We start from the raw sequence: 72,089 nt of genomic DNA, 5'->3' as shown, positions 1-72,089 counted from the left end.
CTCAGTGGGTTAAGCCGCTGCCTTCGGCTTGGGTCATGATCTCAGGGTCCTGGGATCGAGTCCCGCATCAGGCTCTCTGCTCAGCAGGGAGCTTGCTTCCTCCTCTCTCTCTGCCTGCCTCTCTGCCTATTTGTGTTCTCTGTCAAATAAATAAATAAAATCTTTAAAAAAAAATAATTTCAATTATATTTGGTTAGTTTTCAGAATATAAATTTATCAGTGGTATATATATATATTTTTTAATCAAACAGTATTAAGAAAGAGAAAGTTTTATTTTAAATATGATTTTCAGTTTGATTTTACCAACTTGGTTATGAAAAGGATTTTAGCCATCTGTAATAATAGTTCCTCAGATGCCTTGATCCACTATATCCCAACATACCCAGTCAAAAAGCAAAAAGGAAGACAAAGGATAAGAAAGAACAACTTATTGTTCTCATCCATATTGTATTGCTCTGTTCAAACCTATTTACATTTTTTTTAACTTCTATGTATCCTGACTCCTGATAATATTTCATTGAAATTGGGTACCAACATATTAAGTTAGCAAATAATGCTCGTTCCTGTTTTAACCTCCTATTTCCAAGAACGTCAGTTTACTTTTGGATTCAGTGCTTCCAAAATCCCAGCTGCTTTTAATTCCTGGAGTTACTTGTAAATCTATAAGTCAGCCACCTAATGTTTGTTTTCTCTGATATGGGATACCTTCTCTAACCATTTCATCATTTACCTTTGGAGTTCTAAAATTACATTGGTTTCAAAGAGCAGCATGAATTTGCCAGAAATCTCTGTAAGGCAGCCTTCACATCCTTGTTCCGCAGGCTGTAGATCATGGGATTCAACATGGGGATCACCAGCGTGTAAAACACAGAAGCAATTTTATCAGTATCCAATGAGTAGTTAGCTTGCGGCTGCAAGTACATGAATAGCAGTGTCCCGTAGAAAACCGTGACTGCCATCATATGCGAAGCACATGTGGAAAAGGCTTTTCTCCTCCCTTCTGATGAACGCATCCTTAGAATGGACAATACAATGTTGAAATAAGATACTAGAACTATAACTAAGGATAAAACCAAATTTGTAGCTGCGGATATAAACACGATTGTCTCTGGAAGGTAAGTTTCAGAGCAGGACAATGTTAACAGCGGGACAATGTCACAGAAAAAATGATTGATTACATTGGAAGAGCAATAAGACAGAGAAAATATACAAGATGAAACCACAATAGCTGTGGAAAAGCTGTAGAGGTATGTGAGGGACACCAACAGGAGGCAGATCTGTGGAGAGACCACCACCATGTAGAGCAGGGGGTTGCAAATGGCCACATAGCGGTCGTAGGCCATCACAGCTAATGTGAACACCTCAGCTACAATGAAGACCAAGAACCCTCCCATTTGGGTGGCACATTCATAATAGGAGGTGGTTTTCTTCTTTACTAAAAAGTTGATTAGCATTTTAGGAGCAATGACAGTAGAATCACCAAGATTGATGATAGCCAAGTGCCTGAGGAAGAAGTACATGGGCGTTTGAAGCTGAGAGTCAACACTAGTGAGGATGATGATGCCCAGGTTCCCTGCCATGGTCAGCCCATAGATCAGCAGGAAAACAAAGAAGAGTGGAATCTGGAGATCTGGGCGATCTGAGACTCCAGTAAGAATAAACTCAGTGACCTGGGTGAAATTTCTAGGAGCCATGGAAGGGTTTGGATAGTCATCTGTTTGGAGAGGAAAAGGAGGCGTGGTTACAAACTTTAAGAAATTATTTTCTAGGATGGTCATTAGATAGTATATTCCTTAGATGAAATTTCCTGGAACCATGTACTAATCCAACTCAGATATTAATATCAGAGTGCACGGACTAGTTAAATAAATTTTGCAATCATTTGGAAGATAGGAAAAGCAAGCATAGCAAATTAAACAGGTGATCTAGCATCATGCATTACTTGATGATTTACTTCCTCAGCATCTCTTTAAATTATGAGTAACTTATTAGCTTACAAACATTTGAAGCCATGGTTCATATCTTCATATCATGTCTTCTGAGTGTGAGAAAGGCTTGAGGAATTGTATGCCTCCAAATAATCCAAGGTCTCCTTGTGATTTCCTAATCTGGGACTTGATTTTTCTGAACATTGGGTGATTCTAGTGTCTATACTGCTTCATTTCCTTCATCCTATTTTTATATAACTTTTGTTTGATGGGCATTGAATTTGAAATTTCTACCATCCATGTTTGTCAACTGCTTTGTTTTCATTTTCCATTTTGTCAACTCGGCAAAAATACATGGAGATATGTCTTTTATTTTTCTGATGACTAATTTTTTCCCAGCTTTCAGAAAATAAGATCTGTGAAAATTACAAATTTTTATAAAACAACTCACTATGCTTTATCGGATACTAATTCTTTTTTCTTTTTTTAAAGTTTTATTTATTTATTTGAGAGAGAGAGAGAGCAGAAGTAGGCAGAGAGGCAGGCAGAGAGAGAGTGGGGGAAGCAGGCTGCCTGCAGAGCAGGGAGCCCAATGTGGGGCTCGATCCCAGGGCCCTGAGATCATGACCTGAGCTGAAGGCAGAGGCTTAACCCACTAAGCCACCCAGGCACCCCCCCCCTTTTTCTTCCCTTTATAACTTCCTTTCTTTCTTTCTTTCTTTCTTTCTTTTTTTTTTTTTTTTAGATTTTATTTATTGATTTGTCAGAGAAAGAGAGTGTGTGAGTGAACACAAGTGGGAGAGTGGTAGGCAGAGGGAGAAGCAGGCTTTCTGCTGACCATGGAGCCCAGTGCAGGACTCCACACCAGGACCCTGGGCCCAAGACCTCAGCAGAAGGCAGATGCTTAACTGACTGAGGGACCTAGGTGCCCATAACTTTTCTTTCTTGTCCCAAAAGTTATAAAAAATTCCTTGTATTTTTTTTCACTATGCTTATTTTTAAATAATATTTTTAATTAATGGAATTTTATAACATTTTTTAATGTATAATATACCTGGCCTTTGTTTTTAGTTGATCTTTTTCTCAATGTATTTTCCTAATTCTGACATTTTTCACTGCTATCGTGATGATAAAATTCCTTACATTACAGAGCTTCTATGATAATCTCATTGCACATATTTGCCAAAGAATCAGTGTGTTATTATAACATGGTTGCATATTCTAGACATGTTTGTTTCAAGGATGATCATCTTTTCGTAACTAAGCCAATTAGAATCCCTTCCCAATCCCAACTGATAGTTCTAGTGGTAGGCATCTGGTCCAAAGAAATCTTGTGATCATGTCCTATCTGAAGACCGGGGCTTAAATTCTAGACAGTCAAGACTATATCATCCTTTAACATAACATCTACCCTTTAACAAAAGTTTAAGTATGCATACACACAAGATTAATAATAATTATAATAATAATAATACATCATGGAGACATAAATAGTTGGATTATATTTAACAACATATATTCTTTGCAAAGTTACAAATCTTGGAAACAGACCATTTTAAATATTGTATTATTCTATTATAAATAGTGTCAAGTGTATTTCAAAATGAAATAAAACAGCTCAGTTTGAGGGCTCATTTTGGATCTTTCAAAGGCCATTATACAAAAATAAGATAACTATTTTCTACCTACCTCTAATGGAGAATCTGCTTCAGGCTTTTAGTGAGAATCTCTAAATGGGGTTCAATAAAATAGTTGAAGCACAGGTGATTCTAGGATCCACAAGTTCCCTTTTACATCCTTGGGGAAGATGCCACTTGGGAATGGCTCATTAACAAGATCTTCCCCTAGGAATTCAACCAACGACTCTTTGAGTCATCTTTGCAGCAGTATGAACCTACATTACTGAAGTAAGTTCAATTCCCTGACATCTAAGAGACATGGTGATTAAGGTGTATCTGCCAAAATAACTCATTTGCATTCAGAGATTCATTGTTGCAAAATTCCAATATCAAAGAGGTAGAAACCCATGGTCTAGCAGTGAAGTTAGAACAAACTATCTAGGGGATCTGAGTGGCTAATTCAGTTTAGTGGCTGCCTTCAGCTCAGGTCACGATCCCAAGGTCCTGGGATTGATTTCCGCATCTGTCTTCCTGCTTATCCGGGAGCCTGTTTCTCCCTCTGCCTTCTTCTCCGTCTGTCTGCTGCTCGCCCTGCTTGTTCTCTCTCTCTGCCAAAAAAACCCAAAACCAAACAAACCAAAAAACCAAACAAAAAAAACCCTCTATAAATAGTATTTTTATTATGCCACCATTTCTCTTTTTCCTTCACTTTTACTTCAAAGAATACAATTAACAAATCATTATTTCAGGGAATAGAGTCTTGTGGATGTTAGAAGGAGGATGTGTCCTACCAAAAGAATCTACAGGTAATAAGATTATTATTTTAATTATTTTTAATGACGTATTTCAGGTGAGAAGAGATAAAACACAATTAGTAGAGAAGAGTCAAACAGAGTATTTAAAATAGAAACCCTGGGTCATGTCCATAAATTTCCTGTCACCACATAAATATTTTAAAGACTGAATACTATATACATATGTTTAGTATTATATATATGTGTATATATACATATATAGTATTCAGTATTTAAATATATATGTATAGTTATATATAACACATATATAACATATATAAATATTTATGTTATGATATGTTATATGTAAATATAATGTATATCACAGTGTTTAAATACATGTTTATTATTATATATGTATATATATGAATATTAATGAATATTAGCCATCAAAAAGAATGAAAGCTTGCCATTTGCAATGACATGGATGGAGCTAGAGTGAAATGTCAGCCAGAGAAAGACAAATACCATATGATTTCACTTGTATGTGGAATTTAAGAAACAAAACAAACAAATATGGTGGGCAGGGGCAGAAGAGAGGCAAACCAAGAAACAGACTCTTTTTTTTTTTTTTAAGATTTTATTTATTTATTTGACAGACAGAGATCACAAGCAGGCAGAGAGGGAGAGAAGGAAACAGGCTCCCTGACGAGCAGAGAGCCCGAGTCAGGGCTCCATTCCAGGACCCTGAGATCATGACCTGAGCTGAAGGCAGAGGCTTTAACCCACTGACCCACCCAGGCGCCCCAAGAAACAGACTCTTAACTATAGAGAATATACTGGTGGTTACAGAGAGGTGGTTGGTTGGGGGGGGGGGGCTAAATAGGTGATGGGGATTAATGAGGGCACTTGTGGTGAGCACTTGATGCTATATGTAAGTGATGAATCACTAAATTCTACATCTGAAACTAATATTACATTGTATGATAACTAACTGGAATTTAAATAAAAATTTGGGGAAAAAAAAAGAAACAAAGACCATATTGTACCAGTTTCTTTTAAAACAATATATAAAAATATAAATAAAACAATATATTTTAAGTTATAATTTAGGTAAAATCAAATGCCAAGTATGCATGGACAGTACTTGAAAAATAACATCTCCTGAGTTACGACTGCTTCCAATAAGAGAATATTTCAATACCTTAAAATGTTCCTCAGTGTTTCTTTGTAGCAAACTGTCCCCTACTATATACCAACCCAGAGTTACTATGACTTCTCTCACCATAGGTTCATTTTACCTGTTTTGGAACTTCATGTAAATGGAAAAGTATAGTATGTTTGTATCTGGTTTCCTTTGCTCAACTTAATGCTATTGAAGTTCATCCACTCTCTTGAATCCATGGACAACTTATTCCATTTTACCACTGAGTCATACTCCATTCTAAGTATTTACTATAATTTATCATTGTATTTATTGATGGGCAGTTGAAATATTTGCAGTTTTTACTGTCATGAATACAGTTGTCAGTAGAATTAATATACATGTTTTCCTGAACATGCTTTCATTCTTCTTGGATAAACATCCAGGAGGACAATTCCTGGGATATTTAGTAGTGACATTTTTCCAAAGTGAAGGACTTCTGTACACTCCAGTCAGCAATATGTGATAATTTCAGGAGCTAAACATAACGGCTGATAGAATTCTTCACACTTGGGAATCTAGCATCCAGCCCTTTTTGGCTTGCCAGGTCTTTGTGGACAGGTCTGACGTTATTCTGATGGGCTTTCCTCTGTAAGTAGGGAGCCTCTTTGTCCTAGTGGCTTTCAAGAGATTATATCTACAATTATGATTCCTTAATTTGAGTATCAGGTGCCTTGATGTTTTTCTGGAATCTATAATCTTGGGTGGAGACCATTCAGCCTCTAGTTCATGAACGCTGGTTCCATTCACGAGATTGGGAAAATTTTCATGAAGAACTTGTTCCACTATATCTTCTAGACTTCTTTCTTTCTCCTCCCCTTCAGGGATTCCAATAATTCTGACATTGGAATGTTTCATGGAATCATTTATTTCCCTGATTCTGTTTTCGTGGCTTCTAAGCTGTTTGTTCCAGGCTTCCTCCTGATCCTTTCTATCTATTTGTCCACTAGATCACTAATTCTATCTTCAATCTCAGTTACCCTAGCTTTGATAGAATTTAGACTAGATTAAAACTCATTGAGAGCATTGTGAACCTCATCCCTGGTAGCTTTCAGCTCTAACATTGTGAACATCATATCTGGGTGCTTTCAGTTCGGCCCTAATCAGTTCCATTTGGTCATCCATAGCTTTCTCCAACCTAGCTATTGCCTGGATAATTGTTAGCCTGAATTCTCTTTCTGACATATTGTTTATGTTGATAGCCATTAGCTCTGTTGCAGAAGCTCCATCCTCTGTGTTTTTCTTCTGTTGGGCATTCCTCCTCCTACTCATTTTGGTGAGAGATGGCTGAACAGATGTAGCTGGATGTATCGACTGTGGTGCAGTCAATGTGCACCCTGGAATGCTTCTGAGCAATCAGGATTCCCCACCCAAATGAGAGAAAAAAGAAAAGAAAAAGAAAAAAAGGAGAGAGAGAGAGGAAATAAAGGGAAGATAAAAGAGAAGGTTCAGCCCAAATGGGCCCCAAGGTAAGATTTATGAAGTATACAAACAAAAACAGACAAACAAAAAGACTGCCCACTACAGGTGCCTTCTGCTCCTGTAGAGATCCAGATGTGTATAATTCTGATCTCAGGCTGATTTCGTGGGTGATATGAGTTCTTTGGAAGGTAATCAGCTCACTTTAGGGTACAGGTTGAAAAGGCTCCTCCTCCTACTTCCCCGCCATCTTGTCTCTCCCTGGATTTCACTGCAAGTATTTGGGAGGGGTTCTTAATGCTGTTTTGACCTCACTGTTTCTCTAGAGTTGTGGGATCACTGGGCTGGGATAGAAACAGAGATCTACTTCAAGTCCCAGCTCATCTGTACAGAGGATCTATGAGGTCAGCCCTGAGGACGACCCTTCCCGATGATGCTCCCAGTAGCTCTCCTCCCTGGTGAAGCTCCTGCTCCCGATGGCGATACTGCTGGTACAGACAACAACACTGCTCCCGAAGACTCGCATTATGATTTTTTAAAAGCCATTTTTGTTATGGATGATATAGGAGAATGCTATTAATATTATTTGACTTTACTTTTGGTTCATGGATAATAATGGAAATAATAGAATTTGGGAAAGAAAAATATATTTGACTAAAAAGGACTGTGTGGTATAATATAAAATGTTACTCTAGAAAATAAAATGTATTCATAACAACATATATGCTTAGAAAGAGGATCCAAAGTCAACATGATAAATAAAATTGATAAAATCAGAGAAAAAAACTTCGTATTTCTTTTACTGTGTTCAGTTTGTGTTTTATTTAGTCAGTTTTTTAATTTTTAAAAATTAAAAAAATACAGCTTTATTGAGGTTACAGGTGATAAATAAAAATTGCAATAATTAAGGTGTACAACACTGATGATTTTGTATATGCATTTATTGTGAAACAGTCACCACAACCAGGCTAATTAACATTTTCATCACCTGACATAGTTATTTTTTTAAATTTGTGGCAAGAATGTTTAAGATCCACTCTATAAATGCATTAAAAAAGGGAAAAATAAGCAAAATACATGGATTTGGGACAAGGAGGCCATGGTTCATATTTGATTTAATTCCCTACAGTTTTAACTTTGAATACTAAGTTAGACTGAAACAAACATTATTGGGGTAGTGTATATATTTTAAAAACCTAAAAAAATTAAACAACAAGGAGAATGCAAAGATGTAAGGAATCTGTTCATTTGCTAAGTGAGTGCACAATTTTAATGAAGCCTTGTATTAGCATCGTCCATACAAATTATCATCACTGTTTATACAGGCTGGTGAAAGAGACAAAATAGACACAAATGTTTCATTTATTTTTAATCTTTGCTATTACTGCTATAAATTTTTCAAAATGCTGATGTCATTATGGTATATGACCAGATAACCACTTTATGGTGAGTTTGTTGATCCTAAATCCGCTTATCAGCAGGCTATCATAAATCAAAGATAGCTATCTTGTGTGAGGATCTGTCAAGGGGGACTCAGAATCAGCCAATATTTTTCTCATGCTCTTAATGAAAAAATCTTCCCAAAGGACCACTGTATCCTTGAGAGAAAATATAAACTCAATCCAGTTGAAAATTTCATTCTGAAGTGGTATACTTTATATTCCATTTAGCCTAGATTCTTGAAACAATTTGTTCATGTTGTGTTATAATCATATATTTACTTACTTTCTTGCCTCCTGTCTGGCCTACACATTCCTCATGATTCAATCTTACTTAGTGTTAATACAAAGTGACTGTTATAAAATATGCATTACTAATTTTCCAATTAATTTTCTTCTGTTTGACTAAGACTTCTTTTTTAACCTCTACAAGCATTACATTCAGTATGATTTGCCTATAAGCTCCAATATGACCTTGGACATCATTTAGGACTTAAATTATCTGGCTACAATGTTTATTTATTCAACTGGAGTGAAGAAGAATATAGGGAGATAGAAGAGGAAATGTTTTACGCAGAAAAAGAGGAAAACAATTGGGTAAAGCATTTCTATTTTTTGATGTTGCAATTGGACTGGCAGAGTGTTAAACAAAGATTTTTGGACCCATCTTTGCAACTGCATAGTAAGACATTAAGTGGAGTTTTTGCATCCAATGGTTAAAGTTCTCTTCAGAGCATCTTTTACTTCTTTGTTCCTTAAGCTGTAGATCAATGGATTCAGCATAGGGATCACCAGGGTGTAAAACACAGAGGCCATTTTATCAATATCAAAAGTATGGCTAGATTTGGGTTGCAGGTAAATAAACAGTAACGTCCCATAGAACACAACCACCACTGTCAGATGGGAGCTACAGGTGGAGAAGACTTTGTATCTCCCCTCGGTTGAGTTCATCCTGAGAATGACCACAAGAATGAACAGGTAGGATATAAGAACAATCAGGAGGGAAGAGAGCAAATTACAGCCTGAAAAAATTAAAATGATCAATTCTAATTCACGCGTGTCAGAACAAAGCATGGATATGAGAGGAAGGCAGTCACAGTAAAAGTAATTGATAATGTTAGAGCCACAGAAGGACAATTTAAATAACTTAATTGTGAGAAAGAGTGACACAAATGTGCTGTAGAGATAAGGTGCAAGGACCAGCACCCAACGCACCTTCTCTGCCATGATGACAACATAGAGGAGAGGTTTACAGATGGCTACATAGCGATCATAGGCCATTGCTGAAAGAATAAACAGTTCAGTGATAATAAAAATCTCAAAGACTGCCAGCTGGGTGGCACACCAATTGTAGGAAATTGTATTTTGGGGCACCACAAAGGTTACCATCATCTTTGGGCCAATCACAGTGGAATAACCAAGATCAGTAATTGACAAATGTCTAAGAAAAAAGTACATGGGAGTATGTAGCTTGGAGTCCAAATGGGTCAAGATAACTATGCCCAGATTGCCCATCACCGTGACCAAGTATATGAGGAGGAAGATTCCAAAGAAAGGTGCTTGCAGCCCAGGGTTGTTGGTAATCCCCATAAGAATAAATTCAGTCACCTCACTCACTGCAGTCTGATTCTGTTTCTCCATATGGTTCATCTTGGTAACCTGTGTAAGGTATAAAATAATTATGTATTACCTTTGAGATGCTATCTTCTAAGAGGATTTAAAATATTATACATGAGATACAGATATCCTTTTTTAAAAGATTTAATTAATTTATTTATTTGAGAGAAAGACTGGGAGCAGGAAGAGAGAGAGGAAGGGAGAGAGAGAATCACAAGCAGACTCTGCACTGAGCATCTGATTCCCATGCGGGGCTGAATCCCAGGTCCCTGAGATCATGACCTGAGCCAAAATCTAGAGTCAGAAATTTAATCAACTGAGCCACCCAGGTACCCAGATGCAGATACACTTTATCGTAAAATATAAATGGAGACTCCTCTTACCATCAGGCCCAAACTACAAACACCTTCACTCACAATGTAGTGTAGGTGCCTGACAATCAGTTTTTTTTTATTGGAATGTAAATCCCGGAGACTAAGCTTTTCATTGCCAAGGTGTTAATTTCAAAAAAAAAAAATCTGTCTCAGATAAGCACATTGCCAGCTACACAACTAGGCAAAGAGCCGGCTCCCCACCCATGAAGTCTCCCTTTTAGAAAGCCCTGGGTGACTTAGGCGGCCAACTGCTGGAGGGACCCAGCATTTCCCTTTCCAGAATTTAATTCCTGCTCCTATGTTTTAAAGTAACCAATAAAGTGGAAACCTGTGAAACTCTAGACATTCCATCCTTGACCCCAGTAAAGGTAGAAGTCCAGGTCCTCCAAGCTTTCCAAGACCAAGAATAACATGGGTCCTGTGGCATCCCTAGCTGATGGCATTCCTGTGAGAGACTGTAGTCCACACACAACACAGTGATGGAAACTTTGCTCAAGCATTCTTCAACGGGGCCAAATACTTTGAAGTGGTTGTTTTGAAACAATGGCCTGCTTTTCTGGACCCAAAGTTAAGTATGTCAAAAGACCTATTATACATCAGCCTTTTAAAATTTTGAAGGAAAGAAAACAAATATCTATACCTAAACCATTAGCCTTTACCTTGTGGGCAATAATCATATCTCTTTAAAGTAGCAAGACATAAAACAAACAAACAAATAAAAACCTTTCTAAAAGGTTGGTGGACCAATGCATGAGGTGGTGTTCAGGAAACCTTTGACATTAAATACATATTTCAATATTCTCACCGCAATATGGCTCAGCTGATTTGCCCAATGCAAAATATAGTGTAATATGTTAATTTCAGAATTTTGTTACTGTCTTGTCCACATTTGCCACATCTGGTGTTTCTGCTTATTGAATCGCTTTTCCTAATGATCTTCCAATAATACATTCCTCTTGTACAAAAAGGATTATTCATTATTTATGAATTTTTTATGGAGATTCATCTAAAGAGTCCCAGTGGGAAGAAGAATACAAATGGATATCAAGCACTGATAGAGAACTCATCATGTGCTGGACAGTTTTCTAAGCACTTTACATACATTAACTCATATAATGCACACAGTACCTTTAGGAAGTAGAGAATATCACCATATCCATTTGGAAGTCAAAAAAGTGACTTAACCAAGGTCACTCAGGTAAGTAGTGGAGTCAAAATTCAAAAAAGTTATTCTGTCTTCAGAATCTATTCTCATAAACACAATAACAGTCTTTCTCTTAAGGTCACCTTGAGTCAGTTGATAGGAAATGAAAAGTGGTACAGGAGGAACATCAGGTAAATAAGGATACACAAAGACTATTGTTAAAATAGATGACAGAAGCAGTGAATTATATGAAAACAAAGGTACTCTAAAAAGCACAGCTCTGAGTACCAGAGAGTATAGAACAAGTGTCTCCAACACATTAATCCTATTGATGACGAGAAAGTCTAGTGCAAAGGAAGAAACCGTTTTGTAGATCATAATGCCCTTCAAGACTTTGGTGATGATCCAGTTGAAGCTATATGTCCCAACATTTTCAAAAGCCAGTGTTCTCTACTCACCTTACCGGAGAATCTACTTTGACTGCTGTTTAATCCTCACTGGTTGTTGCTAAATGTATTTAAACATTTTCCTGCTCCCTTGAGACTCATTTTGTTAAAATTTTAATCTAACTCTAGGATTTAAAAAAAATTGCATGTAATTACTTGAGGGAGAGTACCATGGGTCTCTGTTTATTCTTGTAATGTCTCATTGAGAAAAGTCAAAGGTATTTTGTGCCTGCATCTGACTGAATAAATAAATTACACAATATCACTAAATACTGGAAATCATAAGTATGCTTTTGTCAGCATCTCAGTTGTATATCATACATGTATTAGGTATATTACCCTCCAAAGATATTTTTACTGGATATATAATTATGGGTTGATATAAGACAATGCTTTGTGACTTGTATTGTTGCTGCCAGCATATCAATGGTACATCTTCTCTTCACCTGTTCATAAAGTATCTTTCATCTCTGTTTTTAAGGATTTCTCTTTATCATTGGTTCTTAGAAACTGGATTTTGATGTTGGTGTAATTTCCTTTCTATTTACCCTGGTTAGGATAATTTCAGCTTCTTATATCATATATCTATATGTAAACATGTACCCATATGTAAATGTATCATATAGTTGTTTTTTAATAAATTTGGAGAAAAAAAAAGTCTGGACATTTCTCCCAGTGGCTTTTCTGCTCTACATACTCTTTTTCCCCCTTGTTTAGTGTGGAGCTTGTTATTGTTCCACAGATCACTTTGTGTTTATCCAATTTTTGTATCCTCTCTGGCTTCATTGGTGTAGGCTCCATTGTGATATGTTTAAGTGTGTTGTCATTTATTTTTCAGCTGCTACTATTCTCATTCAACATATATTTGTTTGCATCTACTATTGTCTTAATTTATAGAAATTCCACTTGGTCATTTTTAATTTTTATTTGTGTCCTAAAAATGTGAGGGTTTTTATTAAATCTTTCAGTATATTGGACATATTTATAATATCTTTTAAAATCGTTGCTTGATAATTCTATCATCACTATTTCAGGACCTATTTTAATCATCTCCTGGTGGGGTCACATGTTTCTGTTTTCACATATGCATAGTATTTGTGATTAGATGCTAAAAATTTTATATTAGGTACTATAATTTTGTGTCTTCCTAAGATAATATTAAGTCATAAACCATGTTAAACAATGTTAATAATGTTATAAACAAGGGTGACTTGGTTTTTGTTTTGTTTTGACTTGGTTTTTATTTTGCTTTGTAACTTGTTTCCAAACTATATGAACAGAAAAGAGTTTAAAATAGCTTTTACCTCTAAGATCTCTTTGGATGCCTAGGTGTTGAATATGGTTGCTACACTCCAGCTTTCTAAAATTCTCATGTCTTCCTGCTCTGTGTGATCTCTGGAATTGTTCAACTTACATTTCCAAGCTCATTCTTTTAACCACCTTCTGAACTCTTACTGTAGGCATGACCAGGTTGATGTTGGGCCATAAGCTCAAGTAGACGTTGTAACGTAATTATTTTAATGTAAAGAAATTAAATTCTCTGAAGGTAGGGATTGACAGAATGGATTAAAAAAAATCCTGATCCAATTATACATTATCTGCAGGAGACTCACTCTGTTTACACTTTGTTGTGAGTCCAGAAAATACAGTGAAAACAAGATTGAGACGATACCTACCACTTCCCACCAAAAAAGCCCTGACAGAAACAAACACACACTTGTTTTACGGATGCAGCATTTAATAAGGGTTTTCAGTGGGACAAATGTGAGGTTCACATTAAGAGAAACATTAAATCAAAAACAAGGAATATTTTGGGCGGGTGTATTTAATTAAGATCCAAAATATGAGCTAAATATATAAATATATTGGTTGAAAATAAGAGAAAGAATTTGCAAGTTATAATTAGTCTCTGTTCTGGAGCCAAAAAGAACATAATTTTATCTATTAGATTTTTAAGTAGTATTTTCCTTTCATAGTTTATTACAATAATATTCCTTATTGAATATTAGATACAAAGTTTGCATTGATTCTTAATGACCCTGTGGAAGGCATTCTTTATCTCTTTGTTCCTTAGGCTGTAGATCAAGGGGTTAAGCATAGGGATCACTAATGTGTAAAACACAGAGGCCATTTTATCAGTATCAAAGGAATGGGCAGATTTGGGCTGCATGTACATAAATAGTAGAGACCCGTAGAACACAACCACCACTGTCAGATGAGACCCACATGTGGAGAAAGCTTTTTTCCTGCCCTCTGCAGAATGCTTTCGAAATATAGATATCAGAATTAGTATGTAGGACACTAAGACTGCCAGCAGGGAAGAGATCAAATTAAATGCTGAAAATACTATAATCAACAATTCTATTTCTTGTGCATTTGAGCAGAGCATAACTAACAAGGGAACATCATCACAATAGAAATGACTGATAACATTAGAACCACAGAAAGTCAATGTAAAAATCTTAATAGTGAACATTAGAGCCTGAAAGGTACTGTAGAGGTATGGAATGCCCACCAGCACATGGCAAAGTCTCTGGGACATAATAACATTGTAAAGCAGAGGGTTACAGATGGCCAAATAGCGGTCATAGGCCATAGCTGACAAGATGAAAAACTCACTGATGATGAACATAAGGAAGAAAGCCAACTGCGTGGCACATGCACAATAAGAAATGGTATTTTGATCCACAACAAAATTTACCAGCATCTTGGGACAAATGACAGTAGAATTACCAAGGTCAATAAAAGCCAGGTGTTTGATAAAAAAATACATAGGTGTGTGGAGGCGGGAGTCCAGCTGGATCAATGTGATCAGTCCCAGGTTGCTCACTACTGTGATTGTGTAGATGATGAGGAAGACCCCAAACAGGGGAACCTGAAGCTCAGGCAGCCTTGTGACCCCCATCAGAATGAACCCAGTCAGTGACGTTAGATTCTGTTGGTCCATTTAGTCCAGTTAGCTCTTCTAGGAAGAAACAGAGAGGTTGCCATCAGTTTCACATAGTATCATTTAAACATATTATAATGTTTGCAGACAGAATGTAGATATTTTCTTTGTAATGGGATAGAAAAATAATTCTCCCGTCTGATTTTGAAACTAGAAGAATTGATAGACCCTTCTACTTCTCAACAGGAGGGATCCACATCAAACACATGCACTGATATGACTGATTAAACTCTAAATAGATTCAACAATATTTGGAACATATCCACTGATTTTTAAAAAACCATATAAGTACTGATACAGATTTATTAGATTTTATTTCTTCTACACAATGATATCACAATTTTCCTTTAGTACACTTCTAGTTTCATATGAGAATTCCGGGGAATTTTGATATTCTTAAAGAAAGAAGCAGAAGTAATATGGAGCTAACAAAGTTTGAGATTTAAGTTCCCTCATGAGCATTTTCAAGGCCCTGGATGGGGACTTTGCAATGAACTAACAAAGTGATGTATCTTTGTAAAAGTTGAAAATGTAAACTATTTTAACCTTTTAGCCTTGATCAATTAAGTCCACTTTCTCTCTCCAATCCCACTTCTGCTCCACCATTCTTCAGCTAATATCAAAACACATCGGTATGTCTGCCGGCATTTGTGGGGTCCAGTAAAGGAGAGGTTGAGTAAATAAACCTTTATTTGATGGTTAGTGAGTATATCTATACTTCAAAATCAATGATATTCATCACTGAATAGTGCTATCTATTTTGGTCTTAGAACAGCTTCTAAGAACACTCATATCACCCAATAGCCTGAGATGTATGTAAGATTTTATTCATAAAAACATGTTCATAGATTTTTATGATGATTTTGACTACAAGTGAAATTTTAAGATTACTTTTCCACTCTAAATACTCACATTTACACCTCAATTTACATACATAATTTAATTTCCTTTTTTTTTTCTTTTTTTAAGAAAACTCTTAAATGTGTATAAGCTTCAAAACACACAAGATTTGGGTCTATTCCTGGGGTCCCTGGTGGCAAAGTTGGTTAAGTGTCTGAATCTTGACTTTGGTTCAGGTCGAGATCTCAGGGTCCTGAGATCTGACCTTGCCTCAGGCTTCGTGCTCCACAGGGGTCTGCTTAAGACTCTCTCTCCCCCTTTTCCTCTGCCCATTCTTCACACCAAATAAATAAATTTTTTAAAAAAGATTTTATCTATTTATTTGAAAGAGATAAAGAAAGCATGAGCAATGGAGGGACAAAGGGAGGCAGAGAAGAACATTCCCCCACTGAGCTGGGAGAGCAACACAGGATTCAATTTCAGGACCCTGGGATCATGACCTGAACTGAAGGCAGATGTTTAACTGACTGAGCTACTACCCAGGTGCCCCAATAAGTGAATCTCAAAAAAAAAAAAAAAAAAAAAAAAGAAAAAAAGGGGCACCTGGGTGGCTCAGTGGGTTAAAGCCTCTGCCTTGGGCTCAAGTCATGATCCCAGAGTCCTGGGATCACAACCCCCTTCTGCTTCCCCCTCCACCTCTGCCTGCCTCTGCCTACTTGTGATCTCTGTCTGTCAAATAAATAAATAAAATCTTTAAAAAATGTGGAAAAAAGATATGCATCACTTTTTGTTAAAATATACAATTTATGTCAATATTCAGGGATTTCAATATTGAATTTTATATGCTATATTTCCTTTAATGTAGTCACTTATATTCGTAAATTAATTCTTCCCCTGTGGATATGATAAGGTCTATAAAGCATTTAATATACTTATTTGAGCATTTATTACATCAACATATTTCTTTTCTTTTTTTTAATTTTTTTTTTTAAATTTATTTGACAGAGATCACAGGTAGGCAGAGAGGCAGGCAGAGAAGGGGGAAGCAGGCTCCCTGCTGAGCGGAGAGCCCGATGCGGGGCTTGATCCCAGGACCCTGGGATCATGACCTGAGCTGAAAGCTGAGGCTTTAACCCATTGAGCCACCCAGGCGCCCCATATCAACTTATTTCTTGAACTGTGGACTGAGATATATAGAGAGAGTATAACACTGACTTGCAAATATTTCAAGGATAAGTCTTTCCTTTTTCATTTCATAAAATTTACATGGAAAGTCAGTGAAGCAGAGTGATTAAAAACAGTGAACCTGCTTTAGCTTAAACCAATTAGATTCCCTTCCTTTCACATACAGAACATGTGGAATTCTGTAAGCATGGTTTTCAGCTAGAGGAGTAATTGGAGTTGAACATATCTAGTCAGATAAATGTAGATTAGAATTACTATACTGTAATAAGGTGTCTAGCATTAGCCTGCACAACTATCAGTCTGAATGGGTCAAGGTAGACCCTTCTACAGATCAGAGGGAACTCCTGGGACCCTGCCACAAGGTCAGCTGGAGTCTGAAGCCACTTGGTGGCAGTTGTCCAAGTTCTAAGAATTCAGCTGCTAATTTTTAGTGTTGATTTAGGCAGTTCAATCCCAGAAATGGGCATGGAGGAGCAAAGATATATGGGAGATTATTGAATTATGTCCTTCTCATTTTGTTAGATGATATCTGCTGTTCTTCCATTGGGTCTCACCCAGCTTTCAGGGTCCTTCCTCTTGCACAATAAATGTCAAGTGTTGCAGAATCTGCTATCGTGGGTTTTCTCACAGAATAGAAAATGCACTGGGCTAACAAGTAATTCAGAATTCCAGTACCAATCCTATCACATTGAACTCTTTAATGTGTAGCTAGCAATTATTCTAGCGAGTTTATTGAATTTATCTCCCTTTTTAGTGTCAGTTACTATCTCCCCAGGAGGTCGGCTAGATTCTGTTACCCTGACCATTCTTTTTTTCATATTAATTTTTATTTTATTGTGGTAATAATACTTAACATGAGATCTACCTCACTAAAAGATGTTTAAATGTATAATACAGTATTGTTAATCATATGCACCTTGTTGTATAACATATCTCTAGGTTTATTCATCTTGCATTAACTGAAATGTTTTACCCGTTGGTTACCAATTCCCCATATGATCTAGGAACCCTACTTTTTTTCTTCCATTTTATTTTATTTTAATTTATTTTATTTTTCAGTGTTCCAAAATTCATTGTTTATGTACCACACCCAGTGCTCCATGCAATACGTGTCCCCCATAATACCCACCACCAGGCTCACCCAACCCCCCTACCCTTTTCCCCTCCAAAACCCACAGTTTGTTTCTCAGAGTCCACAGTCTCTCATGGTTTGCCTCCCCCTCCGATTCCCCCCAACTCACTTCTCTCCATCTCCCAATGTCCTCCATGTTATTCTTTATGCTCCACAAGTAGGTGAAATCATATGATACTTGACTTTCTCTTCTTGACTTATTTCACTCAAAATAATCTCCTCCAGTCCCAACCATGTTGATACAAAAGTTGGGTATTCATCCTTTCTGATGGAGGCATAATACTCCATTGTATATATGGACCATATCTTCTTTATCCTTTTGTCCATTGAAGGGCATCCTGGTTCTTTCCATAGAATGGCAACTATGGCCATTGCTGCTATGAACATTGAGGTACAGATGGCCCTTTTCACTACATCTGTATCTTTGGGGTAAATATCCAGTAGTGCAATTGCAGGGTCACAGGGAGGCTCTATTTTTAATTTTTTGAGAAATCTCCACACTGTTTTCCAAAGTGGCTGCACCAACTTGCATTCCCACCAACAGTGTAAGAGGGTTATGAACCCTACTTCTGAGTATTTATCAAAAAGAATTGCTATCAAGATCTTAAAGAAATAGTAATACTCTGTCCATTCTTCTTTTTTGAAAAGGATATCTGATCAATTTTGAATATCACCATGTAAACATTTAAAATACTTCTATTTAGGGCTAACAGAGTACACAGGATATAAAAAATATGCAAAGGGATGACTTTATTCTTTAGACATGGTAACACTAGTAAGGAGTTATTTGGGGTTCAGGACTTTGTTCATAACTCTTAGAAGCTATTCTACTCAGTTAGTTTGTAAAGCCCATTCTGAACAAATAAAACAAGTAGTAAGCAACCCAGTTGGGAAAACAAATGAATTAGTAAAATGTCTACATGCTCATACTTGTGAGTCCTCACATTACAGCTATTTGTAGTTTATAAAATACAGTGTAGGAAACATATATCTTTCTTTTTCAAATATTTCACTGGATATATTTATATGAAAGAATAATATTAAATATCATATAAGACATATACTGAAATTATTTGTTATATGAAATTCATATGTATCTTGGCATTCTGTATTTTATCTAGAAATCTTAACTTTAACATTTTCTAGTTAATGAGACCAGTGATGATTCTTTTCAGAGAGTTCTTTCTCTTCATTTATAATATCCAAATTCTACTATTGATTCTCACAAATCAAACAGATTGATGATGTCAGTCAATTCATAGGACTTAGTGTCCTAAAAAGACCATTCCTTTCCAGGAAACTACAGTTAACAAAAAATGTAATGAATTTTTGTGGTGGGTTAGAAAGAATCAGCTGTCAGTGACCATAAAAGTGTCCGTGGTCAGAAGTCAGCAGTCATGGGAAATTGCCAAAACCCAGATGATAATCAAAATTAACAAGTCCTAGCCACTCACCTTTAATGAACTGGGTTTTCTTCTTCTAAATTACTTTTACTTTTTCTTTGGGTAGGGGCAGTTTATGCTTTTCTTCTTTCTGTGATGCTCCCTGGGGAAATAGCACATAATTCACCCAGATGATGATGTCCAAATCATCTGAGAGATTTTTAAAAAATTGTTGTGTTACCTACCAATTATCCAGGACACCCTACATATTCCCTAGTGAAAAATGTAAGAGACAACTCAAGGAAAGGAACAAACAACATAAATGATCTGGATAGTTCCATGGAGACTTACTTATGCATAAAAGTGCACTGATGCATGCAGAGCCAATGATTAAAGTAACAACCGAAAATACTTTGACATCAGCATTAGCCCAGTAAAACTGGAACAGTTCTAAAAACCATGGATAAATTTGAAAATAACCTCATAATCTGTCAGGATTTTTTCTTTGAATTTATTATTCAAATACAAATATATCAGTGGCCACTGGGTTAAAATATGTCATTTAACCTCAGTAAAATGGATGCTACTATTTCCATATTCAGAAGACCCCAAGCTCATGTAACTTGTCCAAAGTCACATGACTGACAAGTAGAAGTTTTGAAACAAAGTCTCATCTTTAAATGATTGATACATATGCCTTGTTCTTTCATATGGCAAACTTGTAATAATTACTGTAATGCAACGAGTTATTATAATGTTTAGTTAGTTTAGTTTTTAGTTTCAGAGGGTTCAGATAAAGAGAAAAGTTGCATGCTTTAATTTGCTTACAAATGATTGTTTTATCATGTTTCTGTAGGCCATAGAAATCTTACGTTTCCTTAATCAGGAAGAGTGAACATTAAGGAACCAGCAATGTTTTTCAAACAAGGATCACAAAACTATAATCATATTTTCAGTTCATTTAGTACCATATTACTGATTCTTGTTCAGTCTGAATGCAACTTCTTAGTTTTGGAAGTTCTTACTCATTTCAGTTTTAGGATTTTTAATATACTGAATACCTATATCTCTCCTAAAAGTCCTTTAGGTGAATCTGTTTAAAGATATAACTCACTTTACAAAAGAATTTGAATAATTTTTTAACTGACAGACTCAGAATAGACATGGTTAATGATCTGATAGGAGAGTTCACTATGATACGATTGACAAGAAAGCTCAGTTATTCTGTGATACATAACACTTCAACAGCCAGAATGAGAACATTACATACCAAAGAAGCAAGCCTAACTAGTCAACAAGACTTTGTTCATAATTTAAATCTTCGGGAAATTTGATAAAACCTTAGAAACTTTTACAGCACATGCCTACATAACATTAGGGATGTTAAAGACCTGATAAACTCAAGACACAGAAACTGGTTTTCTAAGCATATGGAGGGCAAACAACTATTTGCATTTTCTAATCAAAAAGAGACCAACAATTGAGAATACTTTATCTTTTTGAACAGAGAGAAAATTAACTTTTTATACCAGTATCTTTTTAAAATTCATTTCAATCTTATTCCATCCTGACCACACCTATAATTAATTTCCAAATATTTCCTGTCACAAACCTTCTACAACTTTCTTTTGCATTCAGGTTTTTGTCCCAAGTCATTTCTTTCCAAACGAACATCTCATTTAGGACAAAATTGCCTTCTTTTACCTTCAACAAAATGTATTCCCATTCCTTATCTTTCTTACATATCTCCTACTTTTCCACATACAGAGTTGTTTCCCTTATTTCCATCAGTCTTAGTTATAGTTAGCAGAATTTTGTACTCTTTAGAAACCCTTAATCTCCAGTGAAGACTAAGGAGCAACCAATTGTAAACTGTTACACCAGAATTCTTAAATGGCAAATCTGTAAATCAGTTAAGCACAAAACATGTTTACCAGCAGATTTAAATATTCTTAGTTCTTTGCAGGAAATCAAAAGCACAAACTTATGTCCAGTAATCAATGCTTTAGCACTTTATCCCATTTGGAAAAGACCTAGATGTTAAAAGATGTTTGATGTACAACAAATTTAATTTCATTTATCATCCAACTGAAAGTTTCAGGTTACCAAAGACTTTGAAAGCTACTTTAACAATCACCCATGAAAACTTTGATGAGACAATTGCATTTTAGTCATCTTTTACTAACAACCCAACAAGAGGTAATGCAAGGTCATTTGACCTTCAGTAAACCTTGATAGAATAAAAGTTTCACATTTACCACTGATAACTTAAAAGACACATCCGTCTTAACTAAACCAACAAAGTTAGTTTAAATGCTGAATTATGTTCCATCAGGATCTTCCCCATGGTCAATTTACACCTGAGACATGTGGGGAAATCTGGAGTGGGTGATGATAGGTCCTGGGAGGCTCTTCTTGTTCCTTGACAGTAAAAGGAGGAGCCATGGTGCCTGACGCACTGAGGATGGTCTAGAAGCCAGTAATGCAGGCCACACCCAAGGTGGTGTGGAAACAGGAAAAGGGGGATGGGGAGGCCAAAGAGACAAAGTACTGCCAGAGGGCAGAGAAGGGGTTTCTGGTTCAGGAAATCATCAGCTCCAGAGGCGCAGAAACCATGTTTTCCCACCCACAAGGGCAGGGGGTGGGGTGATGGATAGACAATCCATATTGAACCAGAGAAGATAGGGAATTTCTCAGAAACAAAGGAGTTTGGGTAGCTGCTTGGGAATATTCCTTAAAGTCCGCATCCTGAAGGATGCCTGGGATTGTGACCTGCTTGGAAGGCTAACACTTAACTAAATGAGCCACTCAGGTGCCTCCCCCACTTTCGCTTAAAGGTAAATAAGAACATTTTTTTCATGTGTCTGGTAGCCATTTGAATGTCTTCATTGGAGAAGTGTCTGTTCATATCTTCTGCCCATTTTTTTATATGATTGTCTGTTTTGTGTGTGTTGAGTTTGAGGAGTTCTTTATAGATACTGGATATCAACCTTTTGTCTGTAATGTCATTTGCAAATATATTCCCCATTCCGTGGGTTGCTTCTTTGTTTTGTTGACTGTTTCCTTTGCTGTGCAGAAGCTTTTGATCTTGATGAAGTCCCAAAAGTTCATCTTTGCTTTTGTTTCCTTTGCCTTTGGAGACATATCTTGAAAGAAGTTGCTGTGGCTGATATCGAAGAAGTTACTGCCTATGTTCTCCTCTAGGATTCTGATGGATTCCTGTCTCACATTGAGGTCTTTTATCCATTTTGAGTTTATCTTTGTGTATGGTGTAAGAGAATGGTCGAGTTTTATTCTTCTACATAGAAATGTCCAGTTTCCCAGCACCATTTATTGAAGAGACTGTCTTTTTTCCACTGTATATTTTTTCCTGTTTTGTTGAAGATTATTTGACCTAGAGCTGAGGGTCCATATCTGGGCTCTCTACTCTGTTCCACTGGTCTATGTGTCTGTTTTGATGCCCGTACCATGTTGTCTTGTTAATCACAGCTTTGTAATAAAGCTTGAGATCAGGTAACATTATGCCCCCAGTTTTATTTTTGTTTTTCAACATTTCCTTAGCAATTCGGGGTCTCTTCTGATTCCATACAAATTTTAGGATTATTTGTTCCAGCTCTTTGAAAAATACCGGTGGTATTTTGATCGGAATGACATTAAAAGTATAGATTGCTTTAGGCAGTATAGACATTTTAACAATGTTTATTCTTCTGATCCAAGAGCATGGGATGGTCTTCCATCTTTTTGTGTCTTCTTCAATTTCTTTCATGAGTGTTTCTTTAGTTCCTTAAGTACAGTTCCTTTACCTCTTTGATTAGGTTTATTCCCAGGTATCTTATGGTTCTTGGTGCTATAGTAAATGGAATCGATTCTCTAATTTCCCTTTCTGTATTTTCATTGTTAGTGTATAAGAAAGCCACTGATTTCTGTACATTGACTTTGCTTCAGTGAAGACATACAAATGGCTATCAGACACATGAAAAAATGTTCATCATAACTAGCTATCAGGGAGATTCAAATTAAAACCACATTGAGATACCACCTTACACCAGTTAGAATGGCCAAAATTAGCAAGACAGGAAACAACATGTGTTGGAGAGGATGTGGAGAAAGGGGAACCCTCTTCCACTGTTGATGGGAATGCAAGTTGGTGCAGCCACTTTGGAAAACAGTGTGGAGATTCCTCAAGAAATTATAAAAAGAGCTTCCCTATGACCCTGCAATTGCACTGCTGCTGGGTATTTACCCCAAAGATACAGATGTCGTGAAAAGAAGGGCCAATGTTTATAGCAGCAATGACCACGGTCGCCAAACTGTAGAAAGAACCAAGATGCCCTTCAATGGACTAATGGATAAGGAAGATGTGGTGCCTATACACTATGGAGTATTATGCCTCCATCAGAAAGGATGAATACCCAACATGTGTAGCAACATGGACGGGACTGGAAGAGATTACACTGAGTGAAATAAGTCAAGCAGAGAGAGTTGATTATCATATGGTTTCACTTATTTGTGGAGCATAACAAATAGCATGGAGGACAAGGGGAGATGGAGAGAAGGGAGTTGAGGGAAATTGGAAGGGGAGGTGAACCATGAGAGACTATGGACTCTGAAAAACAATCTGAGTGTTTTGAAGGGGCGGGGGGTGGGAGGTTGGGGTAATCAGGTGGTGGGTATTAGAGAGGGCATAGATTGCATGGAGCACTGGTTGTGGTGCAAAAACAAACAATGAATACTGTTACACTGAAAAGAAATTAAAAAAAAAATAAATAAAAATTTAAAAAAAGAATAATAGAAAAAGAAAAGGTAAATATGAGAGCTCCTGTCATTTTACAACCTGTTTCTCTCTGGATCAAGTTTCCTGTGGCCTGTCAGAGATGCTAAATCAGGTATTTCCCCACACATGCCACTTACAAGAAGCAGGAGCATGGCTTTTCTGCAGCTTAGCTTTAGGCCCTGGGTGAGAGGACTGTGGTCCCTACACTTCTGTTGGGTTCATCCTTGTACAGAATTCATTCGAGTTGCTGCCCCTGATGCCCCTATGCAGGACCTCCCTGATATGCTTTGCTTCCTTACAGCCTTTGGGTTCTTTTACTTGGTTACAAATGTCCTACTTTGGTCCTTCCTATTAGCACAGAATTGGACCCATGGGGGCAGACTTTGGGTTGTCTGAAGCCAAGAATCAATATATGAAAATTGGTCAGGGTGTCTGGGAGTCTAGACCATAATTTTGTAAATGACCTGGACAGTAGGTAGGTCTTAGTGATGAGGGAGCATGAGGATGGCTGAGGACAAAGCAAAAGCTGGCATCTTGCACCCCCTCTCCCCTCAGTAATGTATATGACATTCCTTAGTAACCCCTGACTGCCATAAGTGAAAAACAAATAGTTAACTTGCAGAGATCACAATCCTGCAAGACAGTCTCCCTTGGTTTACAAATGTCCTAGAGATCTACAAACAAAGAAGTTACCTTATCAATAGCATAATTTCCAGAGGCAAATAACTCAGTTCCTCAAGCTCTAAATAAAGTTAAATTTCTTCTAAAACCAAATCTCACTAACAAAGCAGACATCTGAATGGCTTGCCAAAAGACAACATTGATCAAGCTGCAAGGCCTTGGGTATCTGGCACCTTGTAGGCTCTCTTTAGCATATGCTGTTGAAAACTCCCTTCCCCTCACCTTCCCCCAACAGCAAGGTACATAACCTGCCATCTCTCACAACCTGGGGCAGCAACTCTTCCTGCACATGGGTTCTGTCCCCATTCTTTAATAAACCACCATTTTGCACCAAAGATGTCTCAAGAATTCTTTCTTGGTCATCTGCTCTGGACCTCAGCCCACTGAACTTCACCTAGGTTCTAGAACTTCATCATTAGGGTCCCTCAGCAGGCCAGTTGACCCCAAAGGTGGCCCATTCTAATTCACATAATGTGCCTAATTTTCCAGATGTTTTGATCCCATGGTCTCCTGAGAATCCCTTCTTAAAATTTTGAGCATACAGTCTAAGATGGTAGGTTTTGAGGAGCTTCCACCCATGTTGAACAGGTGGGCTCTCTTGGCATAAAGACAAATGAAGGGTGGGTGTTCCTCTAAAGGAGAGACCAGTCAGATGCCCACCTGTCTGCCATCCCAGAGGACACCTGGGTGCCTCTTAGCCATAGCGAGTCCATATAAATCCTGGACTTCTGCCCTGAAGGGGCTTACCTTAGACCTTATGAGGTCACCACAGAAGCAGTTTAGGGCCACTTGGACTCCTTAGGCTTCTGGGTACCCTAAGGGTGCACAACTGTGGAGCCACAGAATCAGTCTGCCTGACAAGCCAGGTCAAACTGAGCATTTACACCTAAGTTATTACAATTCCTTCCCCCCCAGGGGGTCCTGACCTGTGGAATTCCTTTTGGAAATTCCTTCTTGTCCCCCCTTACAGGGGTGTTCCTGACCTGAAGGATCACCCCGCCTGGGAGGCCCTATGTGTAAGACCTCTAAGAGGTCTCTGGGAGGTGATCAGTCTCCCCATTCACCCTCAGGGGTGGGCCTGACTGGGTTCTGGGGCCCCGGGCCTTACTGGAATCCAACATCAGGACCAGGTCCTGACCTACCAAGTCTCCTTTGAGTCCAGTGGGGACAGTGATGAGAGAGCAGGAGGCTGGCTGAAAACAAAGCAAAAGCTGACACCTTGCACCCCCTCTCCACCTGCTCCCCTCGGTAATATGTGTGACATTCCTCAGGCACCCCTGACCGCCAAAAGAAACAAATAGTTAACTTGCAGGGATCACAATCCTGCTAGACAGGAGTCTTCCTTGGCTTACAAATGTCCTAAATCTCACTAATAAATATTATTGACAGCAGGATTATGACATCCCACCAAAAAGTCTCCCAACTATCTTAATGTTAATGGCTGGCCTAAAGACATTGATCAAGCTGCAAGGGCAAGGCCTCCAGTATCCTGGCACCTTGTAGGCCCTCTTTAGCATACGAAAACTCCATTGAAACCTCCCTTTCCCTCACCTTCCCCCAACCGCAGGGTACATAACCTGCCATCCCTCACAGCCCAGGGTAGCAACTCTTCCTGCCCATGGGTCCTGTCCCCGTGCTTTAATAAAGCACCATTTTGCACCAAAGATGTCTCAAGAATTCTTTCTTGGTCATCGGCTCCAGACCTCAGCCAACCGAACCTCACCTAGGTTCCAGAACTTCATCAGACAGTGGGGAACAGTGGGGTGGGCCAGCCTGAGGCGACTGGGTGGGAGACTGCCAAGAATTAGGTAGGGCGTGCCTTCTCCCTTATATCCCTCATTCCGCCACTGCCCCACCATTGCCCCAAACCGGTGGCAACAATGTGCTGGTGTGGTTGGGTTTCCCAGTCAAGGAACCAAATGTTATGGAACCTGGATTGGATCCTGGTGGAAGAACCAAGCAGCACTCAGAGACTTGGAGGATCAAAGGTTTATTTAACACCAGTGGGCTCAGAGGAAGTTGTTCTCCAAAGGTCTGAGCCCCAGCAGAAGCAGGCAAGGGTATTTATATCCTTCTACTCCCACACACTTGGTACTTTTGGCACAAAGGAAATGCGGTAGGAAAGAAGACCTTGGGAGGGCTTTAAGACAGGGACTGGAATTCCCTTGCTGGTTTGGTCAACCATCTTGGAGTACAGTTTTTCCTTATCAACTCTGCCTCAAGGACTTGTCAATGGGCTGTTAGATAGAGGAAATTTAATAATTTTTCTCCTGCCTTTATTTCCTGTATCACTTCTCATTATCCCCCATGATCATTATCCACTCTTTTTCGGATCGGATTTCTAAATATTCTGATGTAAGTGTCTTTGGGAAGATACTTATTCTTCAATCTTTCTAAAAGTGAATGTTCCATTATCTTTGATAACCTTTTATCACTAGTGCACAGCATAATGCCTAGAGTATATCATCCATCAGTAAATATTAGCCTGATGAGTGTAAGTGATTTGGGAAGCAAAGGCAAAAGAAAAAAAAAAGAATTAATCGTCTAAAGTTCATTGACAAGTGCTTGAAACAAATACTGAGTTACCTTCCTCTGAGACCTCAGCTGCAACAAATGTTAATACTTTGCTAAAGGCAAAAGGCATTCTTAGTTTAACATAACCTTCCTCTGGGAGCTCAGATGCCTCATTGTTAATACTTTGCTAAGAGCAAAAGGCAATTTTAGCTTAACATTATCCCAACACCCCAGGGTCCTCTAAATCTACTTTAACTTATAAAAATTCCTTTTGAAACTTCCTTTATCTCTACCCCTCAAGATACATGTTCACAATCATTCTCCAAAAAAATGACTCACTGATCTCCATCTGAAGGGTCTCATGACTGAGTTTTAACTAAACAGTAATAAATGACCTTTCCTAAAAATAGCTAGTCCCCTCAAGGTCCTAAAAACCTTGTTTCCAAAATACCTGGGATGCTTATGCTATCCTTAACCCAGTCAACTTGAAAGTAAATAATGAGCAGCTCCTCGTGACCCCAGTGTAGCTCTTTCTGCCTGTGGATCCTGTCCCCATGCTTTAATAAAACCACTTTTTTGCACCAAGGATGTCTCAAGAATTCTATCTTGGCTGTTAGCTCCAAACCCCAACATCTTCCCAACATCATAAACACTGACTCTGAACAGGATTTTTAGCAAAATTTCTGCCAACTCATTCTACATGTTAAACTGAGAATAGCGATATGTGTCCCAACCATCAGAATTTGCTTGTTTACTGTGGATGTATGTGTTGCTTTAAAGTCGTAACATTTGTCAGTTTCCTTATCTTGAACATCTGCGTAAAGACAAAGTTTGTAACAAACCTAGAAATATCTATTTATCATTCCAGTAATTTACTTTTCTATTGAACAGCTTATCTTCATTATTGTTCCTATTATATTTTGCTGAATTTCAAACATCTCTCCAAAAGATTTAAAAATTTTTTTGCTTGATATTTTCTTAAATTCTTTGTAGCATGTGAGTTAATTATACCCATTAGGGCAGTATATGAATCATGGGAAAATGTAAAGTCCTTTGAGAAATAGTGTTTCCCAAGCTTTCATTAGTTACCCTATAATGTGGGAGTGGTGCTTGAGTTTCTCAGAGGCCCTACTAAAGTGTATATATATAAACATATAGCTGTCCCCTATCCAAATATATCCAAATTCATCCTCTTAGAGGAAAAAACTGAATATGCTAAAACTGTATTTATTAGTTTGTTATTCTGCTTTTTGTGCATTAATAGATAAGATTTGCCTTCAATTATTGTACCTGGGGTTATCTTCAGATATATACTATTAATATAATTACTCTGTATATTATATTATCATTAATTTAAATTTTTTTGACTAAAGAGTGAAAAGCCAGAGAAAAAGATATGAAGTTTCTAAAGCTGAAAGTTTAAAGTAGTTTTTAGTAAGTTCAACTTCTCTCATAATTTTTTAACTTGGAATTTCCCCATAGGAAGTAGATCAGATAGAAAATTTGTTTTAAACTGACAGAATCATAAGAGTGTTAAAATGTTAGAGGTCAGGGTGCCTGGGTGGCTCAGTCAGTTAAGCAACTGCCTTCAGCTCCAGTCATGATCCTGGAGTCCCAGGATCAAGTTCTACATCATGCTCTCTGCTCAGCGGGGAGTCTGCTTCTCCCTCTGACCCTCTCCCCTCTCTCAAATAAATAAATTAAAAAAAAATGTTAGAGGTCATTTCATCTAACTCCTCATCCTATCATCCAATTCTATTTCAACATCACCTTAAATTTTGCAGAGGATGGACATTCCCCCCAAAATGATAGAATTGAATTTGTAAATTCCTTTCAGAAATGCCATTTTTTAAAGTTAGGTTTACAATGAAAACTGTCAACAATAGATAATCTAACATTCAGAAATGTTTTTCAATTGGTGTTCTGAAAAGGTGAGTCAGATAGTTACATGAGAACTCTAACCAATACGACTTTCTGCAGTGATGGAAATGTCTATGATTTGTGCTGTTCAGGATAATGGTTACTAGTCATATATGGGTATTGAGAACTTGAATGGGGACTAGTTCACAGAATTGAAATTTGATTCAGTTTCTATTTAAATATTTACATGACTGGCTACTGTACAGGATAGTTCAGATGTGATGGACAAATATTATATTTAGTTTTGAAAAGTCTGGGATTAACATTATTTGTTGAAAGTACTCATGCACTTTGATGAATGTTTTGGTATTTTCTAAGATGCTTATAAGAAATTGTAAAAATTTATGAGTTAGTAATTTGTCAAAGAAAATGTTAAACCATCCATATGCATTTACATTTAATAACCATTTTAAATAAAATGAATGAGATTTAAAATGGAGAAAGGTAAATTGGCTAATTAAAGTACTTTTTTCATGATTTATATTCATACATACCTTCCCCTAGAAAAAACTCACATAACAATTACCTATCAGTATATTGCTTATCTACCTACTTATGTATCTTCTACTACTTATCATCTATCTATCCATTATCTATCTCTCTATTATTTATCTATCTTACTATCTGATAGCTATAATTTGAGTTCTTACACACTCTAAACAACATTTAGAATTTTGCTTGCAATATCTCCTAATTTTTTCAATAATCATGTGCTGTAGGTGTAATTATATGCAGTCTGAGAGAAAATAAGTGAATTTGCCAAAGTCAGTAAGTCAGTAAGTGATAGCAACATACTTGAATTATTGAGTTAATGTTAATCATTTCTCTTTTGTGGCAACTAAAATATATTATTTAAAATAAGTCAATAGAATATAAATAAACCAATTAAAAAATTCTTTAAATTGACATATAATGTATTATTTGTTTCAGGGGTACAGGTCTATGAATCATCAGTCATACACAATTCACAGCACTCACCAAAGCATATACCCTCTCCAAGGTCCCCAAGTCCATTATCCAGCCATCCTATCCCTTTCACCCCTCTCCCTTCAGCAACCTTCAGTTTGTTTCATGAGATTAAGAACCTCTTATAGTTTGTCTCCCTTCCCTGTCTCATCTTGTTTCATTTTTTTCTGCTTCTCCCCACAACCCCCCACCCTGCCTCTCAAGTTCCTCATTTCAGAGAGATCATATGATAATTGTCTTTCTCTGATTGACTTATTTCACTTAGCATAACACCCTCTAGTTCCATCCAATAACGTCCATGTGTTGCAAATGGCAAGATTTCTTTTGATGGCTGCATAGTATCCCATTGTATATATATATACCACCTCTTCTTTATCCATTCATCTGTTGATGGACATCTAGGTTCTTTCCATAGTTTGGCTATTGTTGGACATTTAAATAAACCAAACTTTATCATTGTTTTGATTTCATTTTTAAAAATGCACGCTTAAATGTAAAATATGGGAGAAAGAGTTCTATTCTATCAGTTCTTACAGAAATAGAATACAAGTTGAATAAAAAGTGTAAGAAACCAAACTAATGAAAATTGGATTTAGAAAACCAAAAGGGCCATATATACTTATCATTATATAAAGGATATGAGAAAAGTATTCCAGTGCAATAGATGATTGTGGCTATGTACATTTTAAATTATATCTTTTCTATATATATATATTGTGTGTGAGAGCTTTTATATACATGGACTTATATTTATATATACATGTATATAGCAAATAATTATATTAAATAGCATATACATTATCTGTATAAACATTTATATAATGACAAGCTAATAGCAAACATAAATATAAAATTTATTTATTAAAGGGTTTGGGTGACTTCTGGAATCTTCTAACTCTTCCATTTAGGCAAGATAAAGTTTTCAGTGCTCTGGGTCTCAGAGAAGGTGATTCCACTGAGAGTGTCCTTCCATGCTGCTCCTCTGGAGGCATCAGAAGAGGCCAGAGATCCATGTACTTTAAGAAGTATCATGACATCATCTTGAAGGACAACCCCTGATGTATAATCTTTGCCAATTCTCTGGTTACATCATAGTGTTTTTGTGGATTAACTACATAGTTGACAGTACAGATGATTTTAGATCTTCTTGTAATTTACTTCTCTTATATTTAAAAACAAAGAGTTGAAAATAAGGCTTGAATTTAATTTTTCAATTTCCTTTCACCTACCATTAGTGTCCGTCGTGCTGGTATCAGCTTCCTAGAGAACTTTAGAGTCAGCCTGAAATTTTTTAGAGCATAAATGCTTTTGTATGTATTTCCTTGTGGGATAGAATCATAAGCAACACTGAAAAAACATTAAGAATCTAATCAAGCTCCTACTTTATAAATGAGGAGACCTTTGGGTCCTGGGTGGCTCATTGGTGAAGCATCTGCCTTGAGCTCAGGTCATGATCTCAGGGTCCTGGGATCTTCTGGATTGGATTCCCTGCTCAGTGGAGGTCTGCTTCTTCCTTTCTCACCCACAGCCCTTCACCCTGTTCATGCTCTCTCTCTCTCACAAATAAATAAATAAAACCTTTAACAATAAATAAACAAATGAAGAGACAGATTCTGCAAAATAATAATTTATTCAAGGACACAACTCTACATATATTTCTGTTTGTCTTTAAGAAATACCGGATTGTCCTGTCCCTTCTAATCCCCTTATTTTCATCCCAGAGTTCATCATAAGGAATTACCAAATAGCAGAAGAGAATTTCACAGCTGTTACTGAATTCATCCTTTTGGGACTGACAGACCGTGCTGACCTGAAAATTATATTTTTTGTGTTGTTCTTGGTGATTTATGTCATTACCTTGGTGGGGAATCTGGGCATGAGCTTCATAATCCAAATCACTCCCAAGCTCCACACACCCATGTACTTTTTCCTCAGCTGCCTTTCATTTGTAGATGCCTGCTATTCATCTGTTATCACACCAAAAATGCTGATCAGCTTCTGGGTTGTGAGGGAAACCATCTCATTCTCTGCCTGCATAGTGCAACATTTGTGTTTTGGGGTGTTTATGAAAGACCCCTCCCCTGGAAGATAGATAGGATAACTAACCGCTTGTTTGCTTTTCTGTGAACAGCTGGCTTTTAGGCGTAGATTAGGTTATTAATTGCGTGACTAATTGCTCTTTTGCCCTTCTGTAACTGTTTCGCTTATAGAAATAATAGAAGACGCCATGATGGCATTCCTACCTTCCCCCTTCTTGTTCCCCCTCCCTGCCTCTCTCCTCCCGCACGCGGGCCCTCAGAACCAATCAGCTTGTTCCCCCTTCCCGCCTCTCTCTTCCGCGCGAGCGGGTCCCCAAAGCCAATCAGCAAACTCCACGTATGCCTTTTTCAAAAGTTCAAACTGTCCACCAACCAGTTGCGCCCCACCCAAAACTTGTTTGCACCTGTCTATAAAAATCCTGCACCACCCCAGCCAGGTGTGCTCAGCTAGCAGGAGCTGCTGACCACCCGCAGGCGCGCGCTGACCACCCGCAGGCGCCTGCGTAACAATAAAGAACCTCTTGCTGATTGCATCCAGTGGCAGTGTTGGATTCTTGGGTAAGGGGATCCGCGGGTCTTTCATTTGGAGGTCCCACCGAGATCATCGGACTCCTGCCCAAGGATCCAACCGACTCCCACTGGGAGGTAAGCTGGCCAGCATTTAAATTTTAATAACTATGTGTTTTTGTCTCCTGTCTCGTGCTCTTGTTTGTCTCTCGTCTTGTGAGGCCTCTGTTCTGCCTGTTCTGCGGGTAGCAGAATAGGACTGTACAACAGCGTGCGTTGTTGCTCTGTATTCTGTAGGCAGCTTGAGAAGGAGTTGACGAACTCGGACTTCTCCCCTGCCACCCTGGGGGACGCCCCAGGGATCTGTCCGCCGCAGAGGAGCCTTTTGGTTCCCCTGGGCTGGTTCTGTCCGCCCGCAGAGGAGCCTTTTGGTTCCCCTGGGCTGGTTCTGTCCGCCGCAGAGGAGCCTTTTGGTTCCCCTGGGCTGGTTCTGTCCGCCAAAGGGAGACCTCGTGGTTCCCCTAGGCCGGTTGAATTTGTATTTTCGGTTTTGTACCGAAATCGCGCAGCGCCTTCTTGTTAATTGTTTTGTGTGTCTTGCTTATTGTCCTTGGTGTTTTCTTTGACTCCGAATGGAGGCCAACAATGTATGTCTTCATGCATGTCTCCATGTTATGTCTTTAAATGTGGATATATGTTCCTTGTACTGGTCATGAAGGTTACATTCTGTTTAAGGGGACTCTGGCTTTATTTCTCTCTGTTTCTCCTAATAGATGTGGGGGGCTTCTCCCTCACTCACTTCCCATGTAAATGGCTATTACTGGAGCCAACTGGGGTTGGTCTAACTCGAGACAGAGACTATAAGGAATATTCCCAAGCAGCTGCCGAAACTCTTTTTGTTTCGGGGAAGTTTCCTTGTGTTCTCTGGCCTGACTTGGACTGCCTAACCCCTCCCCCCTTGCTGGTGGGAAAGCATGGCCTCTGCTCCTCTGTTGGGGCTTATGAGCTCTAAAACTGGTAATCTTTTCTCTGCCTCCTGGTAGCACTTTGTTTCTTCTGTTTCCCCCTTACGTGTTTCTGTACCAACGTGTGTGCAGCCTGCATGACTGGCCTCTAGATCATGCACCACGGCTCCTTCTCCACTGTAAAGGAGCAAGAAGAGCACCCCTGGATCTAACACTCCCCACTCCAGATCTTCCCACGCATGTCTCAGGTAAACATTCAAAGTGGAGTGGGCCCAGGTGGAACATAAATCACTATTGGAACTAAGTTAAGTTTGTTGGTTTAATTAAGACCTGTCTTTTAAGTTATCAGCAGTAAATGTGAAACTTCAAAATTTACTGAAGGTCAAATAAGCTTGTGTTACTTGTTAAAATTTGTTAGCAGAGAAATGACTAAACTGATGGTTAATTGTCTGTCTCAAAGTTCTAATGGGTAATTGCTGAAGTAGCTTTCAAAGTCTTTGGTAACCTGAAAGTTTAAGTTTTGCTTGGATGACAAATGGAATTAAATTGTGGACATCTAGGTCTTAACCAAACAGGATAAAATGCTAAGTCGTTAAGTACTGAATGTAGGTTTGTGCTTTTGACTTCTTACTGCAAAGAAACTAAGAGTATTTAAATCTGCTGGTAAGCTTGTTTTCCACTTAACTGATTCATAAATTGCCACCTGAAGAATTCTGTTGTAACAGTTCACAATTGGTTAATAACTAAAGGTGTTTCTAAGAATACAAAGTTCTGCTTAGTGTAACTAAGACTGATGGAAATAAAAGGAAACTCTGTATGTAGGAAAGTAGGAGATATGTAAGAAAGATTTAAGGAATGGGAATACATTTTGTTGAAGGTAAAGAAAGATAATTTTGTCCTAAATGAGATGGTTGTTTAGAAGGAAATGGCTTGGGACAAACCTGAATGCAAAGGAAAGTTGTAGGTTTGTGAAGGGAAATCTTCAGAAAAGGAATTTTAGCTATGGTCAAGAATGGATTAAGATTGAAATGAATGGGTTTTAAAGGTACATTGGTACAAGACTGAAATTCTCTGTTCAAAAGGACAATGTTTTCTTAGATCAATTGATCTGCTGTTAAGAAAATGTAAATGGTTTTTTCTTTGCCTGCCCAGAAAAACGAGTTTCTATGTTCAGTTTTATCAGGTGTTTAACATCCCTAATTATATTTAGGCATGTGCTTTAGAACTTTCTAAGATTTTAGCAAATGTTGACAAGATTTAAATCGTAAATCTATTTAACTCAGGCTTTTCCTTGGTATGTGAAGTTGCTCATGAAGTACTACTGAACCAATGATAAACCTTGGGTTACATTTGGGAAAATGCTATAACTATTCTAGAGATTCTACGCACTTCCTAAAGTTTAACGTTTTGAGAGATCATCGCTTGATACTGTAATTATGGAAATGTTATGTATCACAGAAATAACCTGATTTCCTTGCAGCTAAATTGTAAACTCCCGTGTCTCTTTAGCTCTAACCATATCCATTCTGAGTTTTCGTCATTTATAATTGTTTTAATTCTCTGGTAAAATTAGTTTTATCTTCAAGGAGATTCCTATAAAGGACTTTCAGGACAAATAGATATTTGATATACTTGAAAATCCTAAAACTGAAATGGGTAAGAATTTCCAAAACGGACTAAAGCCGCATTCACCAGATTTAGTAACATGGGACTAAAAGATTATAGTGTTGTGTCTCTTAATGTTTTATCTTACTTTAAACATTGCTGGTTCTCTCTACTGTTTGCTCTTACAGACTAGGGATACTCCCTCCTAGTTATCTGTAACTTATAGAGATGTAAAAGTGCTCATTTGTAAAAGTGCTCAAGGCATTCAAATTTTCTCTCTATCTGAACCCTCTGAAACCAAAAGGTCTTAGTATTCTTTCTTCATGACAATCAGTCATTTGCATAAGTTCAATAAGAATCTGTTCTCCTTGTAACAGGAAAGAATTGGAAACTGGTTATTTTACCAAGGCTTTGACTGGGATGTCATATTTGAAAAGACTCAGATATGACCAGACAGCTTTAAGGAACTAAGGTTGACTTTATGAAACCTGGAGCCATAAAGCCCCTTGGGACTGTTGGCCTGATACCTTGCTTACAGAGTTCCCAGCAGCCCCACCAGGTGAGTAAAGAATGTCACTCCTTGGTAGGTGCAGTCTCGGGAAGAGGAATTTGCCCAAAGGCATTGCAGGCATGCCTCATGGCAAGTACAGGGCTTGGCTTCTGGCCTGGAGAGGCTACTAAAAGTTCAACCTAGAGATTCCTTATACAAAGTTCCAGCAAAGCAGATTCTAAAAGATCTATTGATCACAGTCACTGTTCTTGCTGAGCTTATGTAAATAATTAGGCCAAGTTTGTTAAAACTGGACTTGTTTCACAAGTGAATTAGTCCTGATTTGGCTATCTCTGGAAATGAGGGTTATTTTAGAGAGAAAAATTGTTTTAGTAACACACCTTTATGGATGTTAAATTCTAGATTTGATTGTCTTTAAATGTTTGTTTACCTAAGCTAAACAATTTGAGATAAACTTCAGAGAAGTTGTACAATCGCTTCTTTAGTCAATCTTACTGTTTTGTGGGGATATTAGCAGACCCCATGGCACATGATGAAATAACTGGAATAATGAAATTGTCTAAAAGCCAGCATACCGCACTCCATAGGATTAACTATGGACTTGTGGAAATAATGGATGACCCCACTTTCTTTATGAATGAATTGAATGCTCCATGAGGGACTCCCCTTATCTTTTGACAAGTTTTCTCACTTGCCAGTGATCCTCTGTAATCAGGATATTGTTAAGGCTGGACCACTCAAAGGTCGTCTTATTGGTTTCATCCCTTAGTCATATTTATCCTAGAGGCCACCTCTGTTGAGGTGCAATTGCAAACAGATGTTTTAGCTAAGCATGGAACAGCCCTCCTATAAAAGAGCCTCAAAGCTCACTATAAAACAGTCCCTGACTGTAATGACTTCACATCAGGTCCAGATTTGTCTTAGAAGCCAAAGGCCACCAATGGATGATGGAGGCCAACTTATTAAATACTGGGCTACACTAACAGATATGCCATAAATAATACTTAAAACTTGTCATACTTTAAACCTAGTTACCTGTATGCCTGAACCTGACCACTGTACTCCTTTCTCTATAGAGCAAAAATGTTCAAAAGTTATTGATCTTGCTTACTCTATTTGTCCAGATTTAAGATGCCCCTGTTAAAAATACGAATGATAGTTGATTTTCTGATGACAGTAGTTTTCATAGAAAAAAATAAGAAAAGCTAGGTGTGCCATAGTGCTCACTAGCACTTTGCAATTGCCAAAGCCTAAGAATTAACATTTATACTGACTCCAAATATGCTTTCCTGGTACTACATGCCCATGGAGCTATTTGGAAAGAAAGGGGATTGCTATCAAGCCATAACTCCCCAATCCAATAGGGGCCTAAGTTCCCAAACCCTCCTCATCGCTATACTAAGGATGGCATATATCAAATCTGGGATACACATCTGTGTCTTACACCCATGATTGGACAGCTCAGTCAGAAGGCAGTTTTATGCTGGGAACAAGAATCATACGAGTGGTACTTGGGCAAATAACACATGATGTCTAGGATGGCTCACTAGAAATGTGTTCCCAAGTAATAGTACTCCAGGCTACTGACCGGTTTGCTACTGATTGGGCAAGGTGACCTGGCATCAAATGGCCAGCTCCAAACGGAACCCACTGGATATGTGGAACCAACCTGCGGCCCTGGCTTCCTCCCGGGTGGATAGGTCGCTGTACTTTAGGATTTGCCTGGATTCATGGGCGCATTACTAAAACCATCACAACTCCAGCTAATCTCCCCAACTTGAAACAAAGATGGACACGATTTGTTTTTAAATGGTGTGATCACTTAGCATCCATCTTTGTTCCATCTGCGGGACTAGAAAATGTCATGTGGCATGTAGAAGCCCTTAATAAATATACTACAAAGGCACTCAATGATTCACTAAATAGCATCTCCCAGCTTAATACTGAAGTGTCACAGATATGCAAGGCAGTCCTACAAAATAGGATGGCCTTGGATGTCCTGACAGCAGCCCAGGATGGCACATGCGCAATTATCAAGACAGAATGTTGCGTATACATCCCAGACTATCACAAAAATGTCACAGGAATAATAAAGGATATGAACACCCAGATTAAGGCCCTACAAGATCCTTCTCTCTCAGTAAATGGTTAAGTTCCTAATTTGAAGGAGGACTATGGCCGAATCTCTTTTTCGGGCTTTTCATTCTTATCGCCTTATTAATCTTAATATGTTGCTTTGTTCCATGTTTCTCTACTTGGTGCCGAGACTCCATTGCTACAATGACTTTGCCACGACAGACGATCCTTGTCGCGCGCAAGGACGCCTCTTCACTGTCAGCACTGGATTCAGCTGCCTCCACCTTTGTAACTCCCTTATGTTCCTACCCTGATCAATATTGACCCGAGCAGGTAGGGACAGCTCTACGCCCCTATTCAGCATGAAGAAGTTATAGAAGATGAGACCTTCCACCTTCAACTCCCTTAAAGATTTCAGGGTCAAGATTGTTCAGGGGGAAATGAAGGAGCAGGAGGCTGGCTGAGGATGGAGAAGGGGCTAATGCCTTGCACCCCTCTCCACCCTTCTCCACCGCGAAAACTGGTTCAACAGATTGCCTTGGCTTACTACTTTGTTGTCATCTATAACGGGCCCTCTCATCATTCTGTTAATAATTCTAACTTTTGGTCCTTGTGTCTTAAACAGGTTAGTACAGTTCATTAAAGATCGCCTGTCTGTTGTTCAGACTATGGTACTGACACAGCGATACCAACTCCTCAAACAAACAGAGCCCCGGACTAGCTCAATGGAAGGGCAGGACATGCAAGAACAAGACAAATGGATAGAAGATTCTATCCATGATAAAGAAAAAGGGGGGAATGAAAGACCCCTCCCCTGGAAGATAGATAGGATAACTAACCGCTTGTTTGCTTTTCTGTGAACAGCTGGCTTTTAGGCGTAGATTAGGTTATTAATTGCGTGACTAATTGCTCTTTTGCCCTTCTGTAACTGTTTCGCTTATAGAAATAATAGAAGACGCCATGATGGCATTCCTACCTTCCCCCTTCTTGTTCCCCCTCCCTGCCTCTCTCCTCCCGCACGCGGGCCCTCAGAACCAATCAGCTTGTTCCCCCTTCCCGCCTCTCTCTTCCGCGCGAGCGGGTCCCCAAAGCCAATCAGCAAACTCCACGTATGCCTTTTTCAAAAGTTCAAACTGTCCACCAACCAGTTGCGCCCCACCCAAAACTTGTTTGCACCTGTCTATAAAAATCCTGCACCACCCCAGCCAGGTGTGCTCAGCTAGCAGGAGCTGCTGACCACCCGCAGGCGCGCGCTGACCACCCGCAGGCGCCTGCGTAACAATAAAGAACCTCTTGCTGATTGCATCCAGTGGCAGTGTTGGATTCTTGGGTAAGGGGATCCGCGGGTCTTTCATTTATCACTGCAGAAGGCTTCTTGTTGTCAGTGATGGCCTATGACCATTATGTGGCCATTGTCAACCCTTTGCTTTACAGTGTAGTCATGTCTAAGAGGAAGTGTATAGGGCTGGTCATTGGGTCATTCATAGGTGGAATGATTAACTCATTGACACACACAATAAGCTTGGGCAGACTGTCTTTTTGTGGGTCCAATGTTGTCAGCCACTTCTTCTGTGACGTTCCCCCACTCCTAAAGCTGTCATGTTCTGATACTTCCATGAACGAATTGTTGCTCTTAACCTTCTCTGGAGTCATTGCCATGGCCACCTTCTTGATTGTGATCATTTCCTACATGTTCATTGTTTTTGCTATCCTGAAGATCCAGTCAGCATCAGGCAGACAGAAAGCTTTCTCCACCTGTGCCTCCCACCTGACTGCTGTGACCATATTCTATGGTACCTTAAGCTTTAGTTACATACAGCCAAGTTCCCAGTATTCCATAGAACAGGAGAAGGTGGTTTCTGTGTTCTATACACTAGTGATTCCCATATTAAACCCACTTATTTACAGTCTGAGAAACAAAGAGGTAAAGTGTGCCGTGGGAAGGGCCATAGAAATGAAACATTTCCCCTCTTAATTTCAAATCCCTGCTAACCTACAACAGTCTACCAGTCAGTTCTTACCTAAGTGAATTTCATTAATGTGAAAGTTTTTAAGGATCGGACAGAACTTTTTATCCTATACACTTACTTGTAATACAAGCAGACAACCAGAAAAGGCAAGCTATTTTATTTATATAGTGGCATCATAAAAACAATAGTTTGTCATATAAGTCTTCTGATATTCTAGGGTGTGAATCTCTAAATCAATGCAAAATACTGTATTTCATATTTTGTGTGTGATTTAGAAAAAATAATTGTATAATAACATTTGCAAGTAAGGACATAAAAAGAGTATTTATTAAAAAATAATTTTTTCTCAAAAGCCCAAGACTGTAGATAAAATCATATAGCTGATATTTGCCTTCATTAACTTGTATTTTATTTTAAAGAGTGCTTGTGATATTGCAATTGGTAATAAGAAGTGTATATTTGGGGCACCTGGGTGGCTCAGGGGGTTAAAGCCTCTGCCTATGGCTCAGGTCATGATCTCAGGGTCCTGGGATCAAGCCCTGCATCCAGCTCTCTGCTCAGCAGGGAGCCTGCTCCCTCTTCTCTCTCTGCCTACTTGTGATTTCTGTCTTTCAAATAAATAAATCAAATCTTTGAAAAAAAAAAAGAAAAGAAAAGAAATGTATATTTCTTCACCCAATCTCTGGCACAGAGCTCAAAAAACCCTTGGAATCTGGAAAGGGTAAGAGCAAAAAAAAGATGTCTTTTATTATGTTAATGAGGTAATTTGGAAAATACCACAGGATGGGGGCTGTTGCTAGGGGAACGGAACATGAATAGGTGGGTGGAAGTTTCAGTTCTACACCCTGATTTCTGGGGATGAGGGGGCTGGAGGTTAAATCAGTTATCAATGGCCAGTGATTTAATTAATCTTGCTGTGTAATAAAGCCTCCATAAATTCCCAGAAAGAACCGGTTTAGAAAGCTTCCACGTTGGTGAACCAAAACACTTCCAAATGCCACTGTCCCAGGTCCCAAACTCCATGAGGACAGAAGCTCTGTTCTTTGGGACCTTCCTCTGTGTATCTCTTCATGTGGCTGTTGGTTTGTATCCTTTGGCATTCTTTGTAACACACCAGTAATCTAGTGACTAAACTGTTTATCTGAGTTCTGAGGGCTGCCTTAGCAAAGTATCAAGCCCATGAATGGGATCACTGGAACCTCTATTTTGGACTCAGTTGATCAGAAACACCAGTAACAACCTAGTCTTGGGTTGAATTGTACGACTTCTTGGTGGTGGGAATTTCTTGCCACTAACATCAGCAGAATTATGCTAACAAGGAAGGCTTCTCAAAGGCTGCAAAGCGCTGCCTGAGCAATGTCAGAAACTCTAAGTCTGACCACCAGTATGTAATGTTCTGGCTGAAAATTACATAAAAAAATGTAATTTGTTGGGGCGCCTGGGTGGCTCAGTGGGTTAAAGCCTCTGCCTTCAGCTCAGGTCATGATCTCAGGGTCCTGGGATCGAGTCCCACATTGGGCTCTCTGCTTGGCAGGGAGCCTGCTTCCTCCTCTCTCTGCCTTCCTCTCTGCCTACTTCTGATCTGTCTCTGTCAAAGGAATAAATAAAATCTTTAAAAAAAATGTAATTTGTTATACATAAAAAATGTAATTTTTATGTGAAAAATGTGAAAAAAAGAGGTGGGAAAACCACGTACACACACACACACACACACACACACACACACTGAAATTTGGGTCAGAGTCATTCCATTTCAGCGTTTCAAAAAGCTTGTTATTTGTTCCATGTTTCTTGTTTTTCTAGGTTTACTTTCTGAAGAGAGAGGGTGGTTGTCCTCTCAGTACTTTCAAGATTGTTACAGGAGCCTAAAGATTTCCATTTCAGATGTTTCATTTCTAGTTCTGTGTGTAAGATCACTAAAAGAGCAACTTTCTAGTAAAATCCAAAACCCTCCCTCTTTTTAAGCATCCTCTTCCTCTTTATTCAAGATTTAAAAGCAAAAAATGATAAGAACACATGCTGAAAACTTATCATTTACAAAAATTCCATTGAATACACTAAAAAATCAGACTATGCAAGCTAACACGTACTTACTGGCTTAGTACGCAGTGATTTGATAGCTTTCCTTCATTTAATAATGTCAGCTTTTACTATTAACAAACAAAAATAAATCTGAGGAAAATATATTTGCATGAAATTGAATGAAGTAAAATTTTTCTGTATTTTTGAATTCTAATACCGTTAAGGTCAGGGGTTGCCATCTGCATTCTTTGAAACCCATGAATCAGTTGAAGAAATATTCAGGTGATATTTTTTGTTAGTTTGTAAATGATAGGCCAGCCATATTAAACTGCTTAACAAAAATCTCTATAAACAGGAAAAAAATTGACACCTGGGGGCTCAGTCAGTCAGGATTCTGCATTCTGTTCAGGTCATGATCCTGGGATCAAGCCAGCAGAGAGTCTCCTTCTCCTCCGCCTTCCTGCTCAGGCTTTCTCTCACTATCTCAGTCTCTCTCAAATAAATAAATAAAATACTAAAAAAATAATAAATAGGAAAAAACAGTTTCATATATTCCTGTAATAAAATTGTACAAATTTACAATCGTAAAATGATTGTATTTACAGATAGACTTTGGAGTGTATATGATATGGATATGAATTGTTTTAAAATATTTATAACAATTAATCAGGAGAAATAAGAAGCTACTTCCATAAAATTATTTCCAACAATGTAACAGTTGTCATAATTCTATTATTAACAATGCATATTGTCAGTATATATACAGAAGATATGCATAACTCATTTTACTGTATTTCACTTGATTGCACTTCACAGATTCTGCTTTTTTGTTTTTTTTGTTTTTTTTTTTTTACAAATCAAAGGTTTGTGGCAATCCTGCATCAAGCAAGTGTATTGGCACCATTTTTTTTCCATTATTATTATATTTGAACTACTGCAATCTCATAATAAAACTTGAATGGATGTGAAGCAGATAGAACAGGGAAATGCTGGGGAACTAGAGGAGGAGGAAGGGCTGAGAACAAGGTGTCAGGTCAGCATTTCCCTGTTCTACCTACTTCATTCTAGAAAGTCAGGATTTCCCTGCTCTACCAGCCTCATTCTAGAACTCCCCCAGTCTCCAGTATCAGATGGAGTTGTCTCCTCTAGATGAACAGAGAAAGTGGTTCTCTTGAGATGGACACTTCTCTTGGTAAAGATGCTGTGAAGATTGTTGAAAAGACAACAATGGATTTAAAATAGTACGTAAACGAAGTTGATAAAGCAGTGCAGGGTTTGAGAGGACTGATGCAAATTTTAAAGTAGTTCTAAATGGGAAAAATGCTATCAAAAAGAATTTCATGCTGCAGAGAAATTCATTTGTGAAAGGAAGAGTCCATCAATGCAAACAATTTCATTGTCTTATTTTAAGAGATTCTCTCAGCCCCCCCAACCTTGAGAAACCACTGCCCCATCTGTCAGCAGCCAACAACATGGAGGTGCTACCGTCCACCAGCAAAAGGATTATGACTTTTGGAAGCTCAGAGCTCTATCAAATGATGGTTAGCATTTTTATCAATAAAGAATTTTTTATTTTTATTTATTTTTTAAAGATTTTATTTATTTTTTTGACAGAGATAGAGAGTGAGAGTGTATAAGCAGAGGGAACACGAGATGGAGAGGGAGAAACAGGCTCTCTCCTGAGCAGGGAGTCCAATGTGGGGCTCCATCCCAGGACTCTGGTATCATGACCGGAGCTGAAGATAGTCGCTTATCTGACTGAGCCACCCAAGTGTCCCAATAACGTACCTTTTACAATTAGGTTATGTACATGGTTTTTTAGACATAATGTTTCATCACAAACTTAACAGAGTACGGTATAGTGTGAACACAACTTTTATAGGCACTGGGAAATTCCTGAATTCATTTCAAGCACTTTAGTGTGATACTGGCTTTATTGTGGTAATGGAACTTAATCTGCAATATTTCCAAGGTATGCCTGTTGAGTATATTGAGTATTGTCCTGATTCATGTAACTATCCTAAAGCTGCCGACCACAATGATTAGGCAAATAAAAGGAACAAGGTACAACTCAGAAATGTCTACCAACCCCATAAAAAGAAACTTCATGAAGCAACTTTATATAGATTGTCATTGAAAGAGCTGCTGGAAACCAGAGGTGTCAACAGAAACCAAGTGGGGAATATGGACATATATTTTCATCTGGCAGCCATAAGACAGTTCCCTCCTTCCCCTGCTAGAGCATTGTCAGAGAAAGTCAATTAAATAGGAATTATAATAAAAAAATCCAGTGTCTTATGTAAAAATGCTCAAGTTTCAGATGTTAGAGACACCAGACACAAAGGTACAAATATTGTATAAGGACACTTATATGACATGCCTGGATGGGTGAAGTCATAGGGGCAAGAAAGAAATTGTTGTTCTTGAGGCTGGGGTTTGGAAGTATTGACAGGAAGTGAAGGCTAACCACTAATAAGCACAAGTCCTCTTTCTGGGATAATGAAATGTCAAACTGATCGTGCCGTTGGTTGTATAACTCTGTGAATACACCATAATCACTGAATTATTTAATAGGTACTAAATTCCTTTTTTTTTCTTTTAAGATTTTATTTAGTTTCTTGAGAGAGAGAGAGAGAGAGAGAACACATGAGCCTGGGTTCGGGGAAGCAGAGGGAGAAGCAGACTCCCTGAAGAGCAGGAGCCCAATGTGGGACTCAATCCCAGGACACTGGGATCATGACCTGAGCCAAAGGCAGCTGCTTAATCAACTGAGCCACCCAGGAGCCCCAATAGGTATTAAATTCTTTATGGCTGGGGCGCCTGGGTGGCTAGTGGGTGAAACCTCTGCCTTCGGCTTAGGTCATGATCTCAGGGTCCTGGGATCGAGTCCTGCATTGGGCTCTCTGTTCAGCAGGGAGCCTGCTTCCCCCTCCCCTCTCTCTGCCTACATCTCTGCCTACTTGTGATCTCTGTCTGTCAAATAAATAAAAAAAATCTTAAAAAAAATTATGGCTAGACAAAACATGTCAAATTTTCTGACTTTGTAAAAAATAAAACCTTGAAAGATATCTTTTTATTGTTCTATTTCTAAATCACTTTTTAAAAAATAAGTCTAAAAAATGTAGTAGAATGAAAAAAATAAAATAAAAATAAGTCTATAATTTTTATGGAATCAATGTGCACTGTCATGGCTGAGGAAGAATTCTAGGAAGGGGTAGGTTTTTAAAATGCCAACATTTTCTATGTAAGGATAAAAACTGTATTTTTCCTTTGTCTACTCTATGGTTGATTGAATTCTATTATTCTGAGTTATAAACCAGTATATTGAGCTATGAATTATATTAATAATTAGATTTCTCTGACCATATATTTTGCTATTATTTCATGCATCCCATCATGTAAGTTTGTTGGAATTTAAAGAATATCATGCAAAATACTTTAATCCGTATGATCAAGGAGATAATACAGGTAAGATTGACTGTAAATAAAATAAGAACTTCTGTTCCGATATGACACAGGAAAGAATGGGAAGGCATGCCCACACTGTTCTAGGATGTGTCACTCACACATACTACTAATTTGAATAGAGTTTCTCCTGTAACATGACTTCTGAGGCTTCTCTACCTCCCTGCATCCTATCCAGCTCTCTAGTGGTTCCTCTTTCTCCAGGGAATTCTGAGATATACATGGTGCCCGTTGTCATTTCCTAGATCCTTCTTCTTTCCCAATGGTGCGCTTCTCCAATTAAGAAATCATGTGCAGATGTAGTTAAACACTTGGGAGTATTATGATTATTGTGGCTCATCAATTATTTAATGAATCACATATCATTCCTTATTCTAAATAAAATAACATTTAACTTTCATACTCAAGCTTCTCAACTAGTAATCTCCCTCTCATATTTTCAGGAGCTCTTTCAATGATAACCTGTATAGGCTGATTAATAAAGTTTTTTTTTTTTTTCATTAGAGTGATAGAACTATAGCTTATTCTTTGTATCTGTATAATCACTGTGGTAGGCAGGCTTTGAAAGCTTACATGAATCAGGGCAATCGTCAATATATTGTACTTCTTTGGGGAGGTGTTTTTCACATCTTAGTCTATATGAAGAGTATGCTCTAAAATACATATTGGCCAACCTTCCCAACTGCATGTGATGGTCTGCCTGTCTCCATTGTATCATTTAGGAATGTTTTCCCTATACATGTAATGGGACCACTCCACAAATACTGGCTGAATATAGAGAGTTTCATTTAAAAGTAAGTGATGGGAGGCGCCTGGGTGACTCAGTTGTTAACTGTCTGCCTTCAGCTTCTTCAGTCCTGGGATCAAGCCCTGCATTGGACTCCTTGCTCTGCGGGAGGCCTGCTTCTCCTTCTCCCACTCCCCCCTCTTGTGTTTCCTCTCTCACTGTGTCTCTCTCTGTCAAATGAATAAATAAAATCTTTAAAAAAATAAAAATAAGTGACAGACTGTTGAGATTCATGGCTTTCACTAGCTCCATAGCACAGCAGTATCAGAGCCAATATATTCTTTTGTCCTAAGTTGATTTCCCAAAGGACTGAAGCTCAGATAAAATTTCTGCAAAGCCTAAGGAGCAGAAGATTGTAGAGAACAAATATTTCCCTACAGGCTTCTCTTTCATTTGGGAAGGAATATCTGTCTCTCATACTGTCCCTAGTAGAATTCCCATGACAAATCGTCAATGGTAGACTTTTGGCGTTTTTTGGAATTCTACTTCTCCTCTTTCTTACCCTTCATTTTTCAAAGGCAGCCAAATGTCTTAGAACAGAAATCATTTCCTAAAATAAAAACCTTGTTTATTTCTTTTCAGGATGTTTCTGAAAACTTAATTCTTGTCCTTCTGATTTATTACAGATTTACTCAGGCCTGCATTCACTTTACTATGGCTATTTGAGCAAAATTGCTCATATAAAATGCCTGATTAGTTAATTACTGAGTTAATTTATTTATTTTTCACTAACTAATTTTAGGTTTTTTTGAATTTTTTTTTTTTTTCTTAAAGATCTTACATATTTATTTGACAGAGAGAGTGAAAGAGCACAGAAGTGGGGAAGGCAGAGGGGGAAGGAGACTCCTCGCTGAGCAGGGAGCCCAACATGGACCTTGGTCCCAGGACCCAGGGATCAGGACCTGAGTCAAAGGCAGAGCCTTTACTGACTGACCCAACCAGGCACTCCTTGAATTCTTTTTCTATGCAGATATGGCTTTCACTATTTTATTAATATCTCTGCTGTTCCTCCTCTCCTAATCTGACATCTGGCAAAGTGACAGGTTACTCTCTGTCATCTTTGGGATGACATCAGTGAAGCATAAAAATAACAATTCTTAAAGGCATGAAGTATCCAGTATGAAATAGACCCCCTGGCCTTGAACCTAACACCTCATGCATTGATGTGTACTCTGACAATTAACTTCTCTGAAGTAATATTTCATAATATAAAAAATAAAAATTTTAATATACTCTATCTCAGACATCTGTTTTGAGGAGAATTAATCCATATTTGAAGGATGCCTGTTTTATACTACTCCAAAATGGGATATTATTACCCAGTAGTTTTTATGACAATCACACAGATTCTTTAAAGTAGATCAACAGTTTGCTAGTATTTATCATCCCATGACACTGTTCATGAAATATTTTTTTCTATTTTGAGATTATTTTTTAGAGAAGTTCTAGCTTCACTGAAAACTTAAGAAGAAGAACAGAGATTGCCCATATATTCCCTGACCCAACAAATGCTAGTCTCCCATCCCATTACCCACATCCCCCACTAGAGTGGTACGTTTATTACAATTGATGAACCTACATTTTTACATAATTTTCACTGGAACTCCATCATTTACATCAGGGTTTCCTTTGGTGTTTCACTTTTTCTTTTTCTTTTGTAATTTATTTTATATTTTCAGTGTTCCAAGATTCATTGTTTATGCACCATACCCACTGCTCCATGCAAGGAGTTTGATTTTTCTATTGCTTTGAACAAATATATAATGACTGGTCCTTACCATTATCGTTTCAGACAAAGTATTTCTGCTGCCCTAAAACTTTTCTTTGCTCCTCTATTCATCCCTTCCTCTGCTCTAACTCCTATCAGTCATTGATCTTTGTACTCTCTCCATAGTTTCGCCTTTTTTCAGAGTGTTGTATAGTTGGAAGTTGGAATCATACAACATCTGTTCACTTAAGGTTGCACCGTATCTTTTCATGGCTTGGTAGTTCCTTTTTACTGCTGAATACTATTCCATTGTCTGCATGTGTCCTAGTTGGCTTACCCATGCACCTACTGAAGGGCATCTGGGTTGCTTTGCATCAGCCCTTTCAAAATTTTATTTCAATGAATTCTTTTTATTAAATGGCCATTGGTTAAACAGATAATCTTATTGCATAATGGTGAACAAACCAAATATTACAAACAAATAACTTCAGTAAAATCCCAGAACTATTAAGAAGAATAAAGAAATGAGTGAATGGGAAATCAAAAATGAAAATAAGTGCATGGGAAAATGTGGAGTGATGTGGAGCAACTATGCACAAAGGCAAGATCAGTATGTCTTTGCCATCTATCAGTCCTCATTCACCTTAGATATGTGGCATGGTGGGAGGATGGGGTGGCTGGAGGATGGGCAATGGGGAAGGTGTGTGCTCTGGTGAGTGCTGTGAACTGTGTAAGACCGATGAGTCACAGACCTGTACCCCTGAAACAAAGAATACATTATACGTTAATTAAAAAATAAAATTTTTTTAAAAAGAAAGAGATGTGACATAGTGCAAATGATAGAATTATTTCCCTCAAGTAGGACAATCAATAAATATAGTTAGATGATGACAGCCAATTAAAATATAGTATGAAATCAATATTGATAAATATTGGGAAAGATTAATCTAAGGAAAGAGAGGCAATACAATTAATGCACTGTAGAATAGCCCTCTTCTGCAAGGATACAAAAACAAGAGAGGCATGCCTTTTAAGTACGGATAATTATTCTTTTTTAAAAAGATAAGGAAATGTTACAATATTCTAAACCAAACAACCAGTTATTAAGAAAGAACAGGAGCTCCTTGGTTAAGTGTTGGACACTTGGTTTTGGCTCAGGCCATGATCTTATGGGTTATGAAATAAAGCCCCACATCTGGGTCCACACTCAGCTTGCAATCTGATTGAAGATTCTCTCTCTCTGTGCCTCCCCCACCAAATAAATAAACAAATCTGAAAGATAAAGAAAAAAAGAGAAAAAGAAAGAAAGAAAGAAAGAAAAGAAAAGAAAGGAAAAAGAGAAAGAAAGAAAGAAAGAAAGAAAGAAAGAAAGAAAGAAAGAAAGAAAGATGGATCACTGAGGAAAAAGTGCAAACTCAAAATATTACCTTAATTTGAATATCGTCTAATATCACCAACAGGGACTTTTTGAGACAAACCAATCAGACTGCTGGATTACAGAGTATGTTCAGCTAGTAGACTCATACACTGATGAGGAAAAAATGGGATCCCAATGCTTGTAATAAGGATGTTTGAAGAAACTAATACAAGTACTTCAAATCATTAGGTATCACAGAAACAACCAGTATTGACTGTAGTTCTAAAACATATCTGGGAGGAGTATGAAAGCTAAAATAGAAGGAAAGGGCTTACACATGCAAACAGACACATACACACACGCACACATGCATACACACATACATAGGGACTTCAATTTTATTCTAATAGGTGAAAAAAACAGAATCCTTGACAACTTTGTGTGTGTGTGTGTGTGTGTATACGTCATCTACCATATTCTACAGTACTATAGTATCTATTTGATTTTTTTAATTAATTTATTTTCAGTAAAACAGTATTCATTATTATTTCACCACACCCAGTGCTTCCATGCAATCCGTGCCCTCTGTAATACCCACCACCTGGTACCCCAACCTCCCACCCTCCCGCCACTTCAAACCCCTCAGATTGTTTTTCAGAGTCCATAGTCTCTCATGATTCACCTCCCCTTCCAATTTACCCCAACTCCCTTCTATTTGATTAATGTATATACTTCACCTTTCTCTCTGAAGGAAGGCAATATTTTTTTAGGAAAGCAAATTTTTTACTGTTTTGTTCAAAAATTAATTTACAGCAGTTTGAAGTGTCTAGCATATGTAAAACAAGAAATAAGGATTATAAATAGATAATATATGTTGAACTCATTTGTATTTATTTTCTTTGGAGGCACATAGAACAAAATTTTAAGTCCATAACCTAGTTTATAGGAATCATATTAGACAGTGAATTTTAGGAAAAAATACTAGTTATTTTTTTCCACATCCTTTGTCTTGCATATTTCACATCCTTGTTCCTCAGGCTATAGATCAAGGGATTCAGCATGGGGATAACGAGGGTATAAAATACAGATGCCACTTTATCAGTGTCAGAGGAATGACTGGACTTGGGCTGCACATACATAAATATCAAAGTCCCATAGAACACTGTGGCCACTGTCAGGTGGGACCCACAGGTGGAAAATGCTTTGTGCCTACCCTCAGCTGAGTTCATCCTGATGATGGCTACCAGGATCAGCAGGTAAGACACAAGAACTATCAAAAGGGATGAAATCAAATCAAAACCAGCTAAGACCAGAATAATTATTTCAGTGTCCTGTGTATTTGAGCAAAGCAAAGATAACAAGGGGACACAATCACAGTAAAAATGACGGATGACATTGTAACCACAAAAGGATAAACTAAAAATATTTATGGTGACTATGAGAGATACAAATGTGCTGTAGAGGTAGGGGACGGCCACCAGCACATAACACACCCTTTGGGACATGATGACAGGGTAGAGTAGAGGGTTACAGATGGCCACGTAGCGGTCATAGGACATTGCTGTTAGAATAAAAAGTTCACTAACAATGAACACAAGAAAGAAAGCTAGTTGTACAGCACAAAAATAATAGGAAATTGTATTTTGATCCACAACAAAATTGACTAACATTTTGGGTCCCACAGTTGTGGAATAGCCAAGATCAGTGAAAGCCAGGTGTCTGAGGAAGAAGTACATGGGTGTTTGGAGCCTGGAGTCCACCTTGGTGAGGATGATCATGCCCAGGTTGCCCACCACTGAGATCAAATAGATTATGAGGAACAGCCCAAATAATGGAGCCTGCAGCTCGGGTTTGTCTGTGATCCCCATGAGAATGAACTCATTGAGCACCGTAAGATTTTGAGTTTCCATGCAGGCTTTTCAGGAAACCTATTCTGGATAGAGACATCAGCATGGTCAATAGATTTCATGCATTATCACCTGAGTGATTTTTAGCATGCAAAACTAGTACAAATAAAATGCATTCAAACTTTCCAATTTCAGATATTTGAAAATAAACCCTTCTTGAAAGAACACTAATATACATAAACACAGATAGTGATTGCCAACTGAAATGATTTTACTAACCAGATAACATTTTATCAGAAGACACTTAAGTTGTTACAGCCAGAAGGTGGGGTTCTACTGGCTAATGACAGTTAAAGGTCAGTTATATTTCTGTTATATAATAAAATATAATGTATTATAGTATACTTCTAAATATCCTACAAGACCCAATATCCTGCCCAAAATATGAATAGTGACAAGTTTGAGAAACCAAGATGGTATTGATAGATAATAAAGAGGGAGAAAGAGAAGGAGAAAAAGATACATAGGTAGATACAGATACATATAGATATATAAATATAGATACAGATATAGACATATATACATTTGAAATATTTAAAAAATCAAAACTATGTTAAAATTTGAGTGTAACATATAAACTATACTATGCTATATTTTAAAGTTTTCTATTAAAAAATAAAGTTTTCTATTAGTCATTGATATAATTGTAATTATACATTGGTGTTTATAAGTTGTACTTAATAATATGACTTAATACATGTCAATATATAATAAATTATATTATACAGTTATAATTTATTATATATTGACATGTGTATTATGTATTCAAAAAATGTACAGGACCACTACTTCAACACATACTCCCTTAAAATCCTTTACAATCACAGGTGATACAGGCTGACAGGTGAAAACAGTTGACAGCTTTGACAGATATTGGACAAGAGAATAAATAAAACTATAACAGATTGTAGTTGAGAATTGTCTTTTTTGCATAAATATAAGATATATATATATTGATATAGTCTGTGTTATACCTCTATTTATGGCATATATGAGGTTCACTTTTGGGCCAATAATTTAACTTGTTTAAACCTCTTTATTCTCCTATATAAAACAATACTTCCTACGTAGGGCTATTGAGAGGGAGGAGTGAAAATCAAATGAACCAGTGTGCCTACATAGTAGTTTTTTGTTTTTGTTTTTTAAATGGTGACCATAACTTAGCTCAAAGCAGATTTCTTTACGTGTATGGTTGTAAGTTCTTCTGCACTGTGAAGTATCTTCTTTGTCTGCTCTATGATGTTGAACAGGAAATATTTCAAGTAATACGGAATGCGACATAATGCAGGCACTGCCCTGACCCCTTCTCTGTAACTAAATTCAACCATCAAGTTCTTATTCTTTTAATTTTCTTAACTATTTTAACAAAATACTAATATTTTATTTTGATATAACATTTTTTGAAGATTTTATTTATTTGAGAAAGAGAAAGTGAGAGAAACCATGAGAGGGGAGAGGGTCAGAGGGAGAAGCAGATCCCCTCCTGAACATGAGGCCTGAGGGGAGACGCAATCCTGAGACTCCAGGATCATGACCTGAGCTGAAGACAGTCACCTAACCAACTGAGCCACCCAGGCGCCCTTGATATAATATTTTTTAATACACTAATCTTCCTCTAGGAGCATTTTCATTATAATTGTCATGTACTAACTTGCATGTGACAAATCAAATACATTTCATCATGCAAGAACCTAGGAGAAAATGAGGAAACCTGGGAAAATTGGGAGAATGAGGAGCACCTAGATGGCTCAGTGGGTTACATGTCTGCCTTGGGCTCAGGCCATGATCTCAGGGTTCTGGGATTGAGCCCCCACTTCCTTACTCTTAGCCTCCTTCCTGGTTCTTCATTCCCTCTCCCTCTGCCCTTCCCCAGCTCCTGCTAGTTCTCTCAATCTCTCTCTAAAAGAAATAAATAAAAACTTTTTTTTTTAAAAAAAAAGGATGAATGAGCAGTCACTGGCATTGTTTTCATATGATAAAAATTCATTTAAAAACTCCCTTTGGATAAAGAGATACTATACTTAAAAACTGAATAAAGTCTTGCCATTTGCGACAACATGGATGAAACTAGAGCGTATCATGCTTAGCGAAATAAGTCAAGCAGAGAAAGACAACTATCATCTGATCTCCCTGATATGAGGAAGTGGTGATGCAACATGGGGGCTTAAGTGGGTAGGAGAAGAATCAATGAAACAAGATGGGATTGGGAGGGAGACAAACCATAAGTGACTCTTAATCTCACAAAACAAACTGAGGGTTGCTGGGGGGAGGGGGGTTGGGAGAAGGGGGTGGGGTTATGGACATTGGGGAGGGTATGTGCTTTGGTGAGTGCTGTGAAGTGTGTAAACCTGGTGATTCACAGACCTGTACCCCTGGGGATAAAAATATATGTTTATAAAAAATAAAAAAATTAAAAAAAAAGACTGAATAAAGTCACATTATACAATACCATAGAAGTGAAATAAAATAGAATAAAGATGAGATCTGCATGTATTTTCTTGATATTACATTAAATTCCTCTATACCTTAGGACTGCAAGAACTTTCATAGCACATATATACATAATGATTAGATAAAAATGTGTTTGATTATTCCTAATGATAAACAGATTAAGAATATACCAGTAATAACTGGGTGGCAGATTAAGGTGAGAGAATTATTAAGTTTAAAATATTGCAAGCAGGATCCTTTCTTGAGAAAAAAGAAATAGAGGGGCACCTCAGTGGCTCAGTCAGTTAAAGCATATGACTCTTGGTTTTGGCTGAGGTCATGAACTCAGGGTTCTGGGATCAAGCCCAGAATCAGGCTCCCTGATCAGCATGGAGTCTGCCTGTCCCTCTTTCCCTGCTCCTCCCCCACTCATGTTCTTTCCCTCAAAAATAAATAAACAAACAAACAAACAAATAAATATATAAATGCAATCTTGCAGAAATAGAAATGGCACTGGTTATAATGATGAAAACTTACATTATGAAATAATGGGGCATTATAATGCAGTTGATTTATATAACCACAGCAGTCTCTGCCCTAGATGAAAATAGAAATATATAATCTTATGACATTAACTGTAACAATGATTTCATAAAATCTGCATTTAATTTGCTTAAAATATTGCTTCTAATGTTGTGACCTCCTGGTCACCTACCCTACATTGATGCATGTGACTTTCTTACATCAGAAAGATGGAAACATGTATTAGTTGGTAGTAATTTTAGAAAACTATTTTCAGCAAATGTGATAACAAGTGGTATAAACCTTGTTTTTTGTCTGTTTTGTTTTGCAAGTATGAAAGTTTGAGAAAAATCATACTAGGTAAGTTCTAATTGTCCTGTAAGCTAAGGAAAGATAAACATGTATTTTTACTTTCCTCTAAGCTTGAGAGTTCTAAGAAAAGAACCAAATTGCTATTTCATATTTTAACACCTTTGTTGAAGAACGATGATAATTTTTTTTAAAGCTACATTCTTTGAGATAATTGTATCTGCTTCTTGTCAGATCCTACTTAAAACTGAAGAATGTGCTGAACATTGCACCATCACCATAAACTGGGTCCTTAAAAGTCTGCTAATATCCAAATAATGCTTTTCACATCTCAGTGTGAGGTGGAGATCCCCTTTTGTCTCATTAAGCAATCTGGAAAGAATCATACTTATATTTTTATTTAAATAATCATCAAATCTTAAATTATATTGAGAGGGTCACAAAAAAGAACCTGGGGCAACTAAATAAGAATTTGGAAAGACATTAAACTATAAGGCTGAATACAGGCAGCTTCATAATTTTGCCAATTTTTAAAAATGGATATCTCTTTAGTTCTGCTTCATTTGCTCTCAATTTTGGCCGGTGTTGGAGATAAAATTATTTATATAAAAAATAGTTTGCAAGCAATAGCATGAATTTGCTTCAAAGATGTTTCTGAATATTTAGTCTGTGGATCCAGGTGAAAATACTCAGAAAAATAATGTGAATAGAGAAGGATAGGTCTCCAATTTCTGCTCAGGCATTATGGAGTAGTAGAAAGCAAAGCAAAGCAAAGCAAAGCAAAACAAAAACCCAAAAACGAAATTATAAATGCCAACTTTTTGCTGGAGCTTTGCTATTGAATTAAAGCATAACTTTGCTTATATCACTTGATCATTGTTGATGTTGGTAACATAAGATAGCCCATGAAATATTTGTCATTTTACCTGCAGTGAAGCCTCTGTCTTGACTCCCTCACGTGTTTCTTACACAGCTGAGTGAGAACAATTTATGGATTTTTTTTAACCTTTTGAGAAGGTTAAATCTCCCTGAGGAGATTTCAAGCAATTTGTTGACTATCCCTAATGTATTTCTGAGCATAACAAAGTGTCTGGAGATTGTCTTTTTAATTATTAGATAAAATTTGTACTTACTGTCTTTTTTTATTTTTTCCATGTCGTTCTTTCTGATTTCCTTCCTGAATTCCTTCCTGGCTTCCTCCCTTTACTCCCCCCTCTCTCCCTACCTTCTTTGTTTCCTATTCTTTACTCTTGGTTAACTTTCCTTCTGTACCACAGAGGACTCTTGATTAAAATATCCTATCTGTGGGACATACCATCAAGAATCTGCATTTCCATGGTGGTCTCCTTGAATGAATGGCACAGGGTAGAAGAGTTTAAATACTGTCCTATCACATGATTTTAAAATTTTTAGGGAAGTAAAATAATACACTATGAAAATATGAGGTGGGTGCTACTTCCTTGATTTGTTGCTCAAGTTGTTTCCACTTTTCTTTCAGGGACAGAAAGTAGTTACTGTTAATTCTCATTTCCATCTGAGTTTCCATCTGTCTATTCACCACTTCTCCTTTATTTATTTATTTTTCCTTTTACTGTATATTGCACCATTTCAGTGATTGCATTCTGTGCACCTTCCCCCCTGCTCCAAAACGGATCTATTTCCTTGCCAGAGAGTCCTATCCCACTGTCCCCTTATAGCGACGCCCACTGACTCCCCCTCTGCCACTGTTCCTAACTCCTGGTAAGCACCAATCTTGCTTCCATCACTATATTTTTGTCATTTAGAGTGTTTTATAAATAATATACCATTTGTAATCTTTTGAAATTGGATTTCTTTTTCATTCAACAGAATCCTCTTGAGATTCCCTTGTGCTCTGTGTAAATAAATCATTTGTTCCTTCATTGTTGCTGAGTAGTATTCCATGATATTAATGACAGAATTTCTATAACCATTTACTTACAGAAAGGCGTTTGGATTCTTTCTATTTTTCAACTATGATGAGTAAAACATCTATAAACATTCACTTAAAGATGATCACATGAATATAATTTTTCATTCCTTTAGGATAAATATCCAGGAGTGTGACTGGTAAGTTGTTATACTTTGGATCAAGTCCAGTTTATCAGTATTTACTTTCATAGATTATGCTTTTCATGTCATGTCTCCTTCACTCTTTTATTTTTTTCCAACATTTTATTCATTTATTTGACAGAGAGAGAGAAAAAAAGAGAACACAAGTAGGGTAAGAGGCAGGAGCAGGATCCCCCTCAACACCAAGCAGAGAGCCAAATGTGGGGCTGGATCCAGAACCCAGGATGGTGAACTGAGCTGAAGGCAGACGTTTAACCTCCTGAGCCACTCGGGAGCTCCTTGTGTCATGTCTCTAAACTCTTCAGTGACCCAAGGTGTTGAAGATAGGCTTTCCCTTATATTTTAAACTGAGTTTATTATAGTTTGCCAATTTACACATAAATTGTTATTCAATCTTCATATGAGGTTTAAGCTAACAGTATTTGTTTGTATATTTTTACTTCTGTACTTCTAATTACAATATCACTATTTTTTTAAGAAGTCTTTCTTTCTTTCTTTCTTTCTTTCTTTCTTTCTTTCTTTCTTTCTTTCTTTCTTTCTTTCTTTCTGAGTGCAAGTAGGGGGAGGAGCTGAGGGAGAGAGAGAAAATCACAAGCAGATTCCACGCAGTGCATGGAGAACATCAGGGGGCTTGATCTCAGGATCCTTAGATCATGACCAGAGCTGAAATCAAGAACTGGTTGCTCAAAAGACAGACACCCAGGCACCACAACACCATTTTTTTACACTTGATCTTAGCCAAAAGGCCAAGAAATGATAACACCATTTTTTTCAAAAGTTATTTTCCTATTTTTAAATTGTCTTTCCAATTTTTTAAAAAAATAATTGAACTATTTCCAAAGGTCTATTTGACATTGATTCATGTGTTTGTATCTCCACCAATGTCATGTAGTCTCCATTATATGTCTACATAGTAAATCTCAGCCTGGAGTAGATGATTTTCTTCCTCTTTATGCTACATGTTAAATGTGTTTAATCTCTGCTAGTTTCTTGAACTTGCACAAAAATTTCAGTGTAAAGTTGCCTTTACAAAAGTCCTGCTGGATTTGCATTTAATCTATAGATTGGTTTATAAAGAATTTATTTTTTCGTGTATTGCATTTTAATCTGTAAAGTTAGTATGTCTACTAATTTGTTCAGATCTTTTTTTATTTCTTTAATCGCTATTTTGTACTTTTCTGTATACAGATCCTGTGCATGATTTGCTTGTTTCTACTTGCATAGTTCAGTGTATGTGGGGGACTGTGAATGTTTTCTTTTTTTAAATTTTATTTCTATATGTATACGTGGAATGATATCTGTTCATTATTCATGCATCATGGATCCTAGGTGGACTCATAGTTTTGTTTTAGACTTTTATTTTACAGATTTGTGGAAATTTTCTACTAGATAACATATCATTTGCCTAATTGGGTTGGTTTCATTTTTTTCGTTCCAAGTTGTATATATTTTATGTCCTTTTTTTTTTTTTTTATATAATTTTTTATTTTTTATAAACATATATTTTTATCCCCAGGGGTACAGGTCTGTGAATCACCATGTTTACACACTTCACAGCACTCAACAAAACACATACCCTCCCCAATGTCCATAATACCACCCCCTTCTCCCAAAGCCCCTCCCCCCAGCAACCCTCAGTTTGTTTTGTGAGATTAAGAGTCACTTATGGTTTGTCTCCCTCCCAATCCCATCTTGTTTCATTTATTCTTCTCCTACCCACTTAAGCCCCCATGTTGCATCACCACTTCCTCATATCAGGGAGATCATATGATAGTTGTCTTTCTCCGCTTGACTTATTTCGCTAAGCATGATACGCTCTAGTTCCATCCATGTTGTCGCAAATGGCAAGATTTGATTTCTTTTGATGGCTGCATAGTATTCCATTGTGTATATATACCACATCTTCTTGATCCATTCATCTGTGGATGGACATCTAGGTTCTTTCCATAGTTTGGCTATTGTGGACATTGCTGCTATAAACATTCGAGTACACGTGCCCCTTTGGATCACTACGTTTGTATCTTTAGGGTAAATACCCAATAGTGCAATTGCTGGGTCATAGGGAAGTTCTATTTTCAACATTTTGAGGAACCTCCATGCTGTTTTCCAGAGAGGTTGCACCAGCTTGCATTCCCACCAACAGTGTAGGAGGGTTCCCCTTTCTCCGCATCCTCGCCAGCATCTGTCATTTCCTGACTTGTTGATTTTAGCCATTCGGACTGGTGTGAGGTGATATCTCATTGTGGTTTTGATTTGTATTTCCCTGATGCCGAGTGATATGGAGCACTTTTTCATGTGTCTGTTGGCCATCTGGATGTCTTCTTTGCAGAAATGTCTGTTCATGTCCTCTGCCCATTTCTTGATTGGATTATTTGTTCTTTGGGTGTTAAGTTTGCTAAGTTCTTTATAGATTCTGGACACTAGTCCTTTATCTGATATGTTGTTTGCAAATATCTTCTCCCATTCTGTCAGTTGTCTTTTGATTTTGTTAACTGTTTCCTTTGCTGTGCAAAAGCTTTTGATCTTGATGAAATCCCAATAGTTCATTTTTTCCCTTGCCTCCCTTGCCTTTTGCGTTGTTCCTAGGAAGATGTTGCTGCGGCTGAGGTCGAAGAGGTTGCTGCCTGTGTTCTCCTCAAGGATTTTGATGGATTCCTTTCGCACATTGAGGTCCTTCATCCATTTTGAGTCTATTTTTGTGTGTGGTGTAAGGAAATGGTCCAATTTCATTTTTCTGCATGTGGCTGTCCAATTTTCCCAGCACCATTTATTGAAGAGGCTGTCTTTTTTCCATTGGACATTCTTTCCTGCTTTGTCGAAGATGAGTTGACCATAGATTTGAGGGTCTATTTCTGGGCTCTCTATTCTGTTCCATTGATCTATGGGTCTGTTTTTGTGCCAGTACCATGCTGTCTTGATGATGACAGCTTTGTAATAGAGCTTGAAGTCCGGGATTGTGATGCCACCAACGTTGGCTTTCTTTTTCAATATCCCTTTAGCTATTCGAGGTCTTTTCTGGTTCCATATAAATTTTAGAATTATTTGTTCCATTTCTTTGAAAAAGATGGATGGTACTTTGATAGGAATTGCATTAAATGTGTAGATTGCTTTAGGTAACATAGACATTTTCACAATATTTATTCTTCCAATCCAGGAGCATGGAACATTTTTCCATTTCTTTGTGTCTTCCTCAATTTCTTTCATGAGTACTTTATAGTTTTCTGAGTATAGATTCTGTGTCTCTTTGGTTAGGTTTATTCCTAGGTATCTTATGGTTTTGGGTGCAATTGTAAATGGGATGGACTCCTTAATTTCCCTTTCTTCTGTCTTGCTGTTGGTGTAGAGAAATGCAACTGATTTCTGTGCATTGATTTTATATCCTGACACTTTACTGAATTCCTGTATAAGTTCTAGCAGTTTTGGAGTGGAGTCTTTTGGGTTTTCCACATATAGTATCATATCATCTGCGAAGAGTGATAATTTGACTTCTTCTTTGCCGATTTGGATGCCTTTAATTTCCTTTTGTTGTCTGATTGCTGAGGCTAGGACCTCTAGTACTATGTTGAATAGCAGTGGTGATAATGGACATCCCTGCCGTGTTCCTGACCTTAGCGGAAAAGCTTTCAGTTTTTCTCCATTGAGAATGATATTTGCGGTGGGTTTTTCATAGATGGCTTTGATGATATTGAGGTATGTGCCCTCTATCCCTACACTTTGAAGAGTTTTGATCAGGAAGGGATGCTGTACTTTGTCAAATGCTTTTTCAGCATCTATTGAGAGTATCATATGGTTCTTGTTCTTTCTTTTATTGATGTGTTGTATCACATTGACTGATTTCCGGATGTTGAACCAACCTTGCAGCCCTGGAATAAATCCCACTTGGTCGTGGTGAATAATCTTTTTAATGTACTGTTGAATCCTATTGGCTAGTATTTTGTTGAGTATTTTCGCATCTGTGTTCATCAAGGATATCGGTCTATAGCTCTCTTTTTTGGTGGGATCCTTGCCTGGTTTTGGGATCAAGGTGATGCTGGCCTCATAAAATGAGTTTGGAAGTTTTCCTTCCATTTCTATTTTTTGGAACAGTTTCAGGAGAATAGGAATTAGTTCTTCTTTAAATGTTTGGTAGAATTCCCCCGGGAAGCCGTCTGGCCCTGGGCTTTTGTTTGTTTGGAGATTTTTAATGACTGTTTCAATCTCCTTACTGGTTATGGGTCTGTTCAGGCTTTCTATTTCTTCCTGGTTCAGTTGTGGTAGTTTATATGTTTCTAGGAATGCATCCATTTCTTCCAGATTGTCAAATTTATTGCCGTAGAGTTGCTCATAGTATGTTCTGATAATTGTTTGTATTTCTTTGGTGTTAGTTGTGATCTCTCCTCTTTCATTCATGATTTTATTTATTTGGGTCCTTTCTCTTTTCTTTTTGATAAGTCGGGCCAGGGGTTTATCAATTTTATTAATTCTTTCAAAGAACCAGCTCCTACTTTCGTTGATTTGTTCTATTGTTTTTTTGGTTTCTATTTCATTGATTTCTGCTCTGATCTTTATGATTTCTCTTCTCCTGCTAGGCTTAGGGTTTCTTTCTTGTTCTTTTTCCAGCTCCTTTAGGTGTAGGGTTAGAATGTGTACCTGAGACCTTTCTTGTTTCTTGAGAAAGGCTTGTACCACTATATATTTTCCTCTCAGGACTGCCTTTGTTGTGTCCCACAGATTTTGAACCGTTGTATTTTCATTATCATTTGTTTCCATGATTTTTTTCAATTCTTCTTTAATTTCCCGGTTGACCCATTCATTCTTTAGAAGGATGCTGTTTAGTCTCCATGTATTTTGGTTCTTTTCAAACTTCCTTTTGTGGTTGAGTTCTAGCTTCAGAGCATTGTGGTCTGAAAATATGCAGGGAATGATCCCAATCTTTTGATACCGGTTGAGTCCTGATTTAGGACCGAGGATGTGATCTATTCTGGAGAATGTTCCATGTGCACTAGAGAAGAATGTGTATTCTCTTGCTTTGGGATGAAATGTTCTGAATATATCTGTGATGTCCATCTGGTCCAGTGTGTCGTTTAAGGCCTTTATTTCCTTGCTGATCTTTTGCTTGGATGATCTGTCCATTTCAGTGAGGGGAGTGTTAAAGTCCCCTACTATTATTGTATTATTGTTGATGTGTTTCTTTGATTTTGTTATTAATTGGTTTATATAGTTGGCTGCTCCCACGTTGGGGGCATAGATATTTAAAATTGTTAAATCTTCTTGTTGGACAGACCCTTTGAGTATGATATAGTGTCCTTCCTCATCTCTTATTATAGTCTTTGGCTTAAAATCTAATTGATCTGATATAAGGATTGCCACTCCTGCTTTCTTCTGATGTCCATTAGCATGGTAAATTCTTTTCCACCCCCTCACTTTAAATCTGGAGGTGTCTTCGGGCTTAAAATGTGTTTCTTGGAGGCAACATATAGATGGGTTTTGTTTTTTTATCCATTCTGATACCCTGTGTCTTTTGACAGGGGCATTTAGCCCATTAACATTCAGGGTAACTATTGAGAGATGTGAATTTAGGGCCATTGTATTGTCTGTAAGGTGACTGTTACTGTATATGGTCTCTGTTCCTTTCTGATCTACCACTTGTAGGATCTCTCTTTGTTTAGAGGACCCCTTTCAAGATTTCCTGTAGAGCTGGTTTGGTGTTTGCAAATTCTTTCAGTTGTTGTTTGTCCTGGAAGCTTTTAATCTCTCCTTCTATTTTCAATGATAGCCTAGCTGGATATAGTATTCTGGGCTGCATGTTTTTCTCATTTAGTGCTCTGAAAATATCATGCCAGCTCTTTCTGGCCTGCCAGGTCTCTGTGGATAAGTCAGCTGCCAATCTAATATTTTTACCATTGTATGTTACAGACTTCTTTTCCCGGGCTGCTTTCAGGATTTTCTCTTTGTCACTGAGACTTGTAAATTTTACTATTAGGTGACGGGGTGTGGGCCTATTCTTATTGATTTTGAGGGGCGTTCTCTGAACCTCCTGAATTTTGATGCTTGTTCCCTTTGCCATATTGGGGAAATTCTCCCCAATAATTCTCTCTAGTATACCTTCTGCTCCCCTCTCTCTTTCTTCTTCTTCTGGAATCCCAATTATTCTAATGTTGTTTCGTCTTATGGTGTCACTTATCTCTTGAATTCTCCCCTCGTGGTCCAGTAGCTGTTTGTCCCTCTTTTGCTCAGCTTCTTTATTCTCTGTCATTTGGTCTTCTATATCACTAATTCTTTCTTCTGCCTCATTTATCCTAGCAGTGAGAGCCTCCATTTTTGATTGCACCTCATTAATAGCTTTTTTGATTTCAACTTGGTTAGATTTTAGTTCTTTTATTTCTCCAGAAAGGGCTTTTATATCTCTCGAGAGGGTTTCTCTAATATCTTCCATGCCTTTTTCGAGCCCAGCTAGAACCTTGAGAATTGTCATTCTGAACTCTAGGTCTGACATATTACCAATGTCTGTATTGATTAGGTCCCTAGCCTTCGGTACTGCCTCTTGTTCTTTTTTTTGTGTTGAATTTTTACGTCTTGTCATTTTGTCCAGATAAGAGTATATGAAGGGGCAAGTAAAATACTAAAAGGGTGGCAACAACCCCAGGAAAATATGCTTTAACCAAATTAGAAGAGATCCAAAATCGTGAGGGGGGAGAAAGGGGATAAAAAGTGGTTCAAAAAGGAAACAATATAAAAAATAGAAAAAAAAAAGAATTTTTTAAAAAAAGAAAACACCTAAGAAAAATATAAAAAAGAAAAAATATATATATGTATTAGATAAACTAGTAAAAAATCGTTAAAATAGAAAAAGGTAACAGTTAAAAAAAAAATTTTACCCGAAGGCAAAAAAAAAAAAAAAAAAAAAAAGAAAAAAATTAAATTAAATTAACCGCAAGACTAAAAAAAATCACAGGGAAAAAGCCATGAGTCCGTGCTTTGCTTTCTCCTCCTCTAGAATTCTGCTGCTCTCCTTGGTATTAAAACCGCACTCTTTGGTAGGTGGACTTGGTCTCGGCTGGATTTCTTGTTGATCTTCTGGGGGAGGGGCCTGTTGTAGTGATTCTCAAGTGTCTTTGCCCCAGGGGGAATTGCACCGCTTTTACCCGGGGCCGGGGTGAGTAATCCGCTTGGGTTTGCTTTCAGGAGCTTTTGTTCCCTGAGCGCGCTTTCCGTAGAGTTCCGGAGGACGGGAATACAAATGGCGGCCTCCTGGTCTCCGGCCCGGAGGAGCCGAGAGCCCAGGGCCGCACTCCTCAGTGGGCGCCCAGAGAACCGCGCTCAGTTACTCCCGTCTGCCTGACCTCTGGCTGCGCTCCGAGCTCACCGAGCCTGCGAGCGGTTCAAGGTCACCCCTATCTGAGAGCTTACTGTCGGCTCTGTCTCTGTAGCCGGCTTTCCCGTTCCAATACCCGCAAGCTCTGTGACGCTCAGACACCCCCGATCCTTCTGTGACCCTGCAGGACCTGAGGCCACGCTGACCCCGTGTGGGCTTTGCCCCGGGTAGCCTCTGGAGCAATGTCCCTCAGCGGAACAGACTTTTAAAAGTCCTGATTTTGTGCGAGGTTGCTCCACCGCTTGCCGGGAGCCGGCCCCTCCCCCCAAGGTCTATCTTCCCGTCGCTTTGGATTCACTTCTCCGCCGGTCCTACCTTTCAGAAAGTGGTTGTTTTTCTGTTTCCAGAATTGCTGTTCTTCTTCTCTTTGATCTGCTGATGGATTTGCAGGTGTTTGCAATCTTTAGATAAGCTATCTAGCTGATCTCCGGCTAGCTGAAGTAGTCTCGGCCTGCTACTTCTCCGCCATCTTGACTCCTCCCTCTATTTTATGTCCTTTTCTTGCACTTTCTGGGAATTCCTATTTGATCTGTTTTGTATAAATATAGATGATTGCAAATTTGTAGGTTTCTTTTATTGTCATTATAACTTATGTAGTCTTTTTGTTTTGGCATCCTTTATTCAGTAGAATTAGTTTGAGATTATCCTCATTTTTGGATGTGCCAAGCCTTCATTACCTTTCATTTCAAGAGGCATTCCCTTGCTTGGATAGCCTACAGTCCATTCGCAAGTAGATGAACATTTGGTTTGTTTCTGGTTTGGAGCCATCACAAATAAAACGTCACTAAAACTGTAGGGGGAAGAAAAATAAAATCCTCCTTTATCACCTTAACGTTTCCTCTTAGCCCTGAGATTTAAACCGATGCAAGAGATTAATAGGACCAATGTATACAGATTTTATTTAGTAATTTTTTACTTGTATGAGGGAGTTGTCGCAAGAAGAAAGAAGACCCAAGAACTGGCTCAGCCTAAGTGCTTATATACAAGGTTGAACAAAGACCTGCAATTATAGAAAAGTAACTTACATTTTGGGGAGACTGGAGGCAGATAAGAGTTATCTTTCCTTAAGATTTTATGTATTTATGTGACGGTGAGAAAGAGCAGGAGAGAATGTATGAGCAGGGGGAGCAGGAGAGGGAGAAACAGGCTCCCCACTGAGCAGGGAACTCAATGTGGGGCTGGAAGCATCTAAGAGCCCCAGCATCATGACCTGAGCTGAAGATGGATGCTTAACCTCTGAGCCACTGGAGCACCCTGAGAGTTATTTTTAACAAACTCTGTTTGTATAGGTTTCTCTTGGCTTCTGGGTTTCTGTCTCTGGTGATGAGAATTATTATTTTTTTTCCTTCTAGATTAAGGAGGGCATCTTTAAGATGGTAATTTCATTTCCTGCTTTCAGAGAGAAAAGGAGAATTCAGAGTGCCTTTTTGCACTTCCAGTGTTTTCAGTGTCTTTGGCTCAAAGTAATCTATATATCAAAGCAGCAAATTTGGGAGTGATACAATCTGAATTCTTTCAGTTGCTGTGGACATTTGGATACAAATCTCATGAAAGTTCCTGTTCTTCCATACACTCATCAACATCTAGGTGTTCTAATATATTTATCATGTTATCTCATTGAGGTTTTAAATTGAATTTCATTAAATTGAAGTTTCATTAAATTTCATTAAAATGGAGTTCATTAAATTGAATTTCATTGAGAACAATACCGAACAACCTTTTATGTGCATATTTGCCATCTTTATGCGTTGTTTGGTGAAGTTCTTTCCAAATGTTTTGCCCTTTCTAGAGGTCTATCATTGAGTTTTGAGACTCTGTGTATATTGTAGAACTAGCTCTTTACGAAATACATTATTTGAAACTGTTGGCTCCCAGAGCATAACCTTGTTTTACACCTTCTTAAGAGTGTCTTTTGAAGAGTAAATTATATCCTTTTGATTTCATACAATGTATTAAAATTTTGTCTTACTGGTTTTATTTTGGGAATTGTATTAAAGAAATCTTCACAGAACACGAGATCATGAATATTTTCTACTATGCTTTCTCCTGAAATTTTTAGATTTTTAGGTATTACATTTACATCTATGACCCATTGTTGGTAAATGAGTTACAGTTTGGCATTCAATATTTTATATACATGCATCTAATTAGTCCATCATCATTTGCTGAAAGGTCTAGTCCTTTTCAACATGACCTTTTTTTTTTTTTGCCTTGTAGAAAATGTATTATTCATACATCTGTGGGTACATTTCTGGTCTACCAATTTTGTTTCCTTGATCTGTTTCTCGATTTTCATACCAGTGCTACACCCTTTTAACACTGGAGCTTTAGAGTAGAGCTTGAGACCTCTTAGTATTTTCCAGTGTTTTTATTCCAACTGCATTTCTCTTTGCAAGTTAATTGAGCTCGTCTAAGTCTTTGCATTTCTCTCTATATTTTAGTTTCAGCTTCCCAATTCCTACCAAAGAATAATGCCTGCTTGGATTTTGTTTGAGTTGCATTGAATCTATAGGTATATCTGAGGATGTTTGATATTTTAACAATATTGAATCTTCCAGAAAACAAACATGGTATATTTCTCACTTACTTACATCTTCCTTAGCATCTTAAAACAATATTTCTTAATGTTCTGTACCTGTATTTTTCATATTTAAGTATTTTACAGTTTTGATACATTTGTAGAAGATATTTTAAAATTCTATTTCTAGGGGTATTGGGTGGTTTGGTTGGTTAAACATGTGACTTCTGATTTTGGCTCAGGTTATGATCTCAGCATTGTGATAGTGAGCTTTGTGCTAGGCTCCAGAATCAGTGTCGGATGTGCTTAAGATTCTCTCTCTCTGCCCCTCCCCTACACTCTGTCTGTCTTTCAAATAAATAAATAAATAAATAAATAAATTCCATTTCTAATTTTTCCTTGGTAGTTCATAGAGTTAAACATTATTTTGTGTACTGATCCTCTTTTTGAAATGACACTAAATTTACTTTTCAATTCAGTAGCTGTTTTCTGTAGATTCCAATAGATTTCTGCCTTCACCATCTTGTAAGTCTATCAATAAACAGTTTTATTATCTCCTTTTCAACCTGGACATGTTCTATAATTTATTTTCCTTGCCATATTGTGTTGAATACTAACTTCAGCACAATGTGGAATGGCATCAGAAAGAAGAGTCCTCCTTGCCTTGTTCCTGATCTGATGGTAATGCATTTCACTTTTTAAATATGGTATATGATATCCACTGTAGGTTTTTCATCAGTGCTCTTTTTCAGTTTTAAGAAGTCCCATTTAATACTAGCATGGTCAAAGCTTTTGCTTTATTTTTTTTTTAGGTGTTCAAATATATTCTTTTTTTAAGAAAATTTATATTTTAACTAAAGTTTTTGTTTTTAATAAATATTGAGATTTTATTTAATGTTAGTATGGTCAAAGATTTACTTTTAATGGATTTTGAAACTTTAAAATGTTTTGAAAAATTTTTTTAATGAAAAATTATTTTCCCTGTTTCTTTTTTTAAAAGATTTTATTTGTTTGAGAGAGAGAGAGAGAGAGTAGGAACATGAAAAGGGGGAGGGGCAGAGGGAAAAGGAGAAGATGAGTGGAGAGCCTGACAGGGGTCTTGATTCCAGGACCCTGAGATCATAACCTGAACAGAAGGCAGATGCTTAACTGATTGAGCCACCTAGTGCCCCTCCCCCCACTTAAAAAAAATCTTTTTAGTTTTTAATATGGTGATTTTATTTTTAAATGTTAAATCATCTGTACATTTCTGGAATAAACCTAAGATGGTGCATTATTATCTTTACATACTGCTAGATTCCATTTGCTAAAATTATTATAATTGTTGCATAAGTAATAATGACTGACACCCTCTGTTCTTTTCTTGTCTTATGATGTTTTTGCTTTTGATATCAGGGGAAAGTGCTCCTCAAAGAAAATTGAGCTTCATTTCAATTTTCTAGAAGAAAATACATAATTGGTTATTTCATTTTCCCTTGGAGTTCCCCAGTTAAGACTCCTAGGCATGATTTTAGATTAGTGAGAGTTATTTTTCATATGTTTTTCCATATTGAGATCCATTATCTTGGATTTTTTTATACAGTATTTCTTAGTGTCCATGTAAATAAAAATTTTTAATGTACCCTTCTTGGTTTCCTAATCGAAAGCATAGATTGTTTTTAAAGATTTTATTTATTTATTTGACAAAGAGCCAGACAGCAAGAGAGGGAACACAAGCAGGAGCAGTGGGAGAGGAAGTAGGTTTCCCGCTGGGCAGAGATCCTGACATGGGGCTAGATCCCAGGACCCTGATATCATGACCTGAGCCAAAGGCAGACACTAAATTACTGAACCACCCAGGAGCTGCAAAACATGGACTTTTTTTTATAGACACCCTTAGTATCTTCAAATTTTTTGTACTTTCGGTATTTTAAATTTTGTTAATCTTTCTGAATCATCATGGCATAATATATAAAATTCTAATATTCTTTATAATTTCACACAGAAATATCAGTTATATACCAATTCTTTATTTTTTGAATTTTTCCATTTTATGGAAAAATATTAAACTTTCTGAAATAATTTAATATTGAAATAGACACTAACTTTTAAAATAAAATCTATTATCAAAATTTGTAAATCTCAATATCTTTTGTTCTCTTTCTGGTTTATCATTTGAGGGATGATGAAAGGTACAACAAGATTTATTTTAGAAGTGGGATAGTGGGCTATGTTGAGTTATTTTATATTTTCAAATTCAGATATTGGAGCCTTTTATTTTCTTCTATTACAAAAGTCATAGTTATTCACTGAAGATAATTTGGGGAAATATATAACCAAAATATTAGTTTAGACCTTTTCAAATATCTTAGCAGTCACCAAAAACTTGTGTTTGCTCCTAGAAAGCAAAATATTTTCTTACATTTATACTTGCAAAGTTCATACTTAGTATATATTTCTCTCAATAATGAAAAAAATTATATAAACTCATTAGTAAGAGTTATTTTCACATAAAAATACACATATAGTAGGTATTCATTTCAATGAATAATTTTTATTCAAATTTTACAGATTACACGGAAAATTTTATTCCATGATGGAGGACAGATGAAATAGCCCAATATCTCTGTGATGTGAATGATGACAAAATGTGCTAAAAATAAACAATAAAGTAAAAATTTAGAAGGGTTAGGAGGAAGTTTTCCAGAAGTTATAATAATTACTAATGGAAATTGTTTCATATCTTATAAAACTTTCACTAGAAGTATAGTATAGATCAAATTATGAGATTATCTCCTTTTTCTTCCTAATAAGGGATTATCAAATCAATGAAGTGAAAAAATGGACCTTAACAAAAATATTTTACATATTTATATGAACTAATATTGAGGAAAATTATCCCATGAAAAAAGCAACAAACCTAATTCAACAGAGTAGACCTCTTATGAAAACTAATTTTAAATAAATATTTTTATTTTTCAGAGAGAAGAAAGTGTAACAATCCCATTAGACAAAGCAATTAGAAGTCAAGATTCCAAAACAACATAAAATCAAACATTAAAAATTGGAAACTTCTTAGGGAGACCTCAAGAAATTTATCTTTTTTTTCTCCAGCTTTGAGGTATAAATGACATTACAAGTAAAAAGTGTATGATGTGTTGATTTGATACACTTATGTACTACAATATGATTACAATTTAGCATTAGATAGTGTCTCCATCATGTTACATAAGTACCATCTTTTTTTGTGGTGAGGGCATTTAAGATTTACTATCCTAGGAACTTTAAAGTATATAATGAAGTACTGTGAACTATAATCAAGAAAATTTATCTTAATTTTTATATCTACTGGTATAAAGAAATGGGCAGATTAAGACAAATGTTGCTCTGATTTTGTGAGTTACTGAGTTGCTAATTATTGAGTTGATAGATTTTCTAGGGTTCCTAAGCAAATGCATTGATGAGGAGAGCAGGACCTTGAGATCCCCCACATGGTACTGGAGCTTTTGAGCAAGTTCACGTGACTGAGGACTTCCAATCATCGTGCTACACTGAATCTCCTTGAAACCACAATAAGTGTGATTTCAACACATGCCATAAAAAGAGTATAAAGACAGGTGGCTGGGTGGCTCAGCCATTAAGTGTCTGCCTTCAGCTCAGGTCATGATCCCATGGTTCTGGGATCAAGTCCCCCATGGGTCTCCCTGCTCAGCAGGGAGTCTGCTTCCTCTTCTCCCTCTCCCTTACTCCCCTCCCCATTCGTGAGCACATTCCCTCTATCTCTCTCTCTCAAATAAATGAATAAATACATACATATGTTTTTTTAAAAAGACGAGTGTAAAGGCTAAAAGAGAATGAACTTAAACAAACACACATGCATGTGCACAGTCACTCAAACAGACACTGGGAGGTTTAGTCTATTAATTGAGAATAACACCAAATCAGCTGATCTCCCTTTTAGTCCCTTCCATTCTTCCTCATCCCCCATAACATGCCCACTCTCTTACCTGCTCTTATGGTCTATGATGTCTTGACCAATTCAACTGTACTATAATTTGTACCTAATTATTATAGTTATAATTTATCTCCTCCCCTCAAGGAAAGCAAGTATTTTTTCTGTTGTGTTTACTAGTATATTTATAGCACATAGAATTATGACTGGAACTTAGAAGAGAACCTCTACATGTTTGTTAAACTCACTTGTATTTATTATTACTTATAGAAACCTTCTATTATTACTTATAGAAGCCCATAAACTAATTTAAGGAGACTGTATCATATATAAACTTTAAGAAAAAAGATTGCAGAGTTTTTTCCACATTGTTTGTATTGCATATTTTACATCCTTGTTCCTCAAGCTATAGATCAAGGGATTTAACATGGGGATAATGAGAGTGTAAAATATTGATGTCACTTTATCAGTGTCAGAAGAATGAATGGACTCAGGTTGCACATACATAAATATCAAAGTCCCATAGAACACTGTGGCCACTGTCAGGTGGGACCCACAGGTGGAAAATGCCTTGTGCCTACCCTCAGCTGAGTTCATCCTGATGATAGCTACCAGGATCAGCAGGTAAGACACAAGAACTATCAGAAGGGATGAAATCAAATCAAAACCAGCAAAGACCTGAATTATCATTTCAGTGTTCTGTGTATTTGAACAGAGCAAAGATAACAAGGGGACACAATCACAGTAAAAATGACGGATGACATTGTAGCCACAGAAGGGTAAACTAAAAATATTTATGGTGACTACGAGAGAAACAAATGTGTTGTAGAGGTAGGGGACGGCCACCAGCACATAACACAACCTTTGAGACATGATGACAGGGTAGAGCAGAGGGTTACAGATGGCGACATAGCGGTCATAGGACATTGCTGTTAGAATAAAAAGCTCACTACCAATGAACACAAGAAAGAACGCTAGTTGTACAGCACAAAAATAATAGGAAATTGTATTTTTTTTTAAAGATTTTATTTATTTATCAGAGAGAGAGAGGGGCAGAGAGCGAGCACAGGCAGGCAGAGAGGCAGGCAGAGGCAGAGGGAGAAGCAGGCTCCCTGCTGAGCAAGGAGCCCGATGTGGGACTCGATCCCAGGACACTGGGATCATGACCTGAGCCGAAGGCAGCTGCTTAACCAACTGAGCCACCCAGGTGTCCCATGGAAATTTTATTTTGATCCACAACAAAATTGACTAACATTTTGGGACCCACAGTTGTTGAATAACCAAGATCAGTGAAAGCCAGGTGTCTGAGGAAGAAGTACATGGGTGTTTGGAGCCTGGAGTCCACCTTGGTGAGGATGATCATGCCCAGGTTGCCCACCACTGAGACCAAATAGATGATGAGGAACAGCCCAAATAATGGAGCCTGCAGCTCGGGTTTGTCTGTGATCCCCATGAGAATGAACTCATTGAGCACCGTAAGATTTTGAGTTTCCATGCAGGCTTATCAGGAAACCTATTCTGGATAGAGACATCAGCATGGTCAATAGATTTCATGCATTATCACCTGAGTGATTTTTAGCATGCAAAACTAGCATGAAAAATACATTCAAACTTTCCAAATTCAGATATTTGAAAATAAAACCTTCTTGGAAGAACACTAATATACATAAACACAGATAGTGATTGCCAACTGAAATGATTTTACTAACCAGATAACATTTTATCAGAAGACATTTAAGTTGTCACAACC

At 37.5% G+C, this 72,089-nt stretch overlaps 6 protein-coding genes and 1 long non-coding RNA gene across 7 annotated transcripts; 2 read left to right on the top strand and 5 right to left on the bottom strand.

The window, feature by feature from the left end:
- Window positions 1-746: 746 nt before the first annotated feature.
- On the bottom strand, window positions 747-1,742 carry LOC309873006 (olfactory receptor 8J3-like; the record flags this gene model as incomplete). Its single annotated transcript, XM_082747976.1, has 1 exon — window positions 747-1,742. The coding sequence occupies exon 1, from the start codon at window positions 1,692-1,694 to the stop codon at window positions 747-749; it is 948 nt and encodes a 315-aa protein (XP_082604102.1). The 5' UTR covers window positions 1,695-1,742.
- A 7,291-nt stretch (window positions 1,743-9,033) lies between these two features.
- Window positions 9,034-9,993, bottom strand: OR8K1 (olfactory receptor family 8 subfamily K member 1; the record flags this gene model as incomplete). The annotated part of the gene is made up of 1 exon (XM_082747807.1): window positions 9,034-9,993. One exon carries the CDS (start codon window positions 9,991-9,993, stop codon window positions 9,034-9,036), a length of 960 nt encoding a protein of 319 aa, XP_082603933.1.
- Window positions 9,994-13,929: 3,936 nt separating this feature from the next.
- Window positions 13,930-19,573, bottom strand: OR8K5 (olfactory receptor family 8 subfamily K member 5; the record flags this gene model as incomplete). Its single annotated transcript, XM_082747835.1, has 2 exons — window positions 19,483-19,573; window positions 13,930-14,889 (listed from the first exon to the last, which is right to left on the bottom strand). The coding sequence occupies exon 2, from the start codon at window positions 14,869-14,871 to the stop codon at window positions 13,930-13,932; it is 942 nt and encodes a 313-aa protein (XP_082603961.1). The 5' UTR covers window positions 14,872-14,889; window positions 19,483-19,573.
- Window positions 19,574-32,141: 12,568 nt separating this feature from the next.
- On the top strand, window positions 32,142-39,943 carry LOC309840389 (olfactory receptor 5J3-like; the record flags this gene model as incomplete). The annotated part of the gene is made up of 2 exons (XM_082682439.1): window positions 32,142-32,324; window positions 39,320-39,943. The coding sequence occupies 2 exons, from the start codon at window positions 32,142-32,144 to the stop codon at window positions 39,941-39,943; spliced, it is 807 nt and encodes a 268-aa protein (XP_082538565.1).
- On the top strand, window positions 33,948-39,273 carry LOC309873024. The gene is made up of 2 exons (XR_014316148.1): window positions 33,948-34,024; window positions 38,634-39,273. It is a non-coding gene; the product is annotated as an uncharacterized lncRNA (long non-coding RNA).
- A 10,204-nt stretch (window positions 39,944-50,147) lies between the features above and the next one.
- Window positions 50,148-55,419, bottom strand: LOC309872867 (olfactory receptor 8K3-like). The gene is made up of 3 exons (XM_082747833.1): window positions 55,372-55,419; window positions 54,152-54,211; window positions 50,148-51,210 (listed from the first exon to the last, which is right to left on the bottom strand). Exon 3 carries the CDS (start codon window positions 51,185-51,187, stop codon window positions 50,246-50,248), a length of 942 nt encoding a protein of 313 aa, XP_082603959.1. The 5' UTR covers window positions 51,188-51,210; window positions 54,152-54,211; window positions 55,372-55,419; the 3' UTR covers window positions 50,148-50,245.
- A 15,256-nt stretch (window positions 55,420-70,675) lies between these two features.
- On the bottom strand, window positions 70,676-71,834 carry LOC309872963 (olfactory receptor 8K3-like; the record flags this gene model as incomplete). The annotated part of the gene is made up of 2 exons (XM_082747930.1): window positions 70,676-71,359; window positions 71,577-71,834. The coding sequence occupies 2 exons, from the start codon at window positions 71,832-71,834 to the stop codon at window positions 70,676-70,678; spliced, it is 942 nt and encodes a 313-aa protein (XP_082604056.1).
- Window positions 71,835-72,089: the final 255 nt, after the last annotated feature.

The sequence above is a fragment of the Mustela nivalis genome (genome assembly GCF_964662115.1).
Source record: "Mustela nivalis genome assembly, chromosome: 9".
Taxonomy (NCBI): domain Eukaryota; kingdom Metazoa; phylum Chordata; class Mammalia; order Carnivora; family Mustelidae; genus Mustela; species Mustela nivalis.
This window is presented reverse-complemented; position numbering and strand designations above follow the sequence as displayed.

Bases quoted from the DNA above. Each gene is read 5' to 3' on its own strand.
- LOC309872867 (XM_082747833.1), bottom strand. From the start codon at position 51,187: ATGGAAACTCAAAATCTTACGGTGCTCAATGAGTTCATTCTCATGGGG.